The 72,089-nt window shown below is 34.4% G+C and overlaps 2 protein-coding genes across 2 annotated transcripts; both read left to right on the forward strand.

Moving 5' to 3' along the window:
* Positions 1–3,018: 3,018 nt before the first annotated feature.
* Positions 3,019–41,922, forward strand: LOC133204831 (uncharacterized). The gene is made up of 16 exons (XM_061340576.1): positions 3,019–3,132; positions 3,323–3,389; positions 3,514–3,611; positions 4,112–4,288; positions 4,536–4,604; positions 4,712–4,888; positions 5,062–5,132; positions 5,490–5,538; positions 5,645–5,708; positions 12,785–12,858; positions 25,880–26,003; positions 26,661–26,775; positions 29,893–29,957; positions 30,351–30,532; positions 31,550–31,738; positions 41,872–41,922. Exons 1-16 carry the CDS (start codon positions 3,019–3,021, stop codon positions 41,920–41,922), a joined length of 1,686 nt encoding a protein of 561 aa, XP_061196560.1.
* An 8,208-nt stretch (positions 41,923–50,130) lies between these two features.
* LOC133204832 (uncharacterized) lies at positions 50,131–50,580 on the forward strand. The gene has a single exon (XM_061340577.1). It carries the CDS (start codon positions 50,131–50,133, stop codon positions 50,578–50,580), a length of 450 nt encoding a protein of 149 aa, XP_061196561.1.
* Positions 50,581–72,089: the final 21,509 nt, after the last annotated feature.

Below are 72,089 nucleotides of genomic sequence, written 5' to 3' on the forward strand. Positions count from 1 at the left end.
GGGGTAGGGCTGGGCCTCAATGGAGGATCAAAGTTTTACATAGAAGTATATAGGAAAAATCTTTAAAAATCTTCTTCTCATGAACAGCAAAGCCATGATGAGTCATATTTATATGGAAGTATCCTCAGGTAGTGTAGATTCAAGTTTGTCAAAATCTTCTTCTCAAGAACAGCAAAGCCATGATGAGTCATATTTATATGGAAGTATCCTCAGGTAGTGTAGATTCAAGTTTGTCAAAATCTTCTTCTCAAGAACAGCAAATTCATGATGAATCATATTTATATGGAAGCATCCTCAGGTAGTGTAGATTCAAGTTTGTTCAAATCATGACCCCCGGGGGTAGGGCTGGGCCACAATGGAGGATCAAAGTTTTACATAGAAATATATAGGAAAAATCTTTAAAAATCTTCTTCTCATGAACAGCAAAGCCATGATGAGTCATATTTATATGGAAGTATCCTCAGGTAGTGTAGATTCAAGTTTGTCAAAATCTTCTTCTCAAGAACAGCAAATTCATGATGAATCATATTTATATGGAAGCATCCTCAGGTAGTGTAGATTCAAGTTTGTTCAAATCATGACCCCCGGGGGTAGGGCTGGGCCACAATGGAGGATCAAAGTTTTACATAGAAATATATAGGAAAAAACCTTTAAAAATCTTCTCAAGAGCCATGATGAGTCATATTTATATGGAAGCATCCTCAGGTAGTGTAGATTCAAGTTTTGTTCAAATCATGACCCCCGGGGGTAGGGCGGGACCACAATGAAGAATCAAATTTTACATAGAAATATATAGGAAAAAACCTTTAAAAGTCTTCTTCTCAAGAACAGCAAAGCCATGATGAGTCATATTTATATGGAAGCATTCTCAGGTAGGGTAGCTTCAAGTTTGTTCAAATCATGACCCCCGGGGGTAGGGCTGGGCCACAATGGAGGATCAAAGTTTTACATATAAATGTATAGGAAAAATCTTTAAAAATCTTCTTCTCAAGAACAGCAAAGCCATGATGAGTCATATTTATATGGAAGCATCCTCAGGAAGTGTAGATTCTAGTTTGTTCAAGTCATGACCCCCGGGGGTTGGATGGGGTCACAATGGGGGATCAAAGTTTTACATAGAAATATATAGGAAATTATCTTTAAAAATCTTCTTCTCAAGAACAGCAAAGCCATGATGAGTCATATTTATATGGAAGCATCCTCAGGTAGTGTAGATTCTAGTTTGTTCAAATCATGACCCCCGGGGGTTGGATGGGGTCACAATGGGGGATCAAAGTTTTACATAGAAATATATAGGAAATTATCTTTAAAAATCTTCTTCTCAAGAACAACAAAGCCATGATTTGTCATATTAATATGGAAGCATCCTCAGGTATGGGTAGATTCAAGTTTTTACAAATAATGACCCCTGGGGTAAGGGTGGGGCCACATTTATGGGGAATCAAAGTTTAGCATAGAAATATATAGGAAAATATCTTTAGAAATCTTCTTCTGAAGAACAACAAAGCCATAATTTGTAATATTGATATGGAAGCATCCTCAGGTATTGTAGATTCAAGTTTCTTCAAATCATGACCCCGGGGGTTGGGTGGGGTCACAATGGGGGATCAAAGTTTTACATAGAAATATATAGGAAAAAATCTTTAAAAAATCTTCTTCTCAAGAACAGCTAAACATTGTTTAGTCATATTGATATGTAAGCATCCTTAGTTAATGTAGATTTAAATTTCTTCAAAGCATTATCCCTGGGGTTAGGGTTGGGCCACAATGGGGGTTCAAAGTTTTACATAGGAACAAACTTAAAAATCTTCTCAAAAACAGCAAAGCCTTGTGTATTCATAGTGATATGGAAACATCCTCAGGTAGCATAGATTCAAGTTTGTTCAAATCATGTCCACTGGGGGTAGGGTGGGGCCACAAAGGGGGATCAAAGTTTTACATAGAAATACAGGAAAAAACTTTAAAAATCCTCCTCTCAAGAAGAGCAAAGCCATGTTTAGTCATATTGAAATGGAAGTATTTTCAGGTATTGTAGATTCAAGTTTGTTCAAATCATGACCCCGGGGGTAGGGTGGGGTCATAATGGGGGATGTAAATTTTACATAGGAATATAAAGGAAAAAATCTTTTTCTCAAGAACAGCAAAGCCATATTTAGTCATATTGATATGGAAGCATCATCGGGTAGTGTAGATAAAATTTTGTTCCACTGATTACCCCTGGGGGTAGGGAGGGGCCACAATGGGGTATCAAATTTTTACAAAGGAATATATAGGGGAAAAAATCTTTAAAATTTTCTACTCAAGAACAGCAAAGCCATTTGTTATATTAATATGGAAGCATCCTCAGGTAGTTTAAAATTCAAGCCCCCCCCCCCCCCCCACCCCACCCCCATGTAAACTTTTCAATACTAAATTGATTTGTGCTTTTTCAGCAAGGCATTCAAGTACGTTCAAATTGTGACCGTTGGGGTAGGATAGTCTACAAAAAGGGATCGACATTTTATAAAGGAATATACAGCTCTCAGGGGGTAGGTTGGGACCAAAAGACGGGAAATAATGGATATCATCCCCCCCCCCCCCTAGAATATCGGGGTCACACATAATCCTATTAACATTCACAAATTATTGGCCCTGGAAGCTGGGATTAAATTTTTACATAATGCATGTGCACCAATTCAAAATTTCCTCTCTTCTTAACGGAAATGTCGAGTCAAAGTGATATCCTTTGGAATACATCTTTTTGAATGATGAAGATGTAGGAGATATCCAATGTATGTTATTTCGACAATGATCTTTAAAGAACTGCTCAGCCAAATTGTTTTTTTTAATCTTTGAAGGGAAATTTTATTTGAAATAGAGAAGTAGAGCAAATCAGACATACAGAATTATTTCCTCTGCTTATCGGAAATGCTAACATGCTTGTAATATCAATTTATTATAGGAAGAGACAAAATTGGTGACTTAAGTTTACAGATGTGTAATACAAGTGGTGATAGCTGTTCAATACTCTTGTCAAATATGACAATCAACTACAAAGACTGTGACATTCTGAGCGAAAAATTATGTGAAAAACACACAGAAGACTTCAAACTCAACTTCATTACAAATAGACTTAATAAAACCTTAAATCTGGTGAGGATTTGATGCTACGCATACATTTATATATATATATATATATATATATATATATATATATATATATATATATATATATATATATATGCTGGTAAAAACATTGCACTCTGCAGTTTTAGCATTTACTGGACAGTTTAAAAATAACATACATGTAAAAATGTGTTTTCCAATGTTTTGTTTTATTAAGCTTGATGTATGTCACAGTCTTGATAAAGTTATTGAAGCAATAGGAAAGAAATTGAAAAAGGTGGACCGTAAGTTCTATTTACTTTGATGTTAATCTAAACTCATCATCATGTTAATATTTAAATATAGCTCCAATGTAGTAAAAATTTGAAATTTTCTTAGACTCAGTTTTTGATTTTGTTGTAATTCTAGTATTTCCAAATATCCAACCTGGTACTCTATTTAATGTAAACTTAAGTATGCCAAAGGACCCGACCTACAACGAAACTTTCATAGATACCTATCACAAAGTGAGTGGGATTTTAATTTTAAAGATTAAAAAAAATAACTAATATTATTAATTTTGCTAATAATCGTTAATATAAAAAAAACTAACATTTTAAGAACTATATGTACGTAACTTACTAAGTAAGCGGTTGGTTTATACAGAAAGTCAGTAAAAGTCTGCACTGAGACTTCATCATTATAGTGTGACGTCATGGTATTGGTTCCATTATAGTTCGAAATGGAATACTTACCAAATTCAACACATACCGTTCATTAATGAGGTGGAGTAACATTGCTAATTATATGTTACTTTCCTAATATTTTTGTTGTTGTTTGTGGGCAGAAAATATTCTTTTATTTCCATTTAAGTCTGGGTTTTTTTTTCATTTTTGGCAATGAATTAGTGATGAATTTCTCTTTTTGAAAACGTTTCCTTTGAGAAAGGGATTTCCCTCAGTTGCTGCTATGTCGAGACAAGTTTGAGCAAAACGCATGCATGTAAACCACCATTTTTGAATTTCAGGGAGATGTATTTTGGCATTCTACTTTGGAGAAATATCCTACTGGTTTCGTCCATTTTGACAGGGATAAAAACACTTCTAAAATGATTTACTTGTGGATCTCCAAATATGGTATGGAGTCTTTCTTAGAAGGATTTCAAAGACACGGAATGCTTCACTATATGATCACTGCGGAAAACGTAAGCTTTTACTTTAAATTAAAAGTTGTCTGGGTTTCAAAATAATCTTTTACGGTCAACTAGATCAGGAAACAATTATTAAGATATATATTGTTATTTGGAAGCCTAAAAACCGAAGATTGTAATAAATATTTTATCTTCGAAATCTGTAGTTGAATTTTTGGTAACAAAAAGAATTCTCTTGAAGTTGAATACAACACTAAAATGACCAATAGTTTTAATGCTGCAAAGTACTTTTCACACTCAGTTACACGCCGGACACGGACTAAACACTACTTGCAAAACTGGAGTTTGTGTTGGAAGGTTAGTCCCGTCGGTAAGTTGAATTGCACATGTACGTTTTAATTTAATATAAGTAAAATTTGGTAGAATTCCAATTTTCAATTCTCAAGAATTAAAATACTGTATTTTAATGCTCTTCAGCTAGCAAAGAAATATCCAGATTCTTTCATGGACCTAGACCTTTATAGTCTGAAAACACCAAACATAACATTTGAAAAGGATTTAGCCGTTTTGTCAGGAAAGATAGTTATGTTCGTTAATATCAGGGACCCCCGACCAGGGCTTGGAAATTTCACTCAAATTGCAAAATTGGATGTGGTAAAATTCACAACATATTTATTTTTAGTGAAACGGGAGCAAAAAGCGTAGCCGATAACTTGCTCTTAGACATTTGCAAATTTTAAAGCTAACTATAAAGCTAATATATACATGTATATTATTTATCCTTAAGATATCGTCAGTAACGCTCAATTATTTTATTTTATTAACAGAGTGTGACTTTACGAATCCAAGTATACATCATGAATGAAACCAGAATACGAGGAAAAGTTGTCGCTTTTGAGTAAGTTTTGAAAACATTCATTATCATAAATTTCAAGTGTAGATGTTCTGCTCTATCTCTTTAAAGCTTAAAAATCAGAATTTACTGAAACTTATGCAAGACATCACACTTTGTTTCATTGATTTCCAGTTTTCTTTCCATGTAAAAAAAATACCTTTGCCTTTGGTAAAATGTGACTGCAAAATGTAAGAAGCTAAAATGTTTGAATTAAAGTCCAGACGAGTCTTAAGTATTTAGTCCCCATAAATCAGACCAGAAATTATCATGGTTTTATTTCCAGAAAATTACTAGTATTCAATTAAGTTTATGAATGTGAAAAGCACTTGTACTTATAGACACATTTATTTAAATCTATAGTCCATATATAGAGAATATTGACGTTGGTCCTGAAATTACAGGCTTTGATGTAAGTTGTTATTCAGTATCAATTTCGAAATATATATATCGTTAATTTTATACTAAGTTTCTGTACCTTGTAATATTTTGTTTTACTATAATTTTATTTATTTAAGCAACAGACAATAAACTTTATCCTGCTAGGAGCAGTTGTGGTGACAGCGGAACCTAAACTAAATGGTAAGAAAATGATTAGAAACCTCCAAGATTTAGTCAGTCAACTTAGGTACAAACTTCCTGTGCCTGAAAAAAAAGTTCGATGACTTTTAATCTAGTTAAAATCATTATCTTCTATGCAAATGGTAACACAGGGGAATTTACTTTATAGAAAACGTTTCTTGTTCATTTTAGTATAAAAACCGAGTCTATTAAAATATGTTTTATTCTATATATAATCAACGTAATTTAACCCATTCAAGACCAATTGTCAAATTGCCGTTTTTCTTTTCAGACATTCAATATATTCAAATTAGAAAATTTTAGATTCATTTCAATTTGTGGGGTTCAATGTTCGTAGGAAATATATATATTGAATATTAATTATAGCTTAATTGATAGATAACTGTCCTTTTTCTTTACTAAGTCTTAATATACATTAAAAAAGTATATACTTTGTTTAATTATTGCTCTCATGCCTGAAATATGCATAATCTGTAAAAAAAAAAAAAAATTAAAAAAAAATCTGCGAGAACTTCATTCTGCCCTAGTTACCGTTATTATTGTTGATGAAAGACACTTTTTGGAAAAAGTTTAATATCTGCAGGCTTTTATGACTTAATTTCATTAGAATTTTAAGAACTTAAGGTTTTATTGTCCTATATGTGCGTCAAACATAGGTATTGACTGTTACATGTACCCCGGCAAGCGCCTACCATTAGAAATGAAAGTCACGGATCTTTTGGACGAGACCTTAAAATCGGAGGTCCTTGTCACGGCAGGAGTTGGTACGATAAAAAACACTCAAGGCCCTGAGTGCCTAGTGTAGGTCTAAATTTTAAGCCCTTCACCTGTATAAGATAACTTCCCTACATGTATATGAATGAATAATTCTCGAATAGGGCGTGAAATAACATTCAATCAATCTCATACATATGCGCTTTATTATCGAATTGTTAACAACTAAGATGAGAAAACTTTAATCAGAACTTTTTGAATGAAAACCAGTCTTCTTTTAGATGCAAAAATTAAGGGGAAAAACTTTATTAGTACTGTTAGACGAATATGCTATAAGAAGCATTGCATGTGAAATTGTAGTACAAGTCACTGTCTTTAGTTTTGTGTCAAATGTACAGTAAAATTTGTGAAATTGGTAAAAATTGGTAAAGCAAATTTCAACTTATATTTATTCATTGAGGGAATTTGCCGTTTGTCCCCATGATTTCTATTTATCGTCTACGAAACCTATATAGCAATTATTGTGATATTGTAACTCTACAAGAAACACTAATAATTTGAATTAGTTCTTGAACACAAACCTAAAAAGCACGTGAGTTTCTTGCGTCTTGTCACTATTAGGAAACCAAACATGCAATAATGTCTTAAAATTAGTAGGAATACGAACGGGAAAAAATGAATAAATAACCTGAATTATGAAATAAATGTATGGTTATTAACTTCAACATTAATTATTACATAATTTATGATGTGAACAATTACATACATCTAAACTAGTCTTATAAATTAATCAATTTTGCAAAATTAATGAACTCTGAAACGCTTGCACCATAGTTCATACTTAATCCTTTATTATTCCACCAGATATGAGATGATGTCCGTAAACTATATTCAGATTTCATAGGCATACTTATTATAGAAAATTTAATTAAGGTACCTTCATTTTCGATAAACAGCCGTGAAATAGCAAAAAAGAGAACACAGTGGTGGTTATGGTTGGCGGATCTAAGTTACTGGCAATTTTTTATGAAACTGAAAACAAGCAAGCGTGTAATTATTTGATAAAATGTCATTAATGAATTATTCAGTGAAAACTTGATTTACGTTTTACAAAAGAAATTAGTTATGATTACTGATTGAACAACCTAATTCAGAGAATTTGTGTCCCCGCTTAAGGAAAAAAGGAGAGCATGCGCAAATCTAGAAGGGGGGGGTGGGGGTCGGACCCCCCTCGATTTGCAAAGTTATCAGTCCCCTACCGGTGAAACCGGAGGGGACTATAGGTTTTCTCTGAGTCTGTCCGTCCGTCTGTCTGTCAGTCTGTCCCACTTGGTTTTCCGCACTTTTTTTTCTAAACGCTTGTAGATATTGAGCTGATTTTTGGTATGCGAGTGTATCTTGATGAGTTACAAATCAAGTTTTCATTTCGTTCCGCTTCATTGATTTTTGACGGAATTACGGCCTTTTCAATTTTTTTTTCAGGGTTTTCCGCATTTTTTTTTTCTAAACGCTTGCAGATATTAAGCTGATTTTTGGTGTGTGACTTAATCTGATGACTTACAGATCAAGTTTGAATTTAATTCCGCTTCATTGATTTTTGACGGAATTATGGCATTTTCAATTTTTAACGGGAACCAGATTACACTTGCCGGTAGGGGACTAGTATTGCTAATGCAATACTCTCAGAATGCTTGTTAAATATATATACTGAAGGAAATAAAAAATGCCAACATGGAAACATGTGATTGATTATTCTTTAAAAATGTGTACAGAAGATTCTTTTAATATAAAATATTTACCACACTGTATTAATGATTTTATAAGAAGTTTATACTCGCAAGATGTCATAACTTCTTCATTCCATATGTTGAATACTATCATTTAGTAAATCGGAAAAAAAACATTTAAAAAAAATATGGGATCGTACGGGAATTGAAACCTAAACCTCTTGTATCCAAAACGAGAATCATTCCCCTAGACTTTCGAGGGCTTGACATTAATGCAATCAAACGCAAACAGCAGGTCACATATACATGTATATATTCACGTTCGATATCTTCAAAATTTTACCTAATACATGGTGTCTAATTTAGCCTTTACTAAACAGTTTTAATAGATGTAATTAGAATATAAAGTCCACCGACGACCTGTATTCTATGAAATAACTCTCCACTTGCTCCAGTGCTAAAAAAAAAGTGCCACTCGACTTTTAATACAAACGGAGTAACTCTAAAACTTTGAGCGTGATCAATGCCAACAAATTTCCAATTGAATTTAAAAAAAATGACCAAAATTCAAAAAAAAAAAGGGCCGGACACTTTGAGAAGGGGGGGGGGGGCATTGGGAGTTATGGTATAAAATTTCATTGCAAAAACTCAGAAGCTCTTGAGATATCGCCCGGAAACGAAGGTGTTACACACAAACAGAATGTATGAATTTACAACCTTGACCTTTGGACCTCGAAATCAAAAGAGATCTTCCTTATGCCACAGAGAGTTATGTAAAATTTCATTGCAAAAGCTGAAAGACTTCTCGAGATATCGCGCGGACACGAAAGTGTTAAAACAGATAGAATTTATGACCTTGACCTTTGACCTCAAAAGCTCAAAGGCTTCTAGAGATATCGTGCGGAAATGAAAGTGTTACAGAAATACAGACGGACGGACAGAAAGACCCAAATTAATATCCCCCACTTTCAGTGAAATCTTGGAACAAAAACGAGGCATTCATAACACTACATGGATATGAAAATGTTTTTAATGTGGATGGGCATAAAATTAATGGTACAGTGTGTAAAGCAATTGATAACACTATAAGTTGTGAATATATTTATATATCGAAAGACTGTTAGTAAGTTGTGCTAACAAATTTACCTGTAAAACCATAAAATGTGTATATTCGCCACTGAGAGCACGTAGCAACGAACCCGAAGTACGAATTGTATATTCAGTACTAATAAACTTGCAAAAGAGAAAATGCCAATTAATGAACATGATGAATACGGATTTATGGATGGAATATGCTTTTAAAAATTTATGCTTTAATCAAGTTTTCGGCATACAGTCTTTTGTATTAGATGTTGGGACTATACATAATTTAAAGTGTGAAAAGCTAATTTTGAACACACATCCCTAGAGAGAAGAAAAATGTGCTGACAAACTCACGTAAAATGTGCACATTCACTTCTTTTATCCTTGATGGGAATGGAAACAGGGCACCCTCGAAATACATTAAGATAATACGTCAGGTATCAAAATAAATTTGCTAACATGTAAAGAGAATACGTCAACTAATTAGCGAAATTGAGATTTAAAAAAAAGAAGAAAGAGGGTAGGATGGGGGGGGGGGGTATATCTACTGCTCCTAAACCGATTGCGGGATTTTGAAAAAAAAAAAGTATTTCTTCCTGCTATATGCCTGTAATTAACTGTCAGTATAAACTATGAAATATTAATATTACGGGAATCATTCCGTCAGCAGTGGTAAAAATTCAATTCCCCGCGCTTACGCGTTATTTTATCTTGTTAAATATAAACAAAAAAATCTTTGTGGTCTGAAACCTAAATGTACATGTAATTGAATAAAACGAATTTATGCCATGTTCAGACCCAAAGAGACAAATATAAGCACAGTTTGGCCCTTATTTATTTATTTTTTGGCATGAAAACCCTCCATATTTTAATATGTAGGAATTTAAATGTCCTAATATCAAATAAAAGTTACATGTATTAACAGATAAAATTAACATGTATTGCCATGCATGTATATACAGGATAAAACCCAGTTCAGAGATAAACATATTTACCCTACAGCAACAAATTTCACAATTTTGGAAGAGTCACTCTTGCTTATCATAAACATGCAATTATTTTGTCAGCTAAATACCCAGGGTCCGAGAAAAATTTACGCATTTTTACAACATGATCATTAGAGCCCAGCCTTACTCCAGAACCCCTGGCCCAGGGTTGAATTTCGAAACTTTGGTACAATGCTCTATGCTTATAAAATTAAGTCAACAGTTTGACTGCTTGATGACAAGGAGTAAAGAAGAAGATTTTTAAGGATAACACTAATTTTGATTGTTTTATAGCCCCACCCCTCGGGCCATGGGGTTGCAGAGGCAATCAAAGTCACAATTTTTGTATCCCGACCCATTGATGTTTTACCCCAAAGTTGTATTCAGTGGTTGAAGAGAAGAAGCTGAAAATGTCAAAAGTTTACAAACAACGCAAGACAAAAACAGATACAATGTAGTAATAGGTCACCTGGTTGACTTAGGTGACCTAAAAAGAAGTAATGGATTTTCACTATATAATCAATAAGAGCCCCCCCCCCCCCCCAACACCAAGAACCATGGAATTCACAATTTTGGAAGAAGCATCATTTCTTATCATAATTATGGCCTATGCACTTTGTTTAATACTCAGGAGCAAAGAAGATTTTCAAAGAAATAATGCATTTCTTCTTGATAATCAACAGCCCCCCTCCAATACCAGAACCCCTGACTCTGAGGTCAGAAGAAATTCTACAGTTTTGGATGAAGACCTTTGCTCTTCATAACTATGCACTAAGTTTATCTGATAAATATCCATGAGCAGAGATAAAGATTTTCAGGGAATTAATGCATTTTCACTATATAGTCAATAGAATCTTAACAGAGTCCTTCAACCATTAACTATGAAATTCACAATTTTAAGAGAGACAACCTTGCTTATCATAACTATGCACTTAGTTTGGCTGCTTTATACACTTGAGCAGAGAAGACGATTTTCAAACAAATAACGCATTTTCACTATAAAATCAATAGAGCCCCGTCCCAGCACCAGAAATCTTGACCCTGGGGACCATTTTAGAGGAGGCACCCTTGCTTATCTTGACCATGTACTTCAATTATCTGCTAAATATTCAGGGTAATAGAATATTTTTAAAGAACTTATCAATTTCACTATATGATCATTACAGACCCGCCAAAATTCCAGAGCCCCTGTCCCTGGGGCCATGAATTTCATAATTTTGGTAGAGAGCCAAATGATTATTACAATCATGTTAACAGTTTGACTGGTTGATGTCCAGGAGTCAAGAAGTTTTTTTTAAAGATAGCACTTATTTGATGGTTTTAGTTCCATCCCTCAGGCCCTAGGGATCAGAGACCAGGAAATTGACGGTATTGAACCCCTTTACCTATTAATGCTATATGCCAGAATTGTTTGAAATTGGTTCAGTGGTTCTTGAGAAGAAGCTGAAAATGTTCACGTTTACGAACAACAAACGTCGCCTGCATGGCTAGTGCAGTGGTTAGAGCGTCTGCTCTAGAGTCGCGGAGTAAAGAGTTGATCTTTACGTCGCGGGTTCGAATTCACTGCAGGACGTGGAGACCGGTCCTTTGGATGAGACCGTATAAACCGAGGCCCCGTGTCGCAGTAGGTGTTGGCACGAAAAAGGTCCCCCACAGCTCAATGGACCTAAGTGCCGAGTAAAGGTACAACAAATGACACACGTTGACACAGAAGGGATATCAATAGGTCACCTGAGTGACTCGGGTGACCTACAAATGGATGAGGATATATCTCAACTAGATATTTGTGTAGCCAGGGATTGTTATCCAGCCACATAACCAATTTTCTTTGGTTGGAAAATGTTTTGCTTTTTAGTAAATATTAAATGTATCTATTATAGAGGTATATAAAGATTGATTGATTGTACATGTATGTTGTTTACATCCCGTTCGAGAATTTTCACGTATAAAGAGACGTCACCCTATACCAGTGAAAGGCTTCAAATTTAGACCTTAACCGGCTCTCAGGGCCATTGAACAGTGAGGGTTCTTTTACCGTGACACGGGGCCTCGGTTTATAAGGTCTCATCCGAATGACCCACAACTTTCATTTCAAAGTGCCGAGCGCTTGATGAAGGAGTAGTTGCTACCTATTTTTTATCGACTTAGGTCAGACGCAGCCGTGATTCGAACACACGACCTTCCGATCACGGAGTGAGCGCTCTACCGACTGAGCTACCATGGCGGTTAGAGGTATAAAGGTTTTGTGGCCAGATTTGAACTACCGGACGTGTATTTTAATTCCAAAAAAGCTATATAAAACAAGTTTCTGTCTATGCCATTATCTAGTATATGAATGGTCAACTTGCGCAAGTGCGAGGCTTCTATTCAAAGCAGCTTACAACATTACTAAGAATATTTATTTAAGTTCAATTTATTTAATTGGTTTTATTGTTTGAATAAGCTTAGAAATTTAAGATGTAAACAATGCAACTGTGTCCAGCCCCCTTTCAACTCATCTAACGTTTCCAACTATACTGTCTCCCGTTATATATTTTTAAGTATTGCATTAATGAAATCATTTCAGAATTAGGGGAAAGAGGCTTTTGTATACCAATAATTCATGCAAAACTAAAGAATACCACCATTCAATTGATAGACGTGAGTATAATTCTAAATCAATTCATCATAAAGGCTGGAAGAGCATATATTATTGAAATTTTCCGTGACTTGCAATATAAACTTAAATTTCTAAATGGAAAAAAAAACTTTTGGTTACGTGCTCTAGTGGACTGTTTAAAACTCATTACTATATCTAAGTTTTTTTTTTTAAACAGAAAGCTATCGTTATTGGAGGTGATGTTGAGTATGGTAATAATACAAATTGTACTTCCTCTTTCTTTTAAATGCAATTTACGTACATAAGTTACAGTATGAATACTTCATTTACAGTGATGGTTTATATTATAATCAGTTCTTGAATATTATTTTTATGTTTTTCAATACAGTTGATGTAAATTACATAAACCATACCTGTTTGTACATGTTCTTGTTTTCTTTGTCTGAAATGTACTATTATGTGTTACAAAGCAAATCAAGTATGACTTTTAAGACAGCCAAATGAATTAATTACATTTATATATTACAGCAATGCACATGCATAGTACATGTACGTGAATAATTTAATTTGAATTTGGTTGGTTATTTCCTTAGAGAAGCGATGTAAATGAAGTTCAATGAAAACCATATTCGATTGTGCGATTTGCACAAAGCTTAGACTAGTATTCATAATTGTTTAAGAAAAGAAATTATGTTAACAGTGTTGATTATAATTTTTAACATAATATTTAATTTTCGATAATATCAGTAAAAACTATTATGAATTTTATTTGCTTGTTTTGATTTGCTTATGATTGATTATAACAAAAGCAAAATAGTTGATACTTCAATTCATACAATGTACATTTTGAAATATAAATATACGGACAAGCAAAAGAAACGCAACAAGCAGTTAACCACAAATATCCGAATTTTTTTTTTATCCAATGGTATTTACACAGAATTTAACAGTATGATAAAACATGAAATAAAAATATTTGATTGAAACATCGAATGTTATATTCTAATTTTAGAAATTAACACATAATCGTGCGTTAACCCCCCCCCCCCCCATAATGAATTTATACACATTACTCCTTTGATTCTAGAACCAAACACAAATGTATCCCAAGGAGAGGGTTGCATAGGCTTTGCCTGTTGCATAAACCTTATTGATTTGTTCAATAAAATATGTTTAAAGTGTAAAAGTGTATATCCAAGAGATTTATGAAGGATTTTTTGTTGATTTTTATCAGAACATGTAGTTTCCCAGACAAAGAAACAGAAAAAAAAAATTCTAGTCTTTAAGCATGTAGCATCATTTTTGAAAGGGGCACCGAGAAAAATAATTGACACTTTTATCTGAAAAATCCGGGAGGGGGGTTAGTGTTATGATTCCAACTTTTTCAAAATACAATTTCTCGATCAATAATTATGATGGATTTTGACCTTAGTATAATAGTACAACAAAAGGTGTGGGTATGGGGGCAACCTCCCTTTCAATGAACATTTTGGTACTAAATTAACAGTAAAACATATATAATGATCGGGGAAAAGTGGGAAGGGGGTGGGGCTGCCCCCCCCCCCTCCGATACTACGTGCTTGGTCTTTACGCTACTTTTTTAAACTGAAAAAATCTTTCGGGTTCTATTCCTTAGGCAACCCTCTGTATTTACGAAGAGCAGAACATAGTGTGTGTTTAGATCCAAGAATATCCCCTTTTGTATTCAACTATGTTATTTGTAAACAGCTTAAGAGACCGTTTGAAGGCATGATATGCATGCATATTACAAAACTAAATTCAGTTTAGGATCTTTTTTGTGTAGCCCACAGAGCAGAGCGACACCTAGCGATCGCGATCACTACCTCTGTCTGTCTGTCACACCTTATATCTCTATAAGGTAAATGATAACTGTAAGAGGTATGGATTTGTTACATATATGATACTATGGCTTTTGTAAATTACCATGCTTACCGACCTCTTGACCCTTGACCAACTTTTCAAAGTAGTTCATAGCACCGATATACTGCATATTTTTTTATATTGAAAAGGTAAGTTTATGCTATTTAGCATGTGCCCTGTTCATAAAATATTATGAAAAATACCAGCATTGCAATCCACTTGATCCTGACCTTTGATCTACTTTCCAAAGAAAAAGACAGTTAAACTTACGAATTTTTGAATATTTTGAGGCAGGGTTTAGATAATTAGCATTCATACTTGTTTATGAACTCATGATACTGCACTTTGAAACTGTATGATATTCATTTACCACACAAATTTATATTTTTAAAAATACTATCAAAATACATCTGGATCGGTATTCCACAATGGATCGTGTAGACAGAGAAAATACATCGAGATCGGAATTCTATAATGAATCGTGTAGACTGTGAATTGTAGTAAACTTTTAGAGGATTGTTGGAAACACTTATTAATAAAATGATATATAATTATTTCTAATAATTTCAATTTAAATATCATTTGAGGATTAGGGAACCATATTTTCTTTGATTTTCAGATTCTATATCAGTCTTGTTTTGATGTAAAATAAAATAGTTTACTGAAAGTTATCTGAATACAATAGATCTATCTCATTGTGGAAATTATGTCCCACTTTCAATCACTCAATTCGCATTGCCTCGAATCAAAACATCTAAAGATCCAACGTTCGACACAATTTTACGTTATTACTTAGGCACATTATTATTAAAAGATGACGAATTTACAATTTCAAATTTTATGATATCAATTGTTATTTCACAATTTCTTAATTGTAAGTATCCAACGTAACTTGACAATTAAGTGTAAAATGTAATTGTAAGTTATTTCAATCCTAGCGGTAATGTAATTCGTAGACTTGCGATTTGTCAACTTGTGAAATGTAAATTGTACTTTTATGCAAAGTTGCATTATGCTATCGCCTATTAAGACAAAAGGGTCTTATCACAAGAAATACACATGTGAAATATAAAAGCCCTAGCACCAACCGTTTAAAAGATATGACCAAGGTTAAAGTTTTTCAAAAGTAGGTCAAACTCCAAAGTCACGGTCAAAGGGTCAAAGTTGTTGGTAACCAAAGTAAGGTCTTGTCACAAGGATTGCATATGTGAAGTATGAAAGTCCTAGAACCAACTGTTCAAAAGAAATGGCCAAGGTCAAAGTTTTTCAAAAGTAGGTCAAACTCCAAGGTCAAGTTCAATGGGCTATAATTGTTGGTATCTAAAGAAAGGACTTGTCACAAGGATTACACATGTGAGGAATGAAAGCCCAAGCACCAACTGTTCAAAAATTATGGCCAAGGTTAAAGTTTTTCAAAAGTAGGGCAAACTGCAAGGTCAAAGAGTCAAAGTTGTTGGTATCCAAATTAAAGGAAGGTCTTATCACAAGGCTTACACATGTGAAGTATGAAAAGTTCAAAAGTTTTGGCCAAAGTTAAAGTTAGGTAAAATTTTGTAAAACTGGTTCAAACTCCAAGGTCAAAAGGTCAAATTTGATGGTACCCAAAGAAAGGTCTTGTCACAAGGAATACATGTGAAATATGAAAGTCATAGCTCCAACCAATCAAAAGTTATGAGCAATGTTAAAGCTTTTGCGGACAAACAGACAGACAGACGGACGGACAGGGCAAAAACTATATACCCCCGAATCTTCGATACGAGGGCATAATAATATATATTTGCTTAATTTTAAGATAGAGCGGTAATATGAATCTAATGTACTCATTTGTAGCGGAGAAATAAAATATGTCCCACAAAGATTTTGTGGAAGCTCCCTAAAAGGTAGTTTAGTTCGTAAATTGTTCAAATCATGGTCTCCATGGATAGGTTGGGGCCACAATAGAGAATATTATCTTTAAAAATCCTCTACTCAAGAACAATAAAGTTTTGCTGAACCATATAAAAGTGGAAGCGTCCGCTGGTAGTGCAGATGTATTCTTGGTCAAATAAGATCCTCTGTATTTAGTATGGGGTCACAAAAGGCGATCGAAATTTAATAGGAATACATGTATACTTGGGAAAAAGGCTTAAGCAGAACAGCAGGACCAAAGTGACTCAGGTGAGCATTGTGGTCTATGGGCTTCGTGTTCTTTCCTGTCAAAGATTTTTCTGTTAACAGTTAAGTTCAGTCACAGTTAAGTTGTGAAGTATTTCATCCCCCCCCCCCATCTTTCAAAAAGGATGCTATGCATGTGGCTGAAAGACTACTCACAGAAAAGGGAGTCCCCCCTCCCCTCGCCCAACGTACGTTGTTAAAGAAATCGGGGTTTTTTTATATTTTGTATTCTGATTAAATGTTTTTATGTCATGTTCTGATTCATTTTTGTACACTAAATTACTCAGTTTATTTTAGATAATTATGAAAATCAAATCTTTTCAAAGAAGCTCTCGGTAGCCTTATTCCAATATTCTCATATGGACAAAAATGCGACTTTTCAGTTTAAAAAACACACAGGTTTCTGACATCATTACAAGGGGCCCAAAGGGCCTTAACGGTCACCTGAGTAATAATATAAATGTTACACTGTAAAGGATCCAGATTGAATATTAAATAAATCATAATCTCTGTTGCCCAAAAGCAAGGATGATCAGGGACTAGCAAAATAATATAGTGCTCAGTAACATACCTTAAAGTTGATCTATTTACTTGCCGTTTATACTCACCTACAAGTCGGTCCGCCTATAAGTCGATCGGTTGTATTTTTTAAGTTTAAATTAGAGGGATTGACCTGCTTAAATACCAATCTTTTTATAACTCGCGTATAAGTCGATTAAAGCGTTTTGGACCAAAGTTTAACTTCCAAGAAACCGACTTACAGTGTATAGGCGAGTATATACCGTGCATTGCCTGCACTTGCCCCCATTTGTCACTATCCCCATGCGGGATAATATATTTCTTGAGCACTAATAGTAAACCTATTTTAGTATCTCATTCTCTATCAAATTGGCCTCACTTAGTCTTTGAGGAACATTCAATGCACAAATATGAGATATTTTTGCCCTGTTTTTATTTATCTATAAAAATTACTTACAAGTCTACCTGACCATTAAAAACTATGAAGGTAGTTTTTGTATTGAATAAAAATTCTTGTGGAATTCTGTTATTCAATTGACCTTTCAATTACATTAATTACAGTAATCAATTATCATAGGTGAAAAGCTAAAGGGAATAATTCTCTCGGTAAAATACAAATTAGTAAATTCACCAAGTGGTGCAGAATTTTTATAATCTGGTAAAAATACCCTTGCTCATTACAACTTAAATTAGTCTGTTTGCTGCCTAGATGCCCAGGAGCAGAGAAGGTTTTCAAAGAATTAATGCAATTTCACTATCTTATCAAAAGAGTTCCACCCTAACATCAAAACCCTTTACCGAGGGGTAAAGAAATTCACAATTTTGGAATAGACACTCTTGATCATCATAACTAAGCATTTGGTGTATAGTTGGACCCTAACTCCAGAACTCCTGACCCTGGAGCCATGAATTTCACAGTTTTGGAAGAGGGCTCAATGCTTATTACAATCATGACAACATGCCCCGGGATCATGAAACGTCTTAAGCTTAAGTCAAAATCTTTATATTGTGCTAAAATGTTGTAGAAGTCAAACAGACCAAATTAAAATATTCTTCTATGTTGCTTCACAAAAGCGTTGTTAGCTGCAAATTTAGACATTAATTCAGCAATAAATAAATAAAGGCCAGTTTTACTGAGTAAAGAAGATTTTTAAAAATAGCACGAATTTTGCTGGTTTTAGCCCCACCCCTAAGTCCGCCTCAGGGGTCAGGGACCATGAAATTCACAATTTTTGTTCCCTTCACTCATACATGTAGATGTTCTGTGCCAAAATTAGTTGAAATTGGTTCTTCGGTTCCAAAGAAGCTCAATACAGATGTATGTTCAAATGTTAATGCACGACGACGGACGAAAACAGATGGCTAAGTCACCTGAGTGACCTACAAATCATCAATTGACATCACAATATGTGCGAATTTTCCTGCTCTTTCCAATGATTTAAGGTAGTACACAATAGATAGGCCAAAATTTTCCTCAAATTCAGTTTATTTGAAACTTTGATATTTTGTTCTAGGATACTAAATCTTTCTTTATATGAAATTCAACAGCACATTTTTTGCCCACATAGTTTGAAATATGCCTATCAGACCCCTGTAAGAAGATTGTGAAATCAGAAATTCTACTTGAGAATGTGCCTTGTTTAAAAATTATCAATTGATCTATTGCAAACCTGTGTGCTGCTTTTTATAAAGCAACCTTTTTGTTACTAAAATTCAGTAAAATACATTTATACTGGTAAATTTGAGTAAAATATGATGTAAAACTAGGACATACGTACATCTGTAGCCCCAGAATTGAAAATTCACATGTAAATATGCTACACTTTAAGTTCTCTTAAGAGAAAATATATTATTCAATTAATGAATTTTTACAAAAAATCAACGCAGATTGATTGAAATAGATCACAGATAAAAATGTGTCAAAATACGGAAAATTGAACGGATGGTTTCAGATATTTTGGCAATTAAAATAATTTCAATGGCCAAAAAACTGAAAGTTTTAGTAGATGACGTCACAATATTTGACCATAAAGAATGGAGATTCCTTAAATATATGTCCGAATATCAGCCCTCTACTATTTATGGATCAAAAGTTATACTGCATTTAATAACAGACTGCCTTATCGCATTTAGACAGCATAAACACATTCTAAAATGTAAGCTCCCAAGTGACCAATATATAGGATGTCTCTAATTTTTAAAGAAAATATGACGAAAACATGTCACAGCTTATTATTTTTCTTACAAAGATAATTGACTATATTGACAATATTGGGGTATTATTTTTTTTCTCATGTAATATTTAAGAAATTAATTAAAATAGATTTAATGGGTGTTTTTTACTATCTTAAAACTCATTAACTTCGTTAAATGGTTAATATTTTATCAAACCATTCTCAGAACTTTTCAAATGCCCCTCGTATTTATACAACTTACGTAGATGTTATTACAAGACAGTGGGTCAAATGTGTTTTTAAGGAGTTTTATTGGGAACTGATTATTTCAAACAAGAAATGCATAAAAATTTTCTAATTTTAATTCTTACAAAGGGTATAAAAAATCTCCTAGGATTTAGTAACCTGTTTAACACAACTGTTTTTTCAGACATCAGACAGGCGGAAGAAACTTAAATGTAATTTATTGTGTATGGAATGAATTTCAAAATTTTATTTAAATACACAAGACTTACATTCGCAAGAATTCTTTTTAATATATTCGATCAGTGCATATTATCTATTCAAGATATATTACGAAAGTCAGGTACTCTTCACACAATTGCTCCGAAGAAAATAGTTCCATTCATGATCAGTAGATACAACATTACAACAAATGTTAAGAATAATGATGTATATTTAATACGTTAAAGAAAACAAAATTAACGTAAAAAGATTTTAAGAAAATCACTTTTCCCCAGAAAAGGAAATAAAAAGTTTTCATATTCCTACGCTCTCTGCCTCCTCAGTCTTTTTCACGAAAATATATAGGTCATCCTTCGATTGATAGTGAAAAATCTTTTCACCAATTATATAACTGTCATGATTATTGTTCGTTAATTGCCGTATATTTTCTTTTGAGTGAGAATGTTAATCATTAACTGTGTGTGTTTTTTCTTCTCTTTTTTTAAATAATGGAATGGTTATTATGGTTAAACACCTGCAATCGTAACTTCTCGGCAAAGCAACGTGATCTTCGCACGTTTGTAAACCTAGTCTATTTGGTCTTGCAAGCACAGGTATGTGCACCGTTCGCTAGTGACGCTTAGATCATGTAGACTGGGTATCAGTATTTGCTACGGACATGAAGAAGAACTATACACCAGTTTCATAACAAGTGCAGGTTTTTTACTCAAGCCCTAGACTGGGCTAGAGGGACTGAATTATCTAAAACGATGCTAGGTCATTGATCTACTCAGTTTAAAAACACGAAAATTTACTATTTTTGTTATTAAAAACATTTCTAGAAACAAAAGCGAAGTTTATCTTCAAAACGTCTCTATATTCAAAATCTATATAAAGTGTTAAATGTCGGATTTTATTCCATGACGAAGGAATGTTCACAGCCCCAACCGATCTTGCGCTTTCCTTTGCGTTTAACAACGGCCGTCAATGCATCTCTAGACGAGTTCATTGATTACTCTTGTTGACCCATCTTTAACATATGCCTATACTTTGAGTTATAGTACTTTAATAGCACAAAATTAAAAAATAAATTAAAATCTATCCTTGATAGATCTATAGTTTTGCTATTTAAAAAAATGGGCTATCTTTGATCTTTGCTTGGACTTGTTTCGAATCTATCATTGGAAAGTTAGATGGTACACATGTAGCACAGGCCCATAGTACGCGGGATTTTTTTGGAGCCCCCCCCCCCACCCCACCCCTTCACTTTGAAAACGTTGCTACAGGCCTGTAACATGCTATTTGGATTAAATATTCCTGAAAATGAGTGAGCTGTTAAATACATCTTTAAAATTATACGGTTAATTATATTTAGTCTATGTTCTATGTGAAATTAAAACTATTTTTTTAGGCATCTGCAACGTTGTGATAATAAAAGTCACTACACGCATGTAACGTTATATATGTACATGCAGTTTCCTTAGTACATGCATATTTTATTCAACAAAAGATGTTGAAACTCAGTAGCCTAAATATTATGTCATTTTAGGATATTTATGGCCATTATATAGTTGACTTTCTACAGCTTGAGTATCTCTGACGTTTTATCAGTAAATAGTTTTTTTTAATTAGAAATCATCTGAGCACAATGAAAATTCGAATAAATTAAAAGCCGAATATCTTGGATATGGGGTAACCCATATCTATTCTTGTTCAAAAAAAAATCAATCATTTAATTATTGATTGATTAATTATATGTTTTACGTCCCGTTCGAGAATTTTTCACTCATATACAGACGTCAACTATACCGATGAAGGGCTTCTAATTTAGACCTATACTCGGGACCATTCAGCAGTGAGTACTTTACCAACACCTACCGTGGCACGGGACCTCGGTTTTTAACAGTCTCATCCAAAAACCCGTGACTTTCACTTCTAATGCCGGGCGTATGGCGAAGGAACAGTCACCACTATATAAATATTGCATGCAGTTGAGTGTACTTTACCAACATCTACCGTGGCATGGGACCTCGGTTTTTTAAGTCTCGTCCGAAAACCCTTGACTTTCAGTTTTAATGCCGGGCGCATGGCGAAGGAACTGTCACCACTATATAAGTATTGCATGTAGTTGAGTGTATCATTGAAAATTTTCATCCCAAGAAAACCATCGTCAAGGCGCAGCAATGGTTTTAGATTCGAGGGGTGAAAATTTTCAATGTTACACTCAACTACATGGAATATTTATTATTTTATACTGAATGTTTTATACATATTACAGTGAACCTTGCGCGAATAAATTCCGCGCAATCAATATTTTTTGGTCACCAAGAAATGTTGACTGTTGCTACGCTGGAGGGCGTGGCTTCATTATTCAGCGGGTAATATGTTTTTCAACAAATGTGCCTCGACGAATCTTCAGTCTGACGAGGCGCAGCAAATAAGAATCGAACCTTGGCTTCCCATTACGAAGCGAACTCCCTATACTAGGCTACCGTGACCAGTCAATCCTTTAAATAATATATTTTCAACCTCAATAACCTAAGGGAAAACATGAAATGTGACCCCTTTATGTATTGCTCTAAGTATACAAAATAGGAAATGTAGCAATAATTTTTATAAGAATATGCTACTGCTCTTCCAACTAATGCGAAAGCATATTGGTAAGGTTCTTGCATAAATTACTTAGTCTAAGTGCAAAAAGCCACCATTCATATTTTAGACCTCAAGGATTATACTATTAATATTATCCTTGAGTATTTATTTGAATAAGAAGCATTGTCTTGGTAATATATCTTTTAAACTGCAGTAGTTTATAAATGTATCTATATTTCAAACTTTTTCGAAGTGCAAAAAGTCAAGTTTAATTAAATGGGTTTCATTAAGTAACAAAGTATGTGTCACCCTCATTTAAGTCTTTATTATCATTGTAGATATAAGAAATATATTAATTTAAAAAAAAAGAGACAATACAATTTATGCAGGTCAATGTGCCATAAATGAGTGGGTTTTTTAATCGTGTGTCATAAACGCCACCTCAGTACTTCAAATTACCTTTTAATTTCAAAACAAAGTCATATTTTTTTATGATCAAAGGGAAGTTACGCTTACTAAGTTTTATTTCCGAGATATCAATTTTGTTTATTTACAATGGAAAAACACGGCAAAAATGTCAGACAGATTACTTACAGAAAGGAGACAGCAGGCCTCATTAATCTAAAATTTCTAAATGGAGGAAATATGCGAATGAGGAAAATAAGCAACGAAACGGAAGACGCGATTCGTTTCTGACAGAGGACAAAAAAGGTAATTTTTTCGGATTATCAAAAGCTCTCGGAGGACCACTTTAAAGGTTAAACGGATGAATACAATAACGGCCTCAGGCAAACAGTTCTGTTCTTGGGTCCGACAAAACGCACGTTGCCCTCGAACCCAGTCAAAAAATGTGTAATGTTTTGCGTCGCTCGGTATAACGATTACTTTCACTCGATTGGATATACAAGGAGATCTTCAAAGAAGTCCAATGGGTTCAGAGAAGCGCATACATGTAGCCAGATGGAGAAAGACGTTACATTGGAATGTTAATGAACAGAGGTAGAATGTTGTGTTTACTGATGAAATGATGGATGTTATTAAACCTGAAAGAAAAAAAAGTGAGAATATCACCTAAAAAATAGAAACCCGAGTGTTTTGGCATTTTGCACAAATAACGTCTACTATATACATGTAATAGATAGTCTTCGTATGACGTATTTTCCCTTCGAGTTACATGTATATCCCTTGGCCGCCATCTTGGGGGGTCAAACTAGCGAAGTTTCATCTTTGAGAAACAAATTTTAAACATGTATGGCAGAAATACACGGACAGTCTTTAAAATACTAAAAAAGCTTTTGTTAACATACAATGTTTATTCGTAAAAAAATTGGTTGAATAATGAAGGAATCTTGGCTTGTTGACCTCCCATATAGCGACCAACGGAAAATACAATGTAACTTTTGCTAAAATTGCGTCTGTCGAAAATTATCTATTCTTAAAATAATGGTATAAGATGTATAACATGAAACAGGGTAGGACGTTTGACATTTATAAATGGAAATCTGAACGCTCAGAATATATTCAACACTTGATGACAGTATTTGACAGGTTGTCTTTTTGCGACGATACATGCTACTTCCAAGATGACAATGCCCCATGTAACCGGTCCAATAAATCTGAAACTTAGAAACATCAGAATAGAATACAATATAACATAAGACTGTCTTCCAGATCTCCAGATTTAAGCCAAATCGATAACGTTTGGCTAGAAATGAAAACATTTAAATGACCTGAAATTTCGGTGAAGGCTTGGAATGAACTCCCAATACTTTACATTCATATGCTTTGAGTCTGCCAAAAAGATGTTGAGAAGTACTTACTCAGAAGGGGGTATCAAAATAATTAGTGAAGTTGAATTGACATGGAATTTTTGTAAGTAAATTTTATTTTAAACAAATGATAATCATTAAAAAAAGCTCGTTTTTAATGGCTTTATGAGCTGTATTCCTATGGGAAAGGCGTATGACCACGGTTTAGTAGTTATAGACATAAAGTTCTTAAATAAACAAGTGGATTAAAATATTCGTAAACAAGATGCGTTTCATATTAACGTTACTCATAAGTCAGCTCCCCAAATATTGTTTGTAATCAAGTACCTATATTTGTTTATACCTTGAGACGAATTCGCGCGCGTTTTACTAGACAGTAAGTACACGTTTCTCATCAGCGAAGAATCCACGTGCAAAGGTATTTCTTAAGTAAATTTTTGAAATTGGGTTTCTTGTCATGTTTTACATGTATTATACCATATACCTTGAAATTAGAAAGCTAAATGCCTTATAGTTGTTAGACCAAAAAGATGTCCAAATCCATTGAAAGGGCAAAATGAAATCCCGGTTAAAACATGTTCTTTGCTATTTCCTATTTTACCAAAATCAATTTTCAAAAAAGGAATTTTATTAAAAAACGAACTTAATTACTTAATGTTTTAACGCTAATTGTTTTCATAATATGAACACAAGACATAAGTTCTATTGCACTAAAATTATTATGTTTCATCTTTCTAACTTTTCTTGCATGTTAATAATGCATTTTAGGTAACCTAAAAACAAAAAGCAAATCTAGATGCTAGCCCAATATTTGAAAAAAATAAAGAATTCAGCATCTACCTGGTTTTTATAACACGTTATCATATGGTTACATTGTGTTAATACCCCTCTCTCATAAAAAAGAGAATACTTCCGGTTCATTTTTATGTCGGTAAGGAAATAAATAAAAAAAGGTTTTCATTTCTTTCAGGCTCTCTCAATTGATGCCTCTAAATTTATTGTCGTTCTAAACTTCCTCATTTAAATACTTTCCACTATTAAAGGTCTTGCATATGCATCCGCAATTCAAAACCACTCTCGTGTAGAAGATGGAATTTTAACAGGAGGAAGATTTATGATGTATTTGAAGGTAAGATGTGCTTAGATTAATTAATTAATCAATCTTAATCTTAATCAATTAATAATTAATCTTAATTTACATTTCTGATCAACTTCTTTGTCCTTCCTTCTTTATTTAAGATCTCTGAGAGTAGAGATTATGCAGGTTAATACATATATGATATACAGAGTAATACTTTATTTTTATGAGGGGCAAAACAAAGCTGAAATCGATAACAAATTATTACTAAAGGGATATATTCTTTCAAAACACCTTGATCACTTAATGACACTTATATATATATAGATATTAAATTATATATATGTCGCTAATAGGTAAGATTCTATGAAAGTTAGCATTTCAAATAAGGTGTTGAGCAAACCTTTTCGTGTAAATATACATGTGTAAATGTGTAAAAACAATTTTGCAGCATTACAGAACCATGGGTCTTCTTATGCTCATACTGCTGGTCCTGTTTGTCAGGGAATCCAATGAAGAAGGGAGTGTTAATGTTGGTGTTGTTATTAGGATCACACAGAACGGCCTCACTTACGGTATGCATGGGGTCCTCAGTTGTGTTATTATGCTTTTGAGCATATATATACATGTAATGAATAATTCTAAAATTTAAGCAACAGTTTGATGATATTAAGCATTTTCTGAAGAATAACTAATTTAAAAATTGGTGACCTTTGGAACTGACAAAAAGATGACAATATTTTATAATCCGATATCTTACCTTTTCAGCGTTGAATACAATTTTGGAATCTATTAAGAAACTGAATCTTTCTGCATTCAGCATACCTTCAACAAACGAAACTACAAGCCACGTTAATTATTCGATTCAAAAGTAGAGTTACCTTTCTTTTCCTTTCTGAACAAACTATTGGCTTATCTGGAAATATATCTTGCCAAAAAAAAGATTATATATATATATATATATATATATATATATATATATATATATATATATATATATATATATATGTGTGTGTGTGTGTGTGTGTGTGTGTGTGTGTGAGGGTGTGTGTGTGTGTGTAAAGTTGTATATTTAGTTGTAGTATGATTTTAAATTTTCATTTCTGAATATGTTTCGTTTAAAGTAAAATTTCCGGTAATTACGTAAGTAGTTTTGAATTACAATCTTCACAAAGTCACATTATTCGTTGCTCAGTAAAAATAATTTACATCTTTCAGCTTAACATTTACAGATTATGCCGATCTGAACGCAACTGCTGTCATTCAAGAGAGTGGATTGAATATAACGGTCCATACTATTTTGGTAAATGTAGATGGAAGAGTAGAGTGTCGCGACAAAGATGAAAGGTACTGCCCCACCCCAATGACCCAGTTAAAATAGATATGAGCACAGAAGCACAAGTTATTTTATAAACACCTGAAGTACTGGTTATAGCATTGGAAGAACTTTTGTAAACGGGTGCATCGTTAAATTTACCCCCTCCCCCCAAAAATTCGTTCTAAATTTATACTTTCACGTATTTTGAAAGAAATTCAAAGGACCTTTATTTCAAATTAAAACAAAGTGCGTGTCATATATTTTTAGATATGTAGACACTTAGAGGGGCAATAGGGAAATATATGGGGTCCTTAAAAATGCTAATTGGGCGAGGTGTAAGACTCTCCTAATAAACTTTTTTTTTCAAGGACCCCCTATTTTTCCGTATTACCCATCCTTGCGAGGTCAAGTGAAAACAACATATGGAATTTGCTGTTTGGTGAATTGGTTTTCTCCTCGTCTGTCTGTCCCGTCCGTTTGTCCCTCTGTCTGTCCCACTTAGTTTTCCCCACTTTCTTCTAAACGCTTGCAAGATATTGAGCTGATTTTTGGCATGTGAGTGTACCCTAATGAGTTACATATCGAGTTTCCATTATATTCCGCTTCGATGATCTTTGACAGTTCATTGATTGATTGTGTGCTGTTTTACGTCCCGTTCGAGAATTTTTCACTCATATAGAGACGTCACTATATACCGGCGAAAGTCTTCAAATTTAGACCTTTACTTGGCACTCGGGGCCATTGAGCAGTGAGGATTCTTTCACGGGGCCTCGGTTTTTAAGGTTTCATCCCAAAGACCCGCAACTTTCACTCCAATGTGCCGAGCGCTTGGCGAAGGAACAGTTGCTACCTATTTTTTATCGACTTAGGTCAGTCGCGGCCATGATTCGAACACACGACCTTCCGATCAAGGAGCGTTTTTTGACAGAATTAAGACCTTTTTCAAATTTTAAAGGGAAACCAGATTTCCGCACTTTTTTCCCTAAAAGCTTGCAATTGCGGATACTGAGTTTTTTATATGTGAGTCTACCTTCATGAGTTTAAATTTAAGTTTCCATTTTATTCAGCTTCAATGACTTTTGGAACTATGGCCTTTTTATTTTTTTATTGTTAATTTTATTTGTTTAAGTAACCCAACTAAATCACACATTAATATAAAACTAAAAATAACTGTCAAAGTGGATTGTCCTTTTGCATATGTGGTTAAGCCCTTTACCCTTTAGTTAGAATAATCTAGCTGTGTCTCGGAACAAGCCATCGCCACAGTTAGAATACGTCCCATATAGTTGCAATGTAGCAAATCGGAGCGGATTCGCTCCGAAATGATTTTGAAGAAAAGGGAGTTGGCACTGAAAATAAACTACCAAATTAATCACAATAAACCTTTATGAGATTGTGTAGGCATTTTAACCTGAACAAGATGTGTTTGTGAAACACTGATGCCCCCGTATGACAGCTTCTGGCGAAGGTTAAAGCTCTTGAAATGCAAGTTAAACTCCAAGGTCAAGAGATGAAAAATGTTGTTTCCAAAAGAAGGACTTGTGTCAGTGGATATACCTGGTACACGTAAATATGAAAGCCCAAGCACCAACCATTCAAAAGAAATGGTCAAGGTTAATGTTTTCTAAAAGTGGGTCAAACTCCAAGGTCAAGGGGTCAAAATTAATGGTACGCAGGGAAAGACTTTGTCATAAGAAATACACATGCAAAATTTAAAAGCCTTAGCACCAACTGCTCAAAAGTTATGGCGAAGGTTAAAGTTTTTCAAAAGTAGGTCAAACTCCAAGGTCAAAATTGTTGGTATCCAAAGGAAGGTCTTGTCGAAAGAAAATTAATGTACCTGTGAAATTTGAAAACTCTAGTACTAACTGATCAAAAGTTATGCCCAAGGTTAAAGTCTTTTCAAAAGTGGGTCAAACTTTAATAAGGTCAAGGTCAAGAGATAAAAAAAATGTTTACACTCATGGAAAGGTCTTGTCACGATGAATACCCATGCGAAATATGAAAGCCCTAACATCAACTCTTCAACATTTATGGCTAAGGTTAACGTTGGGTAAACTTTTTATGAAAAAGATGAAAATTCAACTCATTTTCTCAACATTTTCTCGCTTCGAATTTACACGCCATGTCGACATTCGGAACTCTCTGGGTTGTTCATAGTAAATGCATTGAGTTAGAGTTATCGATCGTGTTTAATTTGCTACATTGCCAATTTATTGCCAATATATCTTTAAATCGGATCCATTGGACAATATCTATCTAGTTTCCCTTATACCTAGCAGAAACATACTACATACATGTTTGCCTTAAATTATGTTAATTAATTGTAATACTGCTATTTCAGTGTATATTTAATCATTTTCCATGAGAAATTCAAAAAGTATAAAATTAAACATTTCGTGCCCTTTAATAATGTTAAACCTTTACTCAACTCGAAAATCTAGACGATTAAACATGCTAAAGCGTAAATGCCTTCTCGGGATAATTTGGTACGACTCGGAGATGGCCAGAGTATTTTACAACGAAGATATTTACCTCAATGTATTAACAACAATAAAGTCGATGCATAGTAGCGAGAAAAATGATTGAAATAAGAACATGAATTATTTACAAAAATATCCTCTTTTTTATTGCCTGCTTCAAAATATATGATCGTGATTATTAATTTTATAGACGACCTTACAATGTTAAACAAATAACGATCCCGGCCCATTTAAATTTGAGTTAAACCCCCCCCCCCCCCCACACACACACACACACAATAGGCAAAAGTTTAGACTTGGGTGCAAATTGTTTTAGTTCTTCTATATACAAATATAAAATCTTAAGAATTTTTTTCCTTCAAAATTATAGGAAGGTTAACGTTTATGACAGATATGTACAGCGTTGGTACGTGTAAGACAGGACAAAATTAATTCTTAAATATGCACAAAACCTGTTAACAGGTCTGTTTAATTTAATTCTGGAAAGTAATCGAAAAAGTGTAAATCACACAATCATGATCATGTATTTAAAGTCAGAAAATAAATACATGTACACATAAAATAATTATTTTACAATCAGCAAAATTTTATTGTTATATCAAAATCACTTATATATGTACTTCTATTTTAAAAATGAATGCACTTTTTACTTATTTTCCCCAGATATGTTCAGTACTGTGGGATAACGATGACGATCACCGGTTCAGGATATTTTCTAGGGTACATAGGTAAAAACTAAAATGGTCAATTGTTCCGAACTTATTTTAAAAGGAGTCTTTGAGGAGTTTTGCTCTCATTTCTTACATTTATACTTCATTATATCTGCACATGTAGGGATATGAAAAGTGTTAAAATAATGTTGGACTTGAGCGATTTAAGCTTTCCTAGAAGTAAGATTTCTTTTTAACAGATTTCTTTCGAACAAGTTTTACTGTATTTGAAAGATCGCCGTAATCAAATCAAGTAAATTCCATATTGTTGAGAGTCTTTCTTCCTTGTACATTCAGGATATCTCGTTATATATCGTTTAATTATTCTTTTAAGAGATCTAATTCAGTTATATCCATGGCAAAACTTTGTGTACCATTATATGATCATTTTGTACTTGATAATATGTGAAGGGAAAACTGACCAAGGTAGATTTAATGTGTGGGTGAAAAAGGATAAGGGAAGTTGCTCCATTCCTCCACCAAATCTTAGGATCAGATACACAGACTGTGAAAAACCTAGAGATTCCATATGTGCAACAAATTCGTCGGAACTCGAAGAAAAATTTATAAAGGAACAACTTAATGAGGACAAGGTAAGAATATTCTTATTAATAATAAATATGTGCATCCCACAGTTGTTTTGCTTTATAAACATACGCATCGCATGGCTAAAATTGTCAATGAAAGTAATATGATCTCTCTCTCTCTCTCTATATATATATATAAAGTATCAAGTCGTTTACACAGTGACAGTAGATAAAATATGCGTTAAAAATTAAAAAAAAAAAAAAAAAAAAAAAAAAAAAAAAAAAAACTCTAATTCTAAATTATACAGGATTATGTGATTTCTTGTTTCATAAAAATCGTTTTATAACGCATTATTATATTTTCTTCCAGATGTGTAGGTTATTGCGATTCTATTTCTTTATAAGGGGCAATGAAGAAATGAACGCTATCATTTGTACCTATTTTCTTTTTGAAGCTATGTACAGTATTATGTCGTAATGTTGTTAATTTTGAATTTTACAGAATGGCATTAAATGCTATATTTTTTTGTATTTATAGCCACCAAGTAAATTCAAAATTTACATTACGGCAATAAGCTGCAATGTCTAAATCGTATGGATTAGATTAATCGGGATTAAACAAATCGCTTTTAGCTGACATTAGTGGCTTTCGACCAATAAATCAACGAGGATTTTAATTCTTGAGAATTTGTTTTGTAATTATAGTGACTCCAAGAATAAAGGACGTCCCATTTATCGCAGACCTTCTAATGCAACATGAGCCAAAATATGAATCCACATTCTTAAATACTTATCATAAGGTAATATTGAAGTTTCCTGGTATTCCAAAAAAGGTTTTCATGTTACTTTATTAAGTAGATGTCACCTGTTAAGAGTTAACGACCTAGATGAAATGATACTCAAGTTTTTGGTTTTTCCCCTCATCTCAAAATATCGATTGGAAATGTTTTAAATGATGTGCTTGTATCGTCACTTGAAAAAATATAGATATTCCAAAAAGGAAATAAAATTCAAGGAACACTTTTAATTTTTAATTTTATCATATGTATCCAAGTTAATGAAAACCTCATGTTTATATTTTAGGGTGATATATTGTGGTTTCCTGCTTTGGAGAGTTGCAGTTACTGTTGTAAAAATGGCACAATCAATTATACTCTTCATAATGATTCATCAAAAATGGCGTACGTATGGATTTCTAAAGATGTGGTTCAACAATTGTTCGAAGGTGTTCAAAGTCATGGAATGCTTCGCTTTAATATTATTCCCGAGATGGTAAGTGTCTCAGCCCAAATAAGGAATACATATTATTGGTCTGCGACCTATGCTTGTTTGATACACAAGCAAACAAAAACACAATTACTTTAAAAAGGTATTATAAAAACATCAAATATGCATACAATATTAAATGGATTCAACTTATTGAGATATGTTGCACAACTAGACAGACAGACAGGTTCACATAAAGAAAGGTAGAAGACAAACAAAAACACAAAACGTAAAAAGTTCAGTGTCCGACAAAGAAATAATTTCACATAGTTTTCAAGACATCCCTACTTTCAAAACTAAATGCGATGAATGTTGATTGAAATTTGATTTATTTATCAAATAATACTAGTGTTTATAACTCGATGAGTAATACATTTCTTTTGTTTATTTTAAAATAGAATTATTTCAAATACCAATAACAAGGTCTCACGTAATATGCACTTTTTAATTAACGATGTCAGACAACAAAACTTAAGGCTCTTGAACCCTCATCCCTTCCCCGTAACGTTATCCAGCATCGATCTTACGATCTCGTTCCTACCCTCCTATAAATTTTGTCAAGTCATAAACATTATCTGTCTCATCTATCCTACATTTAAATTATGTTGATGATATAAGTTTCCGAGTGATTTATATAAAGGTCCATATGCATGTATGACTTGACAAAATTTTTAGGTCACCTGAGTCACTCAGGTGACCTATTGCTATCTCTTTTCGTCCGTCGTCGTGCGTCGTCCGTCGGTCGTAAACTTTTGAACATTTTCAGCTTCTTCTCTGGAACCAGCAAACCAATTTCAACCAATTTTGGCATATAGCATCTATGGGAGAAGGGGAACAAAAATTGTGAAATTCGTGGCCCCTGCCCCCCTGGGGCCTGAGGGGTGGGGCCAAAACCATCAAAATTAATGCAATCTTTAAAAATCTTCTTTACTCCTGGACATCAAGCAGTCAAACTGTTGGCATGATTGTAATAAGCATTGGGCCCTGTACCAAAATTGTGAAATTCATGGCCCCAGGGTCAGGGGTTCTGGTGCTAGGGCGGGGCTATATAGATCATATAGTGAAAGTGCATTATATCTTTGAAAATCTTCTTCTCTACTCCTGGGTATTATTGAAACAAATTGAATACATAGTTATGATAAGCAAGAGTGACTCTACCAAAATGTGAAATTCATGGCCCCAGGGTCAGGGGTTGTGGGGCTAGGGCGGGGCTATATAGATCATATAGTGAAAGTGCATTATTTCTTAAAAAATCTTCTTCTCTACTCCTGGGTATTATTGAAACAAATTAAATACATAGTTATGATAAGCAAGAGTGACTCTACCAAAATTGTGAAATTCATGGCCCCAGGGTCAGGGGTTCTGGTGCTAGGGCGGGGCTATATAGATCATATAATGAAAGTGCATTATTTCTTTGAAAATCTTCTTCTCTATTCCTGGGTATTATTTAAACAAATTAAATACATAGCTATGATAAGCAAGAGTGACTCTACCAAAATTGTGAAATTCATGACCCCAGGGTCAGGGGTTCTGGTGCTAGGGCGGGGCTATATAGATCATATAATGAAAGTGCATTATTTCTTTGAAAATCTTCTTCTCTTCTCCTGGGTATTATTTAAACAAATACATGGTTATGATAAGCAAGGATGCCTCTTCCAAAATTGTGAATTTCATGACCCCTGGATCAGAGGTTCTGATATTAGGGCGGGGCTCTATTTATTATATAGTGAAAATGCATTAATGCTTTTAAAATCTTCTCTGCACCTGGGCATATCAGAGGCAAAAAGAGTAAAAGTTTCACTCTCACCAGATAGTACATAAACTGGAAGGGTATTTTTACCAGATTTTTGAACATCAGAACCATTTGATCAAGTGTTCTGGTCCAGGCCAGGGCTCTATTAATTTGTATTCTACTGAGAGGAGTTATTCCCCTTTGCCATTTACTTGTGATAATTAATAACTGTAAATAATGTACTTGAAAGATTAATAGAGTAAGAGAATTAAGCAAGAATTTTTATTGTATAATACAAAAAGTACTTTCATAGTTTTAATGATCAGGTAGACTTGTAAGTAACAGATAAATAAAAATGAGACAAAAATAACTTGTCTTATTAAATGTTCATCAAAGACCAAGAGAGGCCAATGTAAGAGATTTCAACAAGGAATTAAAAGAGTACAGAAGCACTGATTATAAGTTTGTTTATGTACTGTCTGGTGAGAGTGATAAATGGGGAACAGATTAGAACCTTATTTATGTACTGTTAATGAACACCCTATTTTTCTTGCTTTTGGGCAACAAAGCTTCACCTTTCAGTTCATTTTATACTCTATGGATCCTCTAAATTGTTGTATTATACTCAGGTGACCGTTAAGGCCCTTGGGCCTCTTGTTAAATAATTTAGAGTATTAGACTTTTAATATTTAGATGGACCTTATATATGTAGGTTAAAATTTTCAAAGGATCTCTGAACCAATAAGACATCTATAACTACCAACTTTGAAAATTAAGTTTCATTTTTACAATTTGGTTTGCTTTCTTAGCTTAGTCCTGGAAATCCTGGATTGAATACTTCATGTTCCGAAGGCGTTTGTGTTGGACGTTTAGTACCAGAGGTTAGCTTAAATAAGTAACAATTATACTTTTTAGGTCACCTGAGTCACTCAGGTGACCTATTGCTATCTCTTTTCGTCCGTCGTCATGCGTCGTTCGTCGGTCGTAAACTTTTGAACATTTTCAGCTTCTTCTCTGCAACCAGTGATCCAATTTCAACCAATTTTGGCATATAGCATCTATGGGTGAAGGGGAACAAAAATTGTGAAATTCGTGGCCCCTGCCCCCCTGGGGCCTGAGGGGTGGGGCCAAAACCATCAAAATTAATGCAATCTTTAAAAATCTTCTTCTTTACTCCTGGACATCAAGCAGTCAAACTGTTGGCATGATTGTAATAAGCATTGAGCCCTCTACCAAAATTGTGAAATTCATGGCCCCAGGGTCAGAGGTTCTGGTGTTAGGGCGGGGCTATATAGATCATATAGTGAAAGTGCATTATTTCTTTGAAAATCTTCTTCTCTACTTCTGGGTATTATTGAAACAAATTGAATACATAGTTATGATAAGCAAGAGTGACTCTACCAAAATTGTGAAATTCATAGCCCCAGGGTCAGGGGTTCTGGTGTTAGGGCGGGGCTATATAGATCATATAGTAAAAGTGCATTATTTCTTTGAAAATCTTCTTCTCTACTCCTGGGTATTATTGAAACAAATTGAATACATAGTTATGATGAGCAAGAGTGACTCTACCAAAATGTGAAATTCATGGCCCCTGGGTCAGGGGTTCTGGTGCTAGGGTGGGGCTATATAGATCATATAGTGAAAGTGCATTATTTCTTTGAAAAGCTTCTTCTCTTCTCCTGGGTATTATTTAAACAAATACATGATTATGATAAGCAAGGATGCCTTTTCCAAATTTGTGAATTTCATGACCCCTGGATCAGAGGTTCTGATGTTAGGGTGGGACTCTATTTATTATATAGTGAAAATGCATTAATGCTTTAAAAATCTTTTCTGCACCTGGGCATATCAGAGGCAAAAAGGGTAAAAGTTTTAATAAGAAAGGGTATTTTTACCAGAATTTTGAACATCAAGACCATTTGGTCAAGTGTTCTGGTTTAGGCAAGGGCTCTATTAATTTGTATTCTACTGAAAGGAGTTATTCCCCTTTGCCATTTACTTGTGATAATTAATCACTGTAAATAATGTACTTGAAAGGTTAGTAGAATAGGAGAATTATGCAAGAATTTTTATTGTATAATACAAAAAGGACTTTCATAGTTTTAATGATCAGGTAGACTTGTAAATAATAGATAAATAAAAATGAGACAAAAATAACTTGTCTTATTAAATGTTCATCAAAGACCAAGGGAGGCCAATGTAAGAGATTTCAACAAGGAATTAAAAGAGTACAGAAGCACTGATAGTTTGTTTACGTACTGTCTGGTGAGAGTGATAAATGGGGAACAGATTAGAACCTAATTTATGAACTGTTAATGAATACTAGACTAATAATATTGTTGATCCTGATCACCCTATTTTTCTTGCTTTTGGGGAACAAAGCTTCACCTTTCAGTTCATTTTATACTCTATGGATCCTCTAAATTGTTGTCAGTATTATACTCAGGTGACCGTTAAGTCCCTTGGGCCTCTTTTTTTTTTTAAAACGTGCCCAAGGTCTACGAGAGGGGCTCTATTTTTTATATTGTTTAAATGCATCAATTCTTTGAAAATCGTCTCTATCCCTGGGAATTTAGCAGACAAACTAACTGCATGGTTATGATAAGTAATTTGCCTTTTCCAAAATTGTGGAATATACAGCTCCACTAAGGGGTTCTGTGGAAAGGGGGGACTGTTGATAATAGGGTGAAAGTGCATGAATTCTTTGAAAATCTTCCCTGCTACTGAGTACTTAGCAGATGAACTAAATACATGGTTATGATGAGCAAGGATGCTACTTTCAAAATTGTGAAAATTGTCACCCAGGATTAGAGTGTTAATGTCGGGGCATGTCTGTGGAATACATGTATACAATGAAAATGAAATATAGTGATAATGCAATATTTCTTTGATAATCTTCTTCCCTGTCCCTGGAAAGTTAGCAGACAAACGAACTGCAGGATAAGGATTCTCAAGGATGCCTCTTCAAAAAATTGAAATTAATAACCCCTGGGTCAGGGGTGTGTTTGTTTGTTTATTGTTTAACGTCCATCTCGAGAATTTTTCATTCATATGGAGATGCCACCACTTGACGGTGGAGAGCTGCAAATTTTGACCTATACTCGGCACTCAGGGCCATTGAGCAGTGAGGGATCTTTTTTCGGCCAGCACCTACTGCGACACGGGACCTCGGTTTATACGGTCTCATCCGAAGGACCGGTCTCCACGTCTCACAGTAGGATTCGAACCCTCGACGTAAGGATCAACTCCTTACTCTGCAACTTTATAGCGAACGCTCTAACCACTTCGCCACGTGGGTCAGGGGTTTGGCTCTGTTGACTGTATACTAAAAATGCAGTATTTCTTTGAAAATCTTCCCCTCTGCCCATGGGTATTTAGTAAACAAACTAAATGCATGGCTATGATAAGCAAGGGTGTCTTTTCCAAAATTGTAAATTTTATGGCCTCTGGGTTAAAGGCTCTAGTGTTAGGATGGAGCTATGTTGAATCTGTGGTGAAAATGCATTATTTCTTTGAAACCATTCATCTTTGCACCTGGACATTTAGGAGGGAAAAAGAATATATATAAAACTGAAATAAATAAGATTATTTTTACAAGGTTTTTGAAATTCTGCACCATTTGGTCAATTTATCATTTTGTATTCTACTAACAGAAGTTATTCCACTTTGTTATTCACTTATGATAGTTAAACACTGTAAATGTAATTGAAGGGTCAACAGAATAACAGATATTTACAATTTTGACAAGAAGTATTTTCTTAAATAATGTCAGGTAGACATTCAAATAATAGCTGAATAAAACAGAGGCCAATGTGAGAGAGAATGAGATAGGTTTACTAACAGTGCTCAAGAACTATTGTTTTGTTTAGTCTACATGAGAATAGTGACAAACTGGGCAAGTACAGGCAAGTAAATAAATCAATTTTTATATTTGCTCTTGAACAATAAATTAATTTTGTTGCTGATCCCTGTTCACTATGTTCATATTTCTCTTGTTTTGGGGCAACATAGCTTTATTTATCGGCGTCTTTGTTTTACTTCATGTTCAATCTCCTGATCCTTTATATTGTGACATTATACTCAGGTGACCTAGTACCCTTGAGCCTCTGTTCCAGAAATATTTCAGGAAGTGGTTAGTTTAATTTGACGACTAGATCCCCACTAAAAATTTCAATCCTCTATGTTACAGGTTTTCAATATTTCTCAGCATGATGTTTAAAAAATGCGGGACCTATCGAAAGGATCAAGATTCGAGGTCGGATCTTAAATCGTAAAACACGACGGCATCACCATGTTTTCCATAAAGGTTTTTTGACAATAATACCCAATGCGTCTCGAATATGTTTCATAGTATCCAGCACTTAAAGAAGAAGGTACGGTTTTAGCTTTATTGTGCCCTAAAAATCTAATACTATTAAAAAGTTTTGAAACTGGCTTAAACATCAGTTGAGTATATGACAGTGATAAATCAGGAAAAAATATAGCATGAAAGAGTACCATTCTGGAAATATGACGTCATTAATTTGATGCATTTCTCTATTTTAAATAGAAAAAGCCTCAAAATGACCCATTTCAAGGGTTATTTTCCTTAAGAAAATAGTGTCCACAGCCGTCGCCCACGTTTATTTTCAGATATGTTGTGTAAAATTCTTTGAAAAATCATATATCTCAAAATCTTTGTGGGCAATGCCTGTGGACAATATCATCTGAGAGAAAATTCCATTGAAAATTGGTGTCTTCTGCAACTTTTCAAGAAAATGCGGGAAAATGCACAAGTTTATGACGTCACAATTAGCATTTAGAAGGTTATGTGAGAAAAATGATTTGTATGATCTTACTGCGTGTAATTTCAATGATTCAGAAATAATGAGTTTTAATTTTTTACATTACTTTCATTTTTAAGAAAAACACAGGGCAAAATCTGTATTGAAACCGTACCTTGTTCTTTATCCCTATTGTACAAGTTCTAAGTCGGAAGTCAATTGCCTTCATGAAATTCCTAATGAATAACACAGGTGGACCTGGGCCAAAATGCAAACCTGAGAAACTTTAGCCCCGCTTTTATTTAAAAGAAATTTCTCTTTTCTTTTCTTTTTAAGAAAACCTGTGATTCAGTAATTATTATAGACCTTACTCGAAGTGGTATCTGAATCAACACAGCATACGCGCGCATGCTTTGATATCAACGTGACTATATTGGAACTGAAGTTCTGGAAAAGAGTTTTTTTTTCTCTTTTACTTGTAATAAGATTTGATCTCAATTTTAGCCATCTCCATTACAAGATTAAATAAGGGAATCAACACAACTTGGATATGTCTCAAGATTAAGGGTTAAATATTGTGCTCAACCTGCAATGGACCAATAATTCTTGAAAAGATTTGATAAATCCAATATATCTTTCAGTTTAAAACGAGTACTTAAAATTTCAGACCCCGGGGCAGGGGACTTCGATGTCCCCGAGCGCGATGTTTATTCGCTTATTTTTATAAAATTGCATTGCCATAAAAAGTGGAGGGGTGAATCTCGGAAACTAGAGATGGTACCATCACCATTTTTTCATAGAAGTGGTAACTGACCACTAGTACCCTACCCTCAAAATTTCAGATCCCGGGACAGGGGACTTCGATGTCCCCGAGCCCGATGTTTATTCATATAGTATTATATAGTAGGCCTAGAAACTGGAGAGCTATATCTCGGAAACTAGAGATGGTACCATCACCATTTTTTCATAGAAGTGGTAACTGACCACTAGTACCCTACCCTCAAAATTTCAGACCTCGGGACAGGGAACGTCGATGTCCCCGAGCCCGATGTTTATTCATATAGTATTATATAGTAGGCCTAAAAACTGGAGAGCTATATCTCGGAAACTAGAGATGGTACCATCACCATTTTTTCATACAAGTGGTAACTGACCACTAGTACCCTACCCTCAAAATTTCAGACCTCGGGACAGGGGACTTCGATGTCCTCGAGCCCGGTGTTTATTTATATGGTATTATATAGTAGGCCTAAAAACTGCAGCTCTATATCTCGGAAACTAGAGATGGTACCATCACCATTTTTTCACAGAAGTGGTAACTGACCCCTAGTAGCCTACCCTCCAAATTTCAGACCTCGGGACAGGGGACTTCGATGCCCCCGAGCCCGATGTTTATTCATATGGTATTATATTGTAGGCCTAAAAACTGGAGAGCTATATCTCGGAAACTAGAGATGGTACCATCACCATTTTTTCATAGAAGTGGTAACTGACCCCTAGTACCCTACCCTCAAAATCTCAGACCTTGGGACAGGGGACTTCGATGTTCCCGAGCCCGATGTTTATTCATATAGTATTATATAGTAGGCCTAAAAACTGGAGAGCTATATCTCGGAAATTAGAGATGGTACCATCACCATTTTTTCATAGAAGTGGTAACTGACCACTAGTACCCTACCCTCAAAATTTCAGACCCCGGGACAGGGGACTTCGATGTTCCCGAGCCCGATGTTTATTCATATAGTATTATATAGTAGGCCTAAAAACTGGAGAGCTATATCTCGGAAACTAGAGATGGTACCATCACCATTTTTTCATAGAAGTGGTAACTGACTACTAGTACCCTACCCTCAAAATTTCAGACCCCATGACTTATGTTTAAATTTTGAATTGCGAACTGCGTTCTGGAATGCAGTTCACTTTTGAATTGCGAATTGCGAACTGCGAACTGCGTTCTAAAATCTGATTGCCGACAAGGAGAGCTTTACACTAAAAGTTTCTCGTTCATGAAAACAAGATATAACTACCATATGAGTTCAAAAGGAACATTTTATAAAAAGGAGAAAATATAGTAAAGGCGTAATAATTGTCACAACACATGACTACAGTATCCTACTTATTGAAGGGCATTTTTCATACTTCAGACATAGGTATTGTGTATCATGGTTTTATGATAATATCGAAGAATAGATAACATGCGCAGACCTAGAGGGGGGAGGGGTCGGGGGGTCCGGACCCCCCCCCCCCCCCGGAATTTGCAGAGTTAATTTTGTCCAGATATATTTCTTTTGTTAGGAATACAAATCAGTTGAAACTACACATAGTTGCTGAATCAGCCTTGCATGTATCCAGATATTTAAGACCAAAGACATTATGACAGCTGGTTTTAAAATCTTATTCGACTCGTAAGCCGAAATTTTTCTAACATTCTCACATGTATAAATGTCTTGTAACCTAACGCATATCATATATTTTTGGATGAATATAGATCTGAGTTATGATTCAATGTCACTAGAAAAGTCAAGGACATTGTAGCTCTAGCCTCGACTTATCAAATATGGAAATAACGAACAGGAATCAAGATCAGAAGTCCATAGAAAAAATACAGATTAAGAGAGGAGCAAACAAAAACCTCTAAAACATCAGAGGTGGGATCAGGCTCCATGAAGGAGTAAGCATTCCCTGTCATAATGCTCCTTGTCAAAATCGGGAAAACGGAAAAATCTGTAGACAATTCAGTGTATAAATAATGTGGTCAAGTACATTGCCAAGCAAGTTATTGTAAAATAATTGAAGCTGCTAAGCATAATTTTTGTACAGCAAATAAAGGGAAAAACTCTTGATACTTAAAAAAATATATATAATTCTGCTAAGATAGTTAACCATGAAAGTGATGCAAGGTCGTGTATTAATAATCAAGGAAATGAAGTCCTTGAGTTAAAATTTCGTCCAGGTCATTTCACGAATTTTTCTCCTCAGAATGACTTAATACTTGTACTTTTTTCCCAACGTGTAGGTAATGTTTCAGATGTTCGTTGCTCGAGGTCACTGAAGCTGCTTAATTTCATTTTTTTAAATCATCGCTGAAGCCACAAATGACAATATATAAACAAATAAATAAATAATTTTGCTTATTCTTAGCAGTGTTTTCTCATTTTTATTAATAATCATGTCTTAAGTAGTCCAACACGATTTTACTTGTTGAGCTAAACTTTCAGACTGACAAAAATCAGCTACACTTTTAAAAAGTTTATGCTTAACTAAACAACCCTTTCTTTGTTTTAATTTTATGCTTTAAAAATTATTACTTTTTCTATTAAAATGAAAATGCTATCAGGTTTTTCAGATAGTAAATAAGTATAAGTAAATTCTTTATTTCCAATTTTTGGCCCAGTAAAGACATATATGAGACAACATCAAACATATAAATAAACAATAGAGAGGGCAAGAGATCCAAAGGATACTAGTTTGTTATCGTGGATGGTTGGGATTTCATCTGTCAAAAATATAAAACAGTAACCTGCATTTAATGAGTACCTACAGAACTTACACAATGTTGAAAATTATATCAAAAAACTTTTTCACACAATTCAATGAATTTTTAGTATCAATTATTTTCCTGTTCTATCTTTTTTATGTTTCAGAACGCTATTGTCATAGGAAGTGACGGCAGCTACAATGGAACTGTACATTAGATCATTCCACAGATAGATTGAAATGTATATTGAAATCCGCTTTAATTTTAAAATTATAATTTCTCTGAGGGAATGGGCAAAAACAAGAATGTGCACGATCTACTTTGAACTCTTATCAAATACTGTTCCAGAAGCGTTTTCCTTGAGTTTGTTTAAGAATTAGCGGAGGTTACATGCTTCTGGCCAGTAGACTTATTCTTTTCTGTTTGTAATCGGTATCGTTTATGTAATTTTTTATGGTGCACATTACATATAAATCATATAAGGGAAAATTAAATTAGTGTTACGGCCATTTCGGCAATTAGATTTGTCAATGCAGTTGTGATGTCATCATTATTGGGGCACAATATTTTTAATGTGTAGAGCCCATGATATTATGGCAGGAGTCGTGTACCTATCCTGCAACTTTTCTAGATTTCGTAGTCCATGACTTTGTACTGTCTGATTTATGTGCTTCAATGGAGGAATCTTATAGCTGTAAATCGTCATTCACCTTTCCTCATTTCAACGTCCCTTACCAGTTATATCGTCATCCTCATCAATAAAATCATTGACGCATTTACAATGTGTGTTTCCTTACGGTCCTACTTGGCCAGTACAAAATATTTACAATTTAGAAGATGAAGGAAGGAGATGAGGGTTAGATAAAGGAGAATCAGTCCAGAAGAAGTGAAAGAGAGAAAAGGATGACTGAAAAAGTTGCTGAATCTACTTTAGAAAATAGACTCAAAAAACAGAGAAAATGTTTCAAGATATTATCAACACTAAGTGATAATTTAAAAGAACTGTTAGAATCATCAGAGGATAAAGATGCCATCAAGACTGCATATAGTAAATGGTTGGACAAGTATGAAGAGTTTCTGGTGTCTCAGGACGAAGTGAAAGCATGGCTTTCTCCGAGTGAACAGACATTAGATGAAGACAAAGGTTCATTCTCTATAAGGCCGTTTTCCGGCCTACAACGACTTCAAAATTTCAAGTAAAATTTTTTCCCTTAAAAACTGCTTCAATCATCAGACTAGTAATCCAGTTTACTAGTTTCATAAATGTTGTTTGGTTAGTGGTTCTGTAGTATCTCTTAAGATATAGGGTCACAAAATGATGTGCTATCGACCCGCATTAACATTAGGACAATGGGAAAACTGGAGAGGGTGGGTGTGTTTGGCAACTCCTACACATGTCATAACCACCTTAAACCAACACCAAAACTTGCATGCAAACTTCTTATTAATATAAAAAGTGACCACTATATCGTATCAACTTGGTTTAAGGTGGTTATGACATCTAAATAAAAAAATTTTCGCTTCATTTTAACGATAGTTTTAGGGAAAGCTTACTTACTCATAATGGTCGCCCGCGTGGCGCAGTGGTTAGAGCGTCTGCTCTAGAGTCGCGGAGTAAGGAGTTGATCCTTACGTCGCGGGTTCGAATCCCACTGTGGGACGTGGAGACCGGTCCTTCGGATGAGACCGTATAAACCGAGGTCCCGTGTCGCAGTAGGTGCTGGCACGAAAAAGATCCCTCACTGCTCAATGGCCGTAAGTGCCGAGTATAGGACAAAATTTGCAGCTCTCCACCAGCAAGTGGTGGCGTCTCCATATGAGTGAAAAATTCTCGAGAGGGACGTTAAACAACATACAAACAAACTTACTCATAATGCAGATATCACCTTGTTTAGATTATTTTATGTTCTAAAATTTCAGTCAGAGTACAATTTCTAGTTGATAAAAGAGAATGAATATAAGCCATGCTATTTTCACAGGCACTTGGGGTATGAACCCCCCCCCCTTTCCATTTTTTTTCTTTTTAAATCTGGGGTCGAGTCACCTTTTTCCTATTTTTATATTCTAATATGCACTGTATGTTATCAATAATGTAACTCTTTTGTCCCTATAAGCTGTTTTTAAATATATCGTTTTCGACTGATACATAAAAAGAGAGAAGGCTTGCAACTCTTTTCTCATCGTCTGCCTCACCTCGCTTAAACTTCGCCTGATTATTTATCGAAAGAATAAGAAAACATGGAATATGCATACATCAATAAATTCGTTATACATTCTTCTTCCTTTTCAAATTTCCATTTAATTTTTATGTGCCCCCGATTTGTAAATATTTCGATTAAATCACCTGCATCTAGGGTAAATTTTGTTGATGTGCACCAGCTGGGACGGAAGTGCAATAACGGTAACTCTAACTTTATAAATGTTCTGCATTAAAAAAAATTCCAGGCTTTACAATAACAATATTGTGAAATTTGGTTGTCTAGGTCGTCTGTTAAAAGTTAATATTCATCCATTAGAATTTGCTAGTTAAAGTTATCTTGTTATTCACAGAACTTACCGTTACATGTTATATGAAGAGAAAATTCGGGATTTATTCCTTCTCGCATTTAATGTTCCGAATGACATTACACCTAATGATGATACCCGAAAATACCGGGCACTTCCGTCCCAGCTGGTGCACATCAACAAAATTTACCCTAGATGCAGGTGATTTAATCGAAATATTTACAAATCGGGGGCACATAAAAATTAAATGGAAATATGAAAAGGAAGAAGAATGTATAACGAATTTATTGATGTATGCATATTCCATTTTTTCTTATTCTTTCGATAAATAATCAGGCAAAGTTTAAGCGAGGTGAGGCAGACGATGAGAAAAGAGTTGCAAGCCTTCTCTCTTTTTATGTATCAGTCGAAAACGATATATTTAAAAACAGCTTATAGGGACAAAAGAGTTACATTATTGATAACATACAGTGCATATTAGAATACAAAAATAGGAAAAAGGTGACTCGACCCCAGATTTAAAAAGAAAAAAAATGGAAAAGGGGGGAGGGGTCCATACCCCAAGTGCCTGTGGCTATTTTCACTCGAAAATATTGTTTTTCCAACTGAAAAATCAAGAATCAAAGGACTGGAAAGACTGGATGTCATGAAAATACTGCTCTGAAATATAGTTATTATATATGATTACAAATCTATTAAAATGATTGCTAGAAATACAGAAACAATACTTTTTATAAAGTACGTAATTGTAAGAATCTTTCATCTTGAGTTTAGATTTAATTTTTCTTTGAGTATATCTGTTAGTACATATGTACTTGAAATTATAAAAACCATAGATGTTGTAGTGGAAGATACACGTCTGTTTTATTGTGGTATATTAACTAATTATAGTAGGTAATTGTGATAGATAAGGAATTACAAACATGAAATAAATATTTAAGAATAGGATTTTTGCCTCTACCTTTCAGAGGGACACTCCTATTTACCCCTGATGAGTGACACAAGATCGAACTATTTTGCTATTTGAAGTGATCCAATCTAGTTTTGGGATTTAGGGATGCAATACACATTTTGAAGCAATATTAGCTTAGGGAACAGAGGCTCCGTCTCGGAAACCTAAATTCCAAAGGGGGAGGGGGGCTAACGAACGCATGTGATTGATTGTATGTTTTTACTCCATACAAGACATTTTATTTTTCACCCATGTAAAATGGTTGCCCCCTTTTGTGAGGAATAAAAAAAATGAATTATGCGTGTTGCTTCTTTATTTGCCAATATCTATCAAGGCACAGGACCTCCGTTTTCAAGAATATATATAAAACAAATCAACGACTTTTACGCTTGTTTAGCAAAGGGAGGGCCTGTATATATGGTAAACGCATTGATTTAGTTTTGTTGGACCGCGAAGGAGGAATTTAAAAACCCTTTGGCCTCCAGAGCCAACCACTTGACTTCCACGACCGATAGGACTAATGTGTACTCTTGATGTAACAGAAATTTGTCAGACCATATTCTAAAATCTTTGAGTAATTTACGGAGCTGTTGAAAATTTTGCGTTTTTTCTTGAACGTCTGTCGATGCAAGAGGGAGGGGTAGAGACCCTGGCTTTGAAATATATGCCATTTGTAAATTATTGCTTGAATAACGTTTTCTTTCGATTAAATTCATATATAATTTACGCGAGTTATTAAATAAAAGCAAAGCAATTTTGAGATGTTCTTTCACTTTCTATATTATTATTCTCAATATTACATGTATAACCATTCTAGGTTTTAGAAATCGACTGGTCAAATGATATATATAAAAAAAACGACTTGTATTTACACGAATATTTTCATCCTGCACGTAAATGGATTCTTTTATTCATTTTTTTTAATTGTTAATATAGAATTAGTTGTTTTAATTAACAACTGAGTGTTTATTCAATCAGAAAAAGAACTCTTAAAATGTGTTCAGCATTTAATTCACATCCTTGACAGTCAATCTTGAAAGACTCTTCGACACCTCATTTCTTATATGGGTTTATTATGCTAAAAATTAGTGACACATCTATAAACACAGTAGGAAATAACAATATACACTTAAATAAAGTATCTGACCAAATTAAATGACATTTTAACGGTTATTTGCGTCATGCGGTGTGCATTTTGTATTGATTTACATTCTATTTTTACAAAATATGACTGCTACACTATTTATGTCCAGAAAAATTAAATTTAATCATTAATTAAAACATTTTATATAAATATTATTTTAGTATGATATGTTTTCTATATAAAATAACAATTTTCGACCAATAAAATTAAGCAACACGCATTTAAACATGATTTAATTAGATCTACCCTCATTTTTTCTTCATTTGACCGCCATATTTTATCTCTATATCACATGACTAATGTGATCGATGTTGAAAAATAAACACCACAATCATAAAATAGAGAGATTAAATTTACATTTTTTAAATTATTTCATCGTAGGCCGGAAAATGACTTTATAGAGAATCATCCTTTAGAAGAAGCGATGAGCAATTAATGGAAGTAAAAATTGGTTTTTAAGACAGTCAAAAAGTGTTTCACGCGACAAAAGATCTGTGATTTCAAAATCAAGCAATTATTCAGTAGCCAAACTTGAAGCAAGTCAACATAAAGCAGAGTAACTAGCATGAGCAGCTTCACTTCAGCTAGGATAAAAAACAGATAGAGGAGGCCAAATTACAACTGAAAATCAAAAAGAACTAGATATACAGACAGTATTAAAGATAAGTGATGCTCGAACTAAACTTATTGAAGAACTTGAAAGGAAAGAACCTACGAACAGACAACTTACTGAAACTTTGAGTGATATTCATTCAGAATTGCATCACCATGCACCTGTGTTTTCACCTGTACAAAAAACAACTGCACAGCAGTATCCGTATTTGCACGTACCCGTGTGTACTATGTAATCTACCTTAAATCCAGTCGCCCGCGTGGCACAGTGGTTAGAGCGTTCGCTCTAGAGTGGCGGAGTAAGGAGTTCGAATCCCACAGTGGGATGTGTTGGGATGAGACCGTATAAACAGAGGTCCCGTGTCGCAGTAGGTGCTGGCACGAAAAAGATCCCTCACTGCTCAATGGCCATGAGTGCCGAGTTATAGGTCAAAATTTGCAGCTCTCCACCGGCAAGTGGTGGCATCTCCATATGAATGAAAAATTCTCGAGAGGGACGCTAATCAATAAACAAACAAACAAAAAACCTTGAATCCACATGCGCCTTTGTTTACATCTATGTCAAGGACTTCTCTCAACAGAACTGGAATACACCTTTTGTGACTCAATGTACTTCAACACATGTGCCTGTTAGTGTGTCTACATGTACGCCACATAGTATTCCTTACATTCCTATGTCGACACAACATAGTACACCTTATGTACCTGCATTATCCACATTCGGTGACTTATACAATACTGGACGTGGGTACAATCATAATCGTGACCATGAAGGCTTACTTACAGTAGCACAAGAACTAAATTAGCCTAAATCAGAAATACAGAAGTTAGAAGGGAATCCAATGGACTATCACAGATTCATTAGATATTTTAATACAAAGGTGTGTGCTAATACCAGCTCGTATGAAGAACGTTTGAACGAACTTTTGCAATTTACCAGTGGTGAAGCTAATAAGAATAGTGACCCCAGATATTCACACTTAAATGTTGAAGGAGGATACAAGGCTACATTGGACGAATTCAAAGTTCGATATGATGATCCCGACATGATGATGTTGCGCAAGCTTATGTGAAAAAAAGCATTGAATTGGTTATCGATAAAACAAGGCAATGCTAGGGGACTTGATGACTATGCAATATTTCTTAAAGAGTGTCAGCATGCTGTTTATAATGTAGCCAGCGCTGGAGCCCTAGAATATCCAGAGAACATGAAACTTATTATAAGGAAACTTCAGTTCTACTTACAAGAAAAGTGGCAAAATGTTGTGTATGAGCTCAAGGACAGAAGAGAAGTTGTGAAAACTTAAGTAAAGTTTGTTCGTAAGGAAGCTATTAAGGCTAAATCTATGGGAGAGAAGTGATGAATAACGCAACATCTTCGGCGCATGGACAGAATGTTAAACCATCCACATTCTTAAAACAGAAAAGGAACTTTGCAACTAAATCTGTAGAGTCTCATCTATCTATAAATAATCATTCATCTGAACAACCTATACCAAAATCTCCTGCATTTGTGAAACCATGTATTTACTGTCAAGGCACCTCACATGCATTGGAAGAGTGCAGGAACATTATGTAGCTACCTCTAAAGGGCAGATATGTTGTGTTGAAGTCAATTTTTTTGGACCGTGTTTCTCGTGTTTGAGATCTGGACATCTTAAGTCAACAATAATCATACTGCGTCCATTGTAAGAAGTGTCATCCATCTATACTTCATGAGAATCCTCGACAAAGCAACGAAAACCCAGTGACTACTGTTCAAAACAACAACATCTGCGGCCGTTTCCTCAACAGCGCATATGGGGGCTGGGGACTCAGTGAGGCAAGCGCTTCCAGTAATACCCGTGCGAATGAAATCAAGAAACAGTGACAAATTCGTTATAACTTAGGCTTTCTTGGATTCCGGGAGTACAGCGACATTTTGTACAGAGGAAATCGCAAGATCACTTCACATAGAAGGTAAAAAGACTGTACTTAACTTAACAACTATGGGACAGCAGAAGAGAGAAAACTGTTGCATTCCATCTGGTCTCGAAGTGAGTGATTTGCATGGTGATAACACAATTGACTTACCGCCTATATACACTCAACCAGATTTACCCATATCTAAGAAAGACATTGTTCCATCAGACCTACAAAGATGGCCACATTTGTGTGATGTACATATTGATACCAGAGAGTGATGTTGGTTTGTTCATTGGTGTCAACGTTCCTAAAGCATTGGAGCCGTGGGATGTGATTTCTAGTGTAGACAAAGGTCCATTACTGTAGACTCTGTTAGGAAGGGTAATCAATGGAACGCTTGATAGGAGACCAGAAAAGGGTACTTACAGTACATACGTCACAGTCAACCGCATAGACGCAAGATTAGAGGAGCAAGTGAGCTATCAATTCAATCATGACTGTTTGTTTGTTGTTTAACGTCCCTCTCGAGAATTTTTCACTCATATGGAGACGCCACCACTTGCCGGTGGAGGGCTGCAAATTCATACCTATGCTCGGCACTTACGGCCATTGAGCAGTGAGGGATCTTTTTCGTGCCAACACCTACTGCGACACGGGACCTCGGTTTATACGGTCTCATCCGAAAGACCGGTCTCCACGCAATCATGTCTTAAGTGAAAGAGCTATTGATGATGTTTCAGAGCCGTCAAGGGACGGCAAAAGATTTCACAACTTTGTGACAAATTCAGTTCGCTTTGAAATAGGACATTATGTCATTGGTTTATCATTCAAATCAGAAAATGTGATAATGCCAAACAACAGGAAGCAAGCAGAACAAGACTGAATTCGTTGTCTAGGAAATTTTGCAGTGTCAGTGAATTCCATATCAATTTTAAAGCTTTCATGGACAAAATTATTAGCGAAGGCTATGCACAAAAGGTACCTAATGAAGACTTAAACCAAGATGATGGACGTGTTTGGTATTTACCTCATCATGATGAACTACATCCCAAGAAAAATAAACTTCAAGTTGTGTTTGATTATGCAGCGAAGTGCCAAGGGACTTCACTAAATGAACAGTTATTACAGGGCCCTAACTTGACAAACACACTCAGTGGGATTTTGATGCGATTTAGAGAGGAGGAGATCGCTGTTATGGGGGATATCGATAGTTCTACCAAGTACGGGTTCCTCCACACGATGCTACTTTTCTACGATTTCTCTGGTGGAACGATGGAAATCCTTCCAGTAGTATTCTCGAATACCTGATGGTTGTGCATTTGTTTGGAGCTACGTCGTCACCTAGATGTGCCAACTTTTGTCTTCGAAAAACTACTCAAGACTGTACAGGACATTTTAGTGATGAGGCAATAAAGACAGTTCTTCAGAATTTCTATGTTGATGATTGTCTCAAGTCGGTGAATTCTGTAAGAAATGGTGTGACATTGGTGAAAGAGCTACAGGGACCGTTGGAAAGTGGAGGATTTCATATATCGAATTTGATCAGCAACATTCATGAGGTCATGAATTCAATACCAGTATCCGATAGAGCCAAGGAGGTCAAGGATTTGGATTTTGACTACTATACTCTACCAACAGAGCGAGCCCTCGGCATCCAGTGGTGTGTGAATTCTGATATCTTTCAGTTTAGATTGGACTTCAACAAGAAACCACCTACAAGACGAGGAATTCTGTCAATGGTAAAGCAGCGTACTTGATTCACTGGGATTTTTAGCTCCACTGCTTCTCATGGCTAAAATCATTCTATAGGAAATGTGTAAGCTTCAGCTTGGTTGGGATGACAAGATTTCAGATGACATTGCTCTTCAGTGGAATAATTGGTATATGTACCAGGATCTTGAGAAATTGAGACTTCAAAGTGGACAGATGTCTTTAACCCCCTGGTTTTCATCCACTCATTGTACAGTTACATCATTTTTTCTGATGCGAGTGAAACTGGATGTGGTACAGTGTCCTACTTGTGTATGGAGAACGCCTTTGGTGAACGTCATTGTTCCTTTATTATGGGCTAATCTCGTGTTGCACCACTGAAGCAAACAACAATTCCGCGATTGGAGTTGACAGCAGCTACGGTAGCCGTGTAGCCGTCAGAACCAATAAGATGTTACTGAGAGAGTTGAACATTCCTGTTGATCATGTTACATACTGGACTGACAGCATGGCCGTTCTACGATATATTCAGAACAGTACAGCAAGATTTCATACTTTCGTCGCCAACAGGCTAACAGTAATCCACGAAGGGTCACAACCAACTGATTATAATTAGAGATACATTAACACAAAGCTGATTCCAGCTAATCATGCATCTAGAGGTATATCTGCAGATGGCTTACTGAAACAGGAGAACTGGATCAAAGCCCCAAATTTCCTGTTTGAACCTGAGGATCATTGGCCAACACCGCCTTCGCAGCTTACTGACAGAGAACTGTTGGATAACGACCAAGAGGTGAAAAAAGTTACTGTAAAAGCAGTTATCACAAAATCTCAGTAATTTAAAGAGGATACTACAGACTGTGTTAACAAGCTGTTTCAACATTATTCGCCATCATGGTATTCGTTGAAACGTAGCGTGGCCTGGATTTTGAAAGTACGAAAAGAACTGTTAAGACATGCTATTGCAAAAAAGACTCGATTCTCATTCAACAGCGCAGGACGATTCTTATGACAAGACTATTATTTCATTTCAGGATTTGAAAGAAGCAGAAAGAGCTATAATATTACTTTCATTTAGCGACTGAATTTCCCATAGAAATAAACACCGTTAAGTCAGGAAACTCTCGTGTCAGTCGTGGTAGCCGAGTCAGGAGCCTGGATCCTTTCTTAGATGACGGGCTCTTGCGTGTTGATGGTCGTTTACGCAAGTCAAGTTTTCCAGTAGAGATTAATCAGCCAGTGATTTTACCCAAAGATCATCATCATGTGTCTACTTTAATTCTTAGACAAATTCACCAATACCTACTTCACAGTGGTAAAGATCACATGTTAGCAAAGCTAAGAGAACGGTATTGGTTTATTCATGCTCCTTCTGCCATTCGGAATGTCATATCAAAGTGTGTTACATGTCGACGACAGAGGTCAAAGGTCGGAGAGCAGAAGATGGCAATTGCAAGTCTTCCCAAAGATCGCCTTGTTCCAGATGAACCACCATCCAGCAGAGTTGGAGTCAATTACTTTTGACCGCTTGAGGTAAAACTTAAACGGAGCCATGTTAAGCGCTATGATGTTATATTTACTTGCTTAGCTAGTCGTGCAGTGCATCTGGAAAGTGCGGCTTTCTTTGAATACAGACTCTTACATAGATGCCCTGTGCCGTTTTATTGCAAGAAGAGGACAAGTTAAGACAATGGAACTAAATTTGTTGGTGCCGAACGTGAACTTAAAAGATCCATACAAGAATGGAACCAGGCACGGATTCAATTTACAATGTAACAGAGGACCGTAGACTGGCAGTTCAACCCACCAGCAGGATCACATTATAGTGTTTTGTAGGAGAGAATAATCAGATCTATCCGCAAAGCCATGAATAGTGTTCTAAAGGAGCAGATCCTTAATGGTGAAGGACTTCATACCCTAATGTGTGAAATCGAATATACAGTCAACGACCGACCAATAACTAAAAACACCGATTAACACTGTGACTTGGAGCCTCTTGCAACAAATCAGATAACTACGTATTTTGAAGACCCACCACTACCAAGGCTATCCTGTCTCTATGATCTTTATGACTTGCCTGCATTTCCTTGCTATTATTTTTAGAAAGTGCTCAAAATTTGCATTTTTTTCAGATTTGATAAATTTTTAAAAATTATCACTTTTTATTAAAAGATCAGTCGTTCATGACCTACAGTGTACTACTAAATCAATTCACTAGATATATGGTAGTTACTTCAACAAATAATCCGTCGAAGTAGGCAACAATTAAACCTGTGAAATATGAGTAGAAAATAGAAATTTAAGATGAAGTTGGTATTATTTCAGTAGACTGCTCCATATTTTTTGGTCTGAAAATGGTGGTTTCGGTTACCATGGCAACCAGTACTCAGATTTGTCGATTGACCTAAAAATGCTCTATACGTGGTGTTAGAGTCATAAAAATACACTTTGGTGGATCTACTCATATTGTTAATTTTTCAACATCGCAAAAATACATGAATATGATTACGATACACGTACGATGTGGTGAATCTACTCGTTATTTATTCAACATTATAAAAAAACATTATTACGATACACGTAGGATGTTCGACTCACAGAGCCAATGCAATTTTGGTGACATGGTTATCGGTAGAACTATTAATAGTGCATACCAAAACTAAATAAAAAACGAAAATACAAAATAAAATAACGAAATTACTGAATAAAAAAACGAAAATACAAAACAAAGCCCTTACAATGCACGTCTAAATTCCGTATTTTCATTTTTTTTTAATCTAATTTCGTTTTTTTATTTAATAATTTCGTTTTTTATCTTGTACATTGGTTTTTATTTAATAATTTGGTTTTTTATTTAATAAAATGGTTTTTATTTAATAATTTCGATTTTTATTTAATAATTTCGTTTTTTATTTATAATTTGGTTTCTTTTAATTTAATAATTTTGTTTTTTATTTTATAATTTGGTTTCTTTTAATTTAATGATTTCGTTTTTTATTTTATAATTTGTTTTTTTTTTATTTAATAAATTCATTTTTATTTAATAATTTCGTTTTTTTTTTTAAATTTAGTTTTGGTTTGCACTATTGGGCTTCCGCAATTAAAGCATGAATTGATATAAAATGTTTTATTTGTAATTATCAGGGGAGAGGTCAGAGGTCACCGAGCCGGTAAGTGCTGTTGTTTTGGGCTCCGGTGAAAAAAAAATGAAATATACTGTTTCCAAAATTTTTTGAAGAGGATTGAGTAAGTGAATATTGAATAACGTGGTTTTAGTGATATAGCTTGATCGATTTTGCCAATGATTTGGCTGTTTTTGCGTTATTAAAAACTTTCTTTGTTCGGAGTATGTGGGTACATACCTCTAATTATTTTTAGAATCGGTAGGGGTAGAAAGTATTGCAGAAAAAATTACAAGTTCCTTAATTTGCAGACCTGAATAAAAAAAAACTGTGATAATGTATTAAACTGAGCCTCATACTTGTTGATAAGGAGTATGTTCCCTTGCAAAAAAGCTTGACAGATGTAATTTATCGATAAGATCAGCAGAATTATTTTATGTATTATAACACTAGTGAGAAGTCTGGAATTCCCCTCCTTTCACTTTCATTTTCAGAGGTTAACGCAGATAGACGCATTTTGCCGGAAAACGAATCTGACATGCCACCTCGAGATTTTAACCAAGGAAAGACAACTTGATGTGCTTTGATTTGAGGGGTCACTCACTGCTGAACGAAAATTAGAGACATTGCTATGTGAAGAAACGTTAACATTGCCGCCTATGGGAAAACAATTAGTGGACTGTACCCATGGTAAAGTGTACAGTGAAATAACGGTGTAAGTAACTGAAGTGGCTAGAATTGTGATACTTTCTGGATTCTATGTTTTTTCATTCAAATTAAATATGTCTGTATCTGACACTACAAAGCTTTTAGCAGAAAGTCACTCCATTATATGTGGCAATGAAACAAGTAGTGAAGAGTGAAGTGTCCTTGACATCAACTGATCAATACATTCCCTCTTAGTGCAAATGAATTCAAAACTTACAAACATTGAACTGAAAAAATGAACAACTGGAAAACAGATTAACAGCAATTGAGGCCGAAATGGTGTCTTTGAGAGAGATTCGAGGATCCATCGACTCTGTGAAATCTCACGTAAGCAGATTAGATGAGGATGTAAGGATGATCAAGACTGATTTCCAAAGTCTTAGAATCTAATGTGAGTGGATTAGAAAAGGTGTTTGATTCGGTAAAGGAGTCAACGGAGGCAAATAGAACAGTGATAAATAACAGAAAGAGCCTAGACCAGTGTATACAGATGCAGTTCCACGCCATCGTACATGGTCTGTGGTGAAACAGGTCGCTTTCCTCTGTATATTTCGGGATATTGTAGAATGATTTCATATTGGGCAAAGCTTTTTTCAGGCCCGCCAAATAAAATTGTAAATGTTTTATACAAACATATGTTTAAACAGTACTGTGATGGAAACTTAACAAACCCATGGTTAGATTGCAGAAAATATGTAATATGTGTGGTCTATCAAATGTATGGTACGAACAGGGTGTCAATATGAATTATAAATGGATAACTGCTACTGTAAAACAAATATTACAATATCAATTTATTCAAAAGTGGTCTAGTGACGTAAATAATTCTTCAAATGGACAGATTTACAGAATCTTTGAACAAAACTTTGGATCTGAACATTATATCGATAAGATATCTCCTAAATTTAGAAAAAATAAAAAAAATATCGAACTGCAAATCATCATCTGTCAGTAGAGACTGGAAGATGGTATGGTATACCACTGTGTGATAGAATCTGTACACTATGTAATAATACCCACACTGCTGATGAATTTCATTAAATCTTAGAATGTAAAACTTTAGCTAATGTAAGAAAAAAAATACCTGGGCAATTATTATTCCCACAGACCTAATGTTATTAAATTCATGAACTAATGTCAACTAAAAACGAAAAAATGCTGAAAATACTATGTATGTTTATCTTAAAAATTGATGATGCTGTCTGTCCTCCTTAATATATTTTCCCCTCTCTTATTTATTTATTTTCTTTTTCAATCATCTGTCATGTTTTTTGTTTTGTATATGTACCTCTGACCAGATTGTATATAATGTATATAATTATGTTATTAATGAACCCCATGTACCAATATTTTGGTTTGGGTGAATAAATTGAGTTCACTTGAACTTGAACTTATCATGAAGTGTGGAAAAAATGGCTTGTCTCTTTTCATTCATGTGTCCAGCGAGGTCTAGAGGGTAATTGATTGTGTAAGCCGAACAATGGGCCTAATTAGATTAAATTAACGGTTAAGCATTAGAAACTGAGAATTGGTAAATAATTTGAAGGTTCATTTCAATTATAAATTATTTTATATATTTATCTTACTGACGACGACGATCTTACTGTGGCGCTAATATTTTAACTGTGGTGGAACTATTGCGCTGATGTTTTTTAACTGTGGCGCTATAAGGAATTTAATTGTGGCGGGGCCGCCACGTTAAACGGCCCATGGAGAACCCTTGCTGGGCAGATCTAAAATTCTAAACGCAAGAAAACTTCACGATATCAACAAAAATCGGACGGTTAAGCAAGAATTAAGTTTTAATTTAATAAAGCGTATACCGGTAATACCATACGCACGTAATGGACGTTATTTTGTTATCATGGAATGTTACTTCCCAAATTTACAATATGACACTCAGTATACGATAACATCTTATAGTATATATCAAAGTATTGTTTTCTTTAATAGATAAATTTTTTTCTTTATGAGATGAAAATGTTAAGTTTAACAAGCAAATTCGAAGGATTGCGGTCCCCAGCTTTTGGTGTCTTAGGTGTTTGGATGCAGTTATATATGGCATATTGTAACTATCTTGCTTGTGTTTCCTGTCTTGTGTGTGCATCAGACAAAAAAGACATAAATTATTGAATTAATAACAGACAAATTATTGAATTTATAACAGTTATGACAAAGGTAACACTAGCCCAACTCTAAACTGCACCAAAAGTTAAGATCCCGGTGATGAGGCCAAATATATAATACAGTCTGAAAGATCTTGTCACAAGTAAAGCCCATGTAAAAAAAGGGGCAAATTCAAAGAATTTGGTCCCCCGATTTCCGTGTTTTAGTGGTTGGGATGTAATTATTTATGGCATATTGTAACTGTCTTGTTTGTGTGTCCTCCAAAATCGTAGATCAAAGTCATGAAGTCAAAAATGATATACTTTCTTTATAAAAGGTGTTGTCAAAGGTATTAATATCTTCTCTCCTTCAAAAGTTCTTACCAATGTAAATATTAAATATGAAAAATACTGAAAGATATTCTTAAAGGTCAAGGTCACAAATCAAAACTGGAATACATTCGGAAAAGTCTTGAAACAGGTAATGCACATATCAAATATTAATGCCTATCTTCTCTCATTCAAAAGTTATCAGCAATGTTAACCCTTACTCTGCTGCACGCACATACATGTATTTGTGCATATTATGACGTATATGTTTTGTCATGCGGAGCGCACATATATGTGCGTACATGGAAAAAAAAAATCACAGTCGTAAAACTCAAAATCGTTTTAAAATCACATAGCGGACTTAATCCTTTAATAAAAAAATCATACAATATTGCAAAATTACAAATGTTACCAAAAAATTATTTAATCATACGTACATGTATCTATGGGTTTTTAATTATGTTAGTGCGTGAATTTACCGCATGATATTTTTTTTTCGGAGCTTTGATGCCAACGCCATGACTGTAAACACGTGAAAGCGAAAGTGCAATGTATCCAGCTCCTTTTTTGCAACACAAAAAATTACGTTTACGTTCCCCATTTTACTGTAAAATTGCTCCATTTAGTCAAATTTACTTTTATTTAGCTTTAAAATATGAACAAAAGATAACTTTTTCTATATTTTTCTATGATATCCAGTTTCCTGTTGAAGTATGGGGGAAATTTCCTATAATTATAGAAGGGAAATTCCCATTCTTTAAATAATTCCCAATCGTAAGCTTAAAAAAAGTTTTATTTAAACATCAATTTTATCAACATCATGCCATAAACTCCTTTTCTTTTATTCATAAACCTAAATATTTATAATCCAACATTACATTATATTGACCTGTAATTTTACAGGCAAATTTTGTAAATGACTTAAGCGGATCATGAAGCAAGTCAAGATCGCGAAAACTGCTCTGGTTTTTTGTCCGTTACTTTATTGTCTCTAAACATGAATTTATGCAAAGAATTTCTAGGACTTTACAACTGAAGGTATTTACAGTAACCTAAAATGCATTTTGTATATTTCCCTTGATTTTATTTTAAAAGGTTATAGGATACATATTTTTTAAATCGGCACCGAAAGTTAGCTGTGACGAAGCAATCAGCTGTTTTAAATCGTTTGGACTGTATATTGAATTTAGCTTGAAGTCTCGATTTAAATGAATTAAAGTGTAAAATATAGTTTATTCTTTACACATTAAAACTATTCCGAGTGGTTTATGTATTTGTTTCTTGTGAAATAATTCATGATCAGTAGTGTTGAAAAATGTAAACGACACTTAAATGGTGCTTGAGTAAACGTGATGGCCGAACGTATGAACATTATTGAAGAATTATTCGCAGATAGTGAAAGTGAGGGTTTCAATTTAGAGAATTTGGAAGATTCTAAATCTGTCGATGAATCAAATTATCATGTTTTGGACCATGAATTTTGGAGTGAAGGTGATAGGGTTCCTTTTCCTTTGAACAGGTATCTGGCTTACAAAAAGAAATCTCAAATACTGACTCTCCACTTGAAATTTTTGATCTATTTATAGATGACAATAATTATGAAAACATTTCACAAGAGACAAATAAATATGCCAATCAGTTTTTAAGCAGGAAACCAATTAAGGAAAAATCACGCTTCCATAAATGGAAAGACACCACAAGTCAAGAAATAAGAAAAATCTGGCATTTATTATAGCCATGGGACTTGTCTGTCATATAGATATTTCCGAATACTGGACATTAAATCCAGTAAAAAGTACTCCATTTTTCACCAGCATTATGTCACGAGACAGGTTTCTGCTATTACTGGCCTTTTTTCACTTAAATGAGAATGAGAATTATATCCCACGTGGATCAGAAGGCTTTAACCCGCTTTTCAAACTTGGTTCCTTCTACAATAAATACTTTCAAATTCGCACTGTGTATAAGCCACATCAAGCGCTGGCTATCGATGAAAGTATAGTGGCATGGCGAGGGAATTTATCGTTCAGGAGGGTACAGTCCTGATAAACCTGTAAAATATGGCTTAAAAGCCTTCATGTTATGCGACGCAGAAAATGCATTTTGTTTAAAGTTCAAACTTTACTCTGGTAGATCTAACATCCAACCCTCAAAAAACGGCTCTACATATTCCTTCGAAACCATTTTGAGAAAGGACACATCCTTTTCTGTGATAATTATTATACTTCTCCTCAATTGTTTATGGACTTGTGGGTCTTTGGTACAGGTGCAACAGGAACAGTTCGCCCTTACAGAAAAGGAATTCCTGAGAAGTAAAAAAAAAGATAGAACTCGATCAAGAACAGAGGGGACACAGCAACTGTCCACTGTGGTCCTTTAAGTTGCTTGAAGTACAAAGATGCTAAGATGGTATATCTGATAAGTACAACAGAGTCCTCCACCAATATTGAAACAGGCCACCATGATTTCTTTCAAACAAAGCTAAAGTAAGGTCCTCTATGGTTCAAATGTATGACAAAAAGATGGGCGCAGTTGACAGACATAACCAGATGATTGAAAACTACAAGTTGCCAATCAAAACTTGAAAGTGGTGGAAAAAACTTATATTTCACATAATGTCGCAATAGTTAATTCTTTCATTATAATTTTCTACGAAGAATGCCGCATAGCTTTCATCCCATGCAGTTCTTCAGCGAACTTGTGGAATAACTTATTCAGACATCGGGAGAAAACAATGGGGTTCATGTTGGGCGGCCTGCTCCCAGGATCCTTGAGAGACTAACAGACAGACACTTTCTGGATAGACTTGAAGATGGAGGGAAGGCACTGCACAGACAATGTATTGTGTGTGGACCTGTCGAAAAAGAAATGCTCCCACCAATGCGGCCTGGTGAGAAACGCCCCAGCAGGTGTGGTCACATGACCAGTTACAATGTAATGTAGCTCGATCTATGCATCACACCCTGCTTTGACATATATCACACAAAGGAAGAATACATTTTAGCATACAAACGAATAAAATTAAGTCCTGAAGATTGATTTGAATGATAAATCATTTTGTTAAAGCAATATGAGCTGCAATTTTTGTATCAGAATTTTTTTTTAAACTAATGATTTATAAAATTAATGACAGACTGAAAAAAGTATGGTTTATCAACATTTTATTATTCATGTCTTTGTGAGAGAAAAAAATTTGGAATCAAAATTAAATTATTGTCATTCTGTACAAAAATTAACTTGTATTTTAACTCTTAGCTTTAGTCTAATTGATCATAAAGATTTTTAAAGTCACATGCAAAATTATCTTAAAACCCCATTTTTTTTACCAAAACAAAACAAAATTAAAATTCTAAAAGTTACAGCTCATTTTACTTCGATAAGAACATCTGACAGTATGAATATTGAAAACTTTAACATGATACATATAACTGTCACAAGTTACAATTCTGAAATACAGTGGTATATTGCATACATGTATGTTAAAAGCAAACATTAACATCGTTGAGGTACAAATTCATAAAATGATTTGGAATCAAAATGCTTGGATGATATATTTCACATACAATACTGAAGTATATTCAATTTCAATTTTCCACAATTAAAGGGTAAAACAGATTTTACAATCACAGGGTAAAATGTTTTTAATCACAAGTTCATATTTGTCAATGTAATCTAGTTCTTGTATCTGAAATCCACCTGTTGATTTTTATCTAGTGAACGTTCCATTCTTTTGTAAAGTTTAGATACATAAGTGTACACTTATGCATATATATAATAAGCTCATAGTATGGAGTTTATATTTTTCAACTATTAAAATTAACTTTCTTCTACTTAGAAGTGTTACATGTGTGTATGGTATGTATTATAGCACTCTCAATGAGGAATAAAAATCACTTTACAATAAAATCATTATTTGTTCATTATAATCATGTTTTACTTTACAGATAATACATGTATAATACTTGACTATGGTCATTGGTTCACTTGTTAATCAATGCCCTATATCATGTTGGACAAGTGCAGGAAAGTTTACAAGACCTTTTTTAGTGTGTGTTACTTACCAAGATGTAAATTCTTAAAGTGAACGATTGTTGAATTTCGTTTGTGTTTTATAATTTTCGATTGAAAATTGATTGCGCGACAGCCTCGATATTTCTCCGGTGACCTGGAATGCGTTGCACTCCTTGTGTAATTATAGGTAACCATGTCCGTCAGTCTGTAAACATGTAAAATAAGAAAGATAGCTACAACCAATCAAAAGTTTTGGGCAAGATTAAAGTTTTTACGGACAAACAGACAGACAAAAAGACTGACGGACAGACCAAACACTATATATGCCCCCGAATCTTAGATTGAACGTTTTTTTGAAAGAAGAAAACGTTGTTCGGCTTCCCCATATTCCCTTGACCTATTTCCTTGACTGAAACAAATGTTTTTTTCACGGATTACGCTAATTTTCTTGTATTTTCTGATCGTCAATGGTAAATATACGATCTACATTGTTTAAGTCCGTGAACTGATAGCAATTGTGAAACATAAAAATTATATTTTCATGTCTTTCGTTATGACATTGTTACAGAAATCAGTTCTTTAATCGGATAGTGTGTGTTTGGAAAATGTGTCAACCATTTAAAGACATGACTGAATTAAAATATAAAAGAAGAACATTTTTTGTGTCCACTGTAGAGTAGCGCGACACTTAGGGATCTCTTTAACCGGTGTCAGTCTGTCTGTCCGTCCGTCTGTCACTCTATATCTTGAGAACTGTAAGAGATATGGATTTGATATTTTGCATAGTTATTACATATTGCTTGGCACTTTGGATTTTGTAAAATACCATTGTTATTGATCTCTTGACCTTTGAACTTAACCTTTCATCCACTTTTCAAAATAGTTCATTGTGCCGAAATACAGCATATCTTTAAAGGATGTATTCACTATTACAAAAGAAATGACCTATAGGAGAGAACAATTTCCCGGAAAAAGTGACAGTTAAAAATCAATCTTTATTTGTTGTTTTCTACCGTATATATGTCTAAATTTTTCGAATTTGTATTTTACAACTAAAATTTATTATTTACAACTTTACAATAAACCTCCAAAGTTGGCCGAAACACCATTTTGTCCGTTAAAGCATTGATTTTTGCATGAATTTTCGCCTAGAAGTCTTCAGGGCAGGCCTGCCCCTAAATAAAATTGTGATATTTTGATAGGTTGGGATGTAAGGAATAATTTAAAATAGGAGTTTTTTAGGGGCACCCTTGCCCTAGGGTCGAAATTCACAAAAAACCTACAAAAAATAAGGAAACCTGATTTTGACAATCCGGTTCAAATTTATACCAGTTATTGTTATAGTCAGAATAGCTCAATCGATAAATGCGCTGACTATTACACTGTGAATACTGTCTTTTTAAAGTCGGGGGTTCGAATCCACCTGGTGCCACACTTTTATAGTTTTAAATTTTCGCCTTTTCAAAGACTATTTTAAATTTTTTTTCTAGGCTTGTTTATTTTCCTTCAATTATCTATCCTTTATGCATTCCCATTCTTGATATAAGAAACACTAGAGAGAGATCAAATCGTAACAGTCCAATACACAGTTGTCAGTCAGGCGGAACAAGTCTCAGTATAGCACACTTTCTCCGAGGACAACAATAACTCACTCTGTGTTACTCGATACAAGTATTCTCGGCAGCATTGAGCTGCGATGAATTTCAATTGTATATTCCTTAGAACTCAATCACATTGCTTTTATTCTCTCTGTGCTACTAGTGCTTGTCTGGGTTACATGTAGTACGTTACGTATTGCTTGAATTATTTGAGCTTAATAAATTTAGAATAACAAGCATGTACTTTTGTTTTCAGTCAATGTTCTAAGATCTTAAGTTTTGAAACAGTAGGGCTACATATATCAGTAACTGTACTCCCTTGGATTTCATTTAGGCCTCTATAATTTGCACACATTAATGACACGTTTTTATTATATCCACGGAAATGTGTTGTAAAATAAATAGCCTAGACATAAAGAATAGAATTCCACAGTAGACATTACCATTATGTACAATGAGAAGTAAAGAAAAATATCAATTATTACATATGGAGAAAACAAACTCAGAATATCAATGAAAGTGTTCGTCCTACCTCAACTCACTGAAACAAAGATTTATGAAAAAGAAATTGTTACATGTATTCAGCCTAATGTCATTAATCGGAACGGAAATCGACAAGTTTTTTGTAGAGAAAAAAACAAGCCCGGTGTCGCATAATATTTGGTCCGCCTCGTTTAAAGGTCCGGGGGGACCTAATACGATAACATATAAGGTCCGGCCTACCTCTATAATAAAAGGTCCGCCTTCGGTTTAATATGCAGATTTTTCTCCTTTATTGATTCGAAATTAATAAGCTTTATTAATCTTTTTAAATTATTTAAGGTATAGTTCCTCCCAGCAAAATGGAGTTCCAGGGACGTACATGTATGTACATTGTATATACATGTATACTAACAGGATCAAGTCTCGCGATATCTCGCTAGTTGCTGGATTTCGTTAATCAATTTTAATTAATTATATTTCTAATACTGTGATATATTTCAGTACAAAACCTCAAAATATCTATCAAAAAATTATTTAAAATTTGATGTTAGCACTGATTAACTGTTTGCTCCTTATCGTAGTACATACCTCCCAGGTAGTGCGCAAAACAAAAAATATAAAGATGCAAAGATCTGTTGATCGAGTTACCTTATGGGAAAATCATGTACGACATGTGTCTTTTATAGTTTAAGTGATATCAATATTATCATTGCAAAATTAAAAAAAATTACAGATATATAATAAGCATACCTTCACTGGCACATTGTTCAGTATATAGTGTTCGTAAGTCCAACTATGATCATTTCATTACAGTCTCTTTCCTAACAACTTTCGACTTCCACTTCCCAAAAAGAATTTTCATATCTTTCGAAAGATATTTCATTATATTATTAATAATAATTATGCATAATTCTTACGATTCATATTGTACCTAACTATGAAATAATTGGAGGGTCACTGTAACAGGGACTTTTGTTACGGTGCATAGCCTATACCCCGTTGTTGTTAAAACAACATGTCTGTGCATTGGGGGTAGGCCTATTGTCTCACTTGACGCATATCCCATGAGTTTTTATAACCATCGTTTCTTATCCAGTTAAAGACTAAAGATTATATTCCTACTTGATATTACCCCGGGGTTAACACTGGTGAAGGAAGATGTGCATTAATTGGCAAAATCAAACCTAAGTCAATCGAGTTGAACATTTTAAGCAATAAAACACCCCCACCCCCACAAAAAGGAAAAGATTATAAATGGTCTTCTTGTTTTTTTTGTGGGTGGGGTATAGCAAAATTATGCTGATACATGTCAAATAGTTTAAATAGTACTGATGTTGTAGACTTTCCTCCCGCATTAATATTTTTTCCCGGAAAAACGAGCTTGGGTTTAAAGACCCCTCCCCCTTTTGGAAAATGAGCCTAGCATAGGATTTTATTTCCGGATTTTTTTTAAATATTGTTCATTTCATTCCCTACATTTTGTAGTTTTCATTTCTGACATTTTAAAATTTTCATCTCTGACATTTATCATCATAAAGTACTTTTCCGGCAATGAAAACAGAATTGAAATTTCCCTTATAAAAAAATTAAAGAATAAATCAAGAATAATTCATTGATTTCCAAATAATAAGTTCTGCATATATTTAAAAGAATCTTATGAAGATTTTATCCTCGGACACATATAAGTGTAAGTTGTGAATTTTTATTCATCTTTTCCAATCAAGATAATCAGACTGAATTTGAGATCAGATAGGTTAAGATAGAATTTATGACATACAGAAACTATGTTTGAGGGAATAAAGTAATCAAAGTTGAGGGGATTCTGTTTTTCGGTGCTTTCAAACAAATATAATTCAGTGGGCATAAATTTGGTGATCAAAAATTGCATGTTTTATTATTGAAATTATTGCATTTTATTACTAGACTTTGTATTTTTACTAGACTTAGTGTTGATTGTATTGTAAAATGAAAACAAAAAATGTCGGAAATGCAATGCAAAATTTCGGAAATGACATGCAGCGAGCTTGGAAGAAACAACCCGGCTTTATTGTCCACCATAGGAAATACTCAGTACGCTTCAGTACAGAATTTTCTCATTTTCCACCTTCTTACTAGGGAGAATCTTATCCACCCACCCACCCTATTTACAGAGGAGTTTTACAGAGCAACTTGACATGTATTTCCCCCTTATATAATCAAAGTACTGAAAGTACTGAAAGCCGGGCTTTAATTATTCGAGTATATTATCTATTCCGAAATTAGTACACATTTAAAAATCTTTCTTTCTGGCCATTGATATTTTACAGGTAGAGTTTGTAGGATTATGATTAACAATAACCCATCTACCAATATTAAAATTAATGGTCCAGAACCCAACGGTTTAGAATCAAGATAGGACTTGGTTGGTCATATTTTTAATGAAAATACATTTGCAATGTATACCTTTCTGAAAATTAAGCTCACAATGGGTATACATGGTGACAGTGCACTTTGAGTGGTTTTGCTGATTAATACAGGCACATAGTATCGGGGGGAGCTATGGGCGTCACCATTTTTCAAACATAAACTTTTACAACAGAAAATGAACATTGAAAGGTTGATTGACTCTTTGCAATCGAATTTAAATTAGACTTCTTATCTCACTCTTCGTAAATTTACCGGGTATTTGTCACGAGCGACTGACAGGTTTACTAAAAGCAAAATGGATGGTCTATCGTTAATTAGATTGTACCCTTCATTTTGCTGTAGCAAATTAAATTAACGGTTATTTGGTAATGTATTAATAAAATTCGAAATGTGAACGTAAGTTGGAACCCAACCCTACCCCTTGGAATAGGGCAGTTTTCCTTTTTTTTTCTTCTTTAAAAACGATCTACATGCCTGTATTTATCAGTGAAAAATATTCTTTATTTCTGGACCTCTAGGAAAGCAGCTACACGGAATTGATAATTATCTATTTTTTATGACATGAATTCATGTATGAGTCTAGTTTTAGTTCCAGGTTTGACCAAAATGGTCATTGCCTGAGAAAATCATGATATATTCATGCCTTTATGGCTTGTTCATAGTGGGCTCTTCATTCTGAACAGGAAATTTTGAAGCAAAGACTAACCAACGATTTCTAAAAATATTGTGTTATACTTAGATAAAGACTAATAAACATTTTCATATGTTGTATTTTTTAAAATTATTTATTTACATGAACGACTTTTCCCAGCACCATTGGGAGCTTGTATGTGTTTTTAGACACTTTTTATTGAAAAGCGCGCGCATGCTCAATATACTGTTAAGTGCTCTGGGAGCACATGCGAGATAAATCCAAGTGGAGAAGTCTCCACAAAATTTTCACAAAACAAAGCATGTAGCTTTCGTCAAAAAAATTATCAGAATTTGTAAGCAAAGAAATTTTCAATGCTTAATTGATTGATCATTTATGGATATAAATAATCAATATATACATACACATATTCACATGAAATTTCTATATTTACATTTTTATTTATTTCATATTACATGCTGTTTCATATTTGGATATTTTACTTGAAAAAGACTTTAATGGTAATCTAACAACCAAGCTTTATGATAAACGTGATGACTTTAACTTTTCAATCGTCAACTTCCCTTACTTATGCAGCAATATACCTTCATGACCTGCATACGGGGTATATATCTCTCAGTTGATTCGATACGCAAGAGCATGCTCTACGTATGTACAATTTCTAAAACGAGGTAAATTATTGACAAATAAGTTGATGAAACAAGAATATCAGCTGTCTCGTTTAAAGTCATCATTTCGTAAGTTCTATGGTCGTTACAATGACCTTGTCAGCAAATACAATTCATCATTGAGTCAAATGCTGACTGACGTTTTTCACACTAATTGTTAGGCCATTATTTACACACTGAATTGTAGACGGATTTTTCCGTTATTTCCCGATCATGACAAGGAGCACACGGCGGGTGTGACCGGTCGGCAGGGGATGCTCACTCCTCCATGGCACCTGATCCCACCTCTGATGTTTGGAGGTCCGTGTTTGCTCGTTAATTTAGAGTCCATCCTAAAATTAAAAAGTTTAACCTAATTATCTTTTTACCCTGGAAAAACACACGAACCAACAAAGAAAAAAAACAATAGGAACTTACAGCATTTCCATAATTTTTGTTTTGTAAATGAGGTACATGTATCTGGGAAAAAAGAAAAACAGTGGGCGGACTTTTATTATACTGCGTTTTAAGGTCCGCCCTGTCTCTTTCTCTAGTTTGTATGCTACGAAAACAAACCTGTTCAAAATTTACGCCTTGTAATAGTACGATATCTGAAAAACAGAGGGCGGACCTTTTATGTTACTGCGTTTTAAGGTCCGCCCTGCCATTTTGACTAGTTTTTATGTTACGGAAATAAACCCTGTCCAAAATGTTTGCTTTCTAATGGTAAAATATCTGAAAAACAGAGGGAGGACCTTTAAACATACTGCGTTTTAAGGTCCGCCCTACCTCTTTCTCTAATTTTTATGTTACGGAAATAGACCCTGTCCAAAATGTTTGCTTTCTAACAGTAAGACATCTGAATTATAGAGGGCGGACCTTTAAATATACTGCGTTTTTAGGTCCGCCCTGCCTCTTTCTCTAATTTTATGCTACGAAAATAAACCCTGTTCAAAATTTTCGCCTTGTAATAGTAAGACATATACTGCGTTTTAAGGTCCGCCCTGTCTCTTTCTCTAGTTTGTATGCTACGAAAATAAACCCTGTTCAAAATTTTTGCCTTCAAGTTTTAATAGTAAGATATCTGAACTACAGAAGGCGGACATTTTATTATACTGCGTAACATTGTCCGCCCTGTCTCTTTCTCTAGTTTGTACGCTACGAAAATGAACCCTGTTCAAAATTTTTGCCTTGCAATAGTACGATACATGTATCTGAAAAAAGAGGGCGGAACTTTTATTTTACTGCGTTTTAAGGTCCGCCCTGCCATTTTGACTAGTTTTTATGTCACGGAAATAAACCGTGTCCAATTTTTTTCCCTTTCTAACAGTAAGATATCTGAATTATAAAGGGCGAACCTTTAAATATACTGCGTTTTAAGGTCCGCCCTGCCTCTTTCTCTTATTTTTATGTTATGGAAATAAACCCTGTTCAAAATTTTCGCCTTGTAATAGTAAGATATCTGAAATATAGAGGCCGGGCCTTTTATTATATTATTTTTTAAAGTCCGCCCTGCCCCTTTCTCTATTTTTCATGCTATACAGAAAGGAACCCTGTCTATAATTTTCTCTTTGTAATAGATAGATTAAAACGGGGGATTAAGGTTTTACATAGGAATATCTAGGAAAAAGTCTTCAAAAATCTTATTAAGAACAGCAATGTCATATTAATATGGAAGCATCATCAGTTAGTGTAGATGTATGTTTGTTCAAATCATGACCCTCGGGGTAGGGTGGGGTCACAATAGGGGATCAAAGTTTTACATATGATATATATATCGAAAAATCTTCTCAACAAGAACAGCAAAGCCATCTTAGTCAGATTGATATGGAAATATCCTCGGGTATTGTAGATTCAAATTTGTTTAAACCATGATAACCGGTGTGGCAACGCACTTTGAAAAAATTACGCACTTTGAAATTTTTTTTCAAAGTGCGTTAAAATTGGGACAAAATCAACGCACTTTGAAGAAATTTTTCAAAGTGCGTTAAATTTGGGACACAAACAACGCACTTTGAATTTTTTTTTCAAAGTGCGTTGAGAGTGGACATAAACATTTTTTACCATGGAGACACTTAACGCACTTTGAAAAAAATACGTATGAAATGAATTCTGGACTTAGATTTTTTGTAATAGACAGTATTAATTTGTTATATTTCTTCAGAAAAACTGATGAATTGATCTGCCCTCATCGAGAACGAGAAGACAGGTAGAAAGTCCCTCAGCCAACTCTCAATCTTTCCCACACAAATATATGTATTTTCATAACTGGTATGACATTGATATTATTTCTCTCAATAAATTTTACTTAACGTAAAAATAGATTTAAAAAAAAAAATTAGATAAGCTTTCCTGTAAAAAAAATATGCACCCTAAGAGAGCCGCATAACCTTCATTCAAAATGTATCCACAATGATTCCTTAGAAAATCGGCATTTACATGGTAAGTAAAACATGCTATTTGACATGTCTAGCGTTTTTATGATATCAAATTACAGATTTAGAATAAAATCTGACTGCATAACTTTTTTGAGAAAAAGTTATTAGTGAACGAGGTAAAAAATTTCAGTCGAGTGAGTAATGTGGCTAAGGTTTATTTTCTTAAGTACTATCAAATAAATGAGTCATCCGTTGTTTCATATATGTTAACAATAGATAGATAGATGAATATGATAGAAAGATAGATGAGAGAGAGAGAGAGAGAGAGACTTTTCATGGTATGGAAAAATCATAATTGCTCCCTTTTCCCTAAGAAAAATGCGATGCTCTATGTCACTTATCGACACCTACATCAACCAAACTTATTAGAGACTGGATAAAATTAGAGACTGGATAAAATTTAAAAAAGAAAAAAAAAAGAAACGAAACTGTACTATTAAAAAATCATTCCTCCACTATTTCTAAAAGACCCATTTCCCTTTTATAACAGTTACGAGAACCATCTCAGATCCTGACGTCATCACCGAAAAGTTACCCAACTAGGTTCAAATAATTATTTATCATACCTAAAATTTGCAAGAATATTGACCAAGCCGTGCACATTTTTTTTCCAAAGTGCGTTAATATGGTCGATATTAACGCACTTTGAAAAGAAATATATTTTTTTTCAAAGTGCGTTAACGTGGTCCCAAAATTAACGCACTTTGAAAATTTTGTTCAAAGTGCGTTGTAACAAACCGGTCATATAAAATTAATTTTCCGCCGAAATATGGCTGAAATATAGCCGACTCGGCGTTAAACCCTAATCAATCAATCAAACCATGACCCCCTAGGGGTAGGATGGGCCACAATGCAATATCAGGGTTTAGCATGTGAATGTATAGGGAAAAAATTCTAAAACGTTTTTTCCAGGAACAACAAAGCCATGTTTAGTCACATTGATATAGAAGTATCTTGAGGTAGTGTAAATTCAAGTTTGTTTAAATCATGACCCCGAGGGGTAGGGTGGGGCTAGCGTTATATCTATAAAAATCTTGACACCTGGGGTAGGGTGGGGTCACAATAGGGATTAATGTTTTACATTAGAAGATATGTTAGAATAAATTTGCTGATGAAAAACAGCAGGGTCTTACTGACTCAGGTGAGCGTTGTGGCCCATTGGCCTCTTATTTTATGTCAAGGTCTTGGAAAATCGTAGGATGATTCTTTTATATATAATGGTAGTACGATGTATATTTATCTAGAATATATTCGCCACATGAGACCGATTGTACTATTTCCTCCATGGTTACCACGGAGAATGACTGAGGACTTCGAAAAGGATAATTTAAGGCCATTGGCAAAGTTCCTAGCTTTCGTAAAGAATTTTTCAAAAACTCTTGAGCAGGTGTAGTGGTACTAAACAATACACTTTATTGGTTTTCACCGCGTAGAAAATTCTACACGGGAGATCACTCTCAATCAAGCTCCAGACAGCTCGGTATTATTCCATATCATTATTCGTAGGGAAAGTAGTCCCGGAGAGTATGGAGTATGACTCTCAGTCATTCTCCATACAGTGTCAATTCTCCGGGACTACTTGGTATGGAGTTGTAGCGTAACGTAATACTGAGCTGTCTGGAGCTTGGACTCTAATGATGGAAAACCTTATGAATTACCTTTTCCTCCGGATAACCGTGAGTTGCCTCTTTTCATAAATGAATAAAATAAATAATCATAAATAATCAGCATTATTTAAATGAAATATATTTTTGATTTAAAATTAGACTGAAACGCTTCTAGTCGACATCACGAAAATGTACATATCATGTAGCTTGAAATGGGAAATATGACGCACGCTTGACAAAGTCCCCAGAAACATTCAGTCAGTATATTTCTGGGTGCATTTGGGGGGGGGAGGGGTGGTTATTGCACAAATTAATGTAGAAAATAGAAATTCCTTGATACGCAAAAAAGGAAGAGGATCAACTGATGTTCCCTCCCCCTTCCCCCGTTCATACAGACGTGAGATACATAAATGACTTGTATATAGAACTGGACATTCAACTTTGCCCAAAATGCTTTATGTCGGTAATAAAAGAAAATATTTTACAATAATGATTTCAAATTTTAATCGGTCATGCAATACAACCTGCTAGATTATCCCAGTCTGTCTATTATAGTCACAGTAAAATGTGTAATTTCTTTTTCTTTCTTTTTCTTTTGGCAAAAAAAAATTACAAAAATGAAACATTATTTCTTTTGTAGTTCATTATGACGAGGAAGAGTGATATTTTTATAAGAAAGAATTAAATCCAAACCATGATTATACTTTAAATCTGATGTATTTGTTTTCAACATTGAGTTACCTGTTTTAAGCTTTAACATTACATGTATTTTGCTTCTGCAGTAAATATAGATCGAATACAACATTAGGCTATATATTACCCTATCCACAAATAAAGGGCAAATTATGATTATAAACTGAAAACAAGTTAATTGTTAAAACTAAAGGGAAGCATATACATATTTTTATTTTTTATCGGTCTTAGTATTAAACTCTACATTTGGAATAAGAAATTTCTTTAAATATTGTAATAAAAATAGACTATATATAATTATATATATTACAATTTTAATGTGTACGCATGAATATCATAAAAGTATTAAAATTTGTTCTTCAGCATAATTTATTAAAACAGAGAATTCATATCTATTGATTTAAAACAAACACATGACCATTACATTGTCATTGCTATCTGCCGCGGGCTCTACCTGCGGGTACCTGTCAGGTATACGAATACTTCACACCCCCATTGTTCTATTGCCTATACTCACCGGCAGATTTCACACCTTTAATCGTCCTAATTTACACAAAGCAAATGCTGGGGAAAAACAAACACAAGCCCAATAAATGCGACATTTTTTAAAAAAAAAATCATTGCCCTAAACGGCATTGCTAAAAGCACACTAAATATGGAGTAGCAATTCTTGCCCTAAGAGATATATTGTACAAAGAAATAAACACAACAGCTAGGGTAAATCCTTAATCTTTCTTCATATGATGTAAACAA

Source organism: Saccostrea echinata, unplaced genomic scaffold, assembly GCF_033153115.1.
Source record: "Saccostrea echinata isolate AGI-Se365-2 ecotype Australia unplaced genomic scaffold, CSIRO_AGI_Sech_v1 ptg000054l, whole genome shotgun sequence".
NCBI classification, from domain to species: domain Eukaryota; kingdom Metazoa; phylum Mollusca; class Bivalvia; order Ostreida; family Ostreidae; genus Saccostrea; species Saccostrea echinata.

Coding starts and splice junctions, on each gene's coding strand:
- LOC133204831 (XM_061340576.1), top strand. CDS start 3,019: ATGACAATCAACTACAAAGACTGTGACATTCTGAGCGAAAAATTATGT. Junction 4,289..4,535: donor ATATGATCACTGCGGAAAAC/GTAAGCTTTTAC, acceptor TTTCACACTCAG/TTACACGCCGGACACGGACT. Junction 29,958..30,350: donor ATATTTTCTAGGGTACATAG/GTAAAAACTAAA, acceptor TAATATGTGAAG/GGAAAACTGACCAAGGTAGA.
- LOC133204832 (XM_061340577.1), top strand. CDS start 50,131: ATGGTTGTGCATTTGTTTGGAGCTACGTCGTCACCTAGATGTGCCAAC.